This window comes from Alexandromys fortis, unplaced genomic scaffold (genome assembly GCF_014885135.2).
Source record: "Alexandromys fortis isolate MF-2015 unplaced genomic scaffold, M_Fortis_MF-2015_v1.1 scaffold_124, whole genome shotgun sequence".
Lineage (NCBI taxonomy): Eukaryota > Metazoa > Chordata > Mammalia > Rodentia > Cricetidae > Alexandromys > Alexandromys fortis.
Window position 1 is genome coordinate 1,510,723 of NW_026067995.1, and position 72,089 is coordinate 1,582,811.

Genomic DNA, 72,089 nt, shown 5'->3' on the forward strand with positions numbered 1-72,089 from the left:
CAGATTGCTAGAGTTTGCTGGCTGCCCTTGTACTCTAGTCATTGAGTTCCAGGCCAAAGAGGACAAAGTGAATGATTTATGAGGAAAGGACCCGAGGTTTACTCACCTCTGGTCTCCATATCCATGCACACAAGCACATCCAGGAGCACTACTTACCAGGAGGATAGAATTGTCAAAATAGTGATCTGGATTAGCAGGTAGCAGTTTGTAACTACACTTTAAACCATCTGTTTTAGGTAACTCTCTCTCTCTCTCTCTCTCTCTCTCTCTCTCTCTCTCTCCCTCCCTCCCTCCCTCTCCCCCCCCTCTCTCTCTCTCTCTCTCTCTCTCTCTCTCTCTCTCTCTCTCTCTCTCTCTCTCTCTCTCTTACACACACACACACACACACACACACACGCACACGCACATGCACATGAAACAGTGGGTATATAATGTTTTCTAAAATTAAGCTGTCATAAGTAATGACGATGCTGACCTCACTAATGATAATATTTAGTAAAGACCATGATAGCTAAATCACCTAGGTTATGACCACTCTGGATGTTATGAAATCTTCTAAGAACTTTTTGCTCAATTCTCAGAGAAAATCCATGAGTGACCTTCTGCCAGTATTTCTATCTCACAGAGGAAGAAATAGAGGCAAGGAAATTTAAGCAAAGGCTCAGTGGGGGGATTATGGGTCTTGAATTTATAAGAGAATAACCTACATGTAGAAAAAAAATAAAAGGCTGCTGTTCTGGTTAAAAGAGCAACCATTGCATTGTATATTTACATAACATGGTGATCTGCCTTCTGGTTTCTGGTTAGGACGTTAGCTATCAGCCTTTTAAGAAATACTACTACAGTTTCCAGAGGACTCCTAAGACTTACATTGCATCCAGAAATGCTTTGTAGTCTTGACTGGATGTTTTCAGCTTCTCTACATCTTCAAAATAAAGATGATTTTAGTCATACACCAGGTGAGTTGCTCATCAGAAATTTGAGAATTTATATATTTTTAATTTCCTTGGAGGAAAGCCCTACTATAAAAACAAAATTGGGATAGTCTAACGACAAGTGTGTGAGTGTACATTAATTTCTCCCTTATGTTCTTATTGCCAGCAGATGGAGGCCGAAATTGAATTGCTGCTGACTGTTGTCCCTTGTTATGGCCTGTGGAGATATGACAATTGAGGAAGAACTTAAAAGAATTGCCAAGTAACAGAGCATGCAGCAGTGGGTGTGACCAATGCCTTAGACATTTTATGGCTGATAGTATTTGGCAAGGAAAAAAAGACATCCTCGACTGTAGCTTTGCAAAATAAATTCCACCAGCAACCATGCCTCAACACCTGTAATTGATTTGTCCTATAATTTATGCGTTTTCCAAATCACAGTGTTCTTAGATTAACCGTCTTCACATTTCCCCTAACAAAAGATCTAAATAATTACACTACCTTAGAAGAAATTTCTTTATTTCATTGGGAATTTGGGTGCATAAAATTGAATCCATACATATTCAACTTCTTGTCTGACTTACTTTGGATTCCTTTTGGGCTTGTTCTGCATGGCACTAGCTCAGGTCTTCCCCTTAAGAGAGAGTCTGTAGCTCTTTGTAAGATTCTTGAAGGAACTTAAGACTTTAGAAAGCTTACAGATTTCTGTTTTGGATCTTTGGTTTATGGGGCAGTGTAACTATGCATGTTTACTTTATTGATTGAGACAGAGCATTTAATGCAAATAAGAACGACAGAGTGGTGGAGAAAACAGCTTGAAGGACATTATTACCTTTCCCAATCCTCATTTCTTGTCATGAATTATTAATCATGAGGTAGTACCTCATCTGATGCTTTGAAAACTCTCCCCCTGGTAAGAACAGGCTAATTGAATTGGAGGAAGTGGAGCAGGAAAAACTAAACGTGGATGTTGATGGTTACACCAAGAGCAATTATCCACCCTTCAGCCTTCTCCACCTGTTGGAAAACCCAAGGCTCACTAATTCTTGTGCCATGAGGGAAGAAATGGGAACGTAGAGGAAAATGCTAAACTGGTGCATTTCCAGTACATCTTTCTTGAGAGCAATTCATTTGACTAAGAGGTGTATGGGGGCATAAGAAGGTGTAGGGGCATGCAAGAGGTCTGACACACCAGAGATGAGAATGCAAACCAGCCCAGTACCTGCAGATATCTGGGCAATTTGTCAATGCAACAAAAGCTTTAACTTAAGTAGTAACTCCACCTAGCAACTCCCTCATGAGCAGGTTTATTTTGGCAATTCATAGATATGCAAATATTTAAAAGAATTCACATGCAAAATAAAATATAGGGCCATCATTAGTGTATGATAAAATCATTTTATAAGAAATTATAATTTGATATATTTTTAATCAAAAGAAAACTTATAAACCGATAAATATGAGCAGAGAAAGTAAAATAATTATGCATTCATGAGAAATGTAACACCAAGGGTTTAGGGGACACATGCCTTAAGTCACATATATATATATATATATATATGATATAAACAGTGAGAGACAACCTGGAATGATACACATTGTAATAAAAATTTACCTCTGTAAATGGTAAATAATAGTTTTTTTCATTTGTTAGTTTTATTAATTTTCATTATTTTCCCTTTTAAAAGCTTATGCTATTTTGCCATTAAAAATACTAATGAAGCTTTTAACAATATCTTTCTTTTGATATTACACTCTCCAAGTCCACATGATCAGTTATATCAGCAAATATTTGATGCTTGACAACCCCCAGCCCAGAATCTGGTGACTGAGGTAGGAAAGAGTTTCCTTCTACTATCACAAAGCAAACAAAGGGTCTGTGACTTATTTTTAGAGGAATGAACCCTTTCCCTACCTATATCACAGGTCAAGTCAAGAGAATTTGAGCTAAATTAAATTGAATATGAACAGACATTTAAGAAGCAAAGTAGATTAGACCCTGGCAAAACACTGTACTTCCTGCCTCTTACATTCCTTACCTTTCTAACGACCGCCACCTTACCCTGGTTGTGGGGTTATGTACATTCAACAGGAAAAATCGATTTGTTTGGGGGATGAAGACTCATAGGCTTTTGGGTTCTATTGTATCTCTGAATGTAGCACAACATTCAGTCTCTAGTTGTTGAATGACTGGTTCAAGAAATGTAGAAGTGAAGATCATGAGCAAAGGCCAACTCAGCCTCCTGGCTTTCATCCTGAACTAAACTGAAGGAAACCCAAGACTAGGTAGCAGATACTTCCTCAAAAGTAACCAGAGGCGGACCAAGCATTCTGGGGTGAAGATGCTGAGAATCAGACATGTAGGCTTTGGAAGGACTGAGATAAAAGAAAGACTTCTGGGAAAAGAGCTGAAGCTAGAGAGTAAGGGCAGAATCTTTGCAGGTATGTTCTGCCATCAGGGCAGCAGTGCTGCGGGGAAAGAGGAACAAAGGTTGTTTAGTTTGCAGAGAAGTGGATTCCTGAATGAGCGACAATTAAATCTGCTGGAGGATTGGAGGGGAGACTTGGCATACAGCATGATTTTAGCCACATAAACAAGAATGGTCGTAGGCAATGATTTCTATTCAACCCCCTGGCTTCCTGGACTAAGCTGATTATTATTAAGCATTTATGTGGCATTTCATATGTACAAGTACTTTACAATCATTTATTATTTATTCCTCACAACGTGAGAAAGCCACAAATCAAGGACAGGGATAAAGTTAATACAATTTTATTAAGCAAGAGGGGTGTGCCTATCAGCAGGGTCAGCTACAGCCAGAGAGTGTGACCTTACAGGAGATAAACAATGTGACAATTACTTTTTTAACCTTTTTGTGTTGCAATTTATACTTTTAATCAGTAGTAAGTCAGGTGACCTTGCACACCTGGGAGAACTCCTGGGAGCTTGGCAACCTGGTGTGCCAACTCAAGGGGAAAGCTGCCTGGGAATCTGGCATTTCTGTCACCAGTGACTTCCTCCCTCTCCCCCCCCCCTCTCCTTTTCTGCCTCCTGCCTTCTCACATCTGTTTTCTGTTTCTTCTCTCCATTCCCCTTTCTTCCTTTAATGTATCCCATGTATCCTTTCCTTTTATCTCTTTCTCTCTCACCCCCATTTTATTTCTTTCCTGCGCCCCTTTTTACTTTAACTTTATTCTCTTCTTGTCTCCCTGCCTTCCTGTTTCTGCCTCTGATTTTCACATAGACGGATAGAGAGGCATGTACACAGGTACACACACACACACACACATACACACACATGCACACACTCACAGACACACACACACATGCATACACACACAAATAGACACATGAAAACGCAGGATCTAATTGCGAGCATAGGCAGAAGGTCACTTCCTCTGTGAGCAGCCTTCTTCTGAGACCTGACACATAGAAAATTCTAACTTGATTTGTCCGGGGAGAATAATGCCCGTGTTAATCTAAGCTGCCTGGAAGGTCATTTAAAAACCATTCCAGGTTGTTTTACTCCCACTGCCAGTGTTCTCCAAGCACTTCTCATAAATGCTAATGAATTATTCACCTTGATAGTGTAGACAAGCACAGACTGGTGATGTTATTTGGAAATCATTCAAATTGACTAATTAGTTATTTCCTTTAGATTTTATTTAAAAAAAGCAAAAGAGTCTGGGATAGTTGGTGTATCATATATCATTACATTCCTGAAAACATAATAGTTAATCTTAATTTGTGCAAGGGCTGACCTAATTTATATTTTAAAAAAATCTCACAGTTTGCAATGTTTAAAAATGATGCACAAGCTTACTATATTCCCAGTAGAATTTCATTAAACAGTGAACAAAATTATCTTAGTTGAAGGTTTCACTCTCTAGTTTTGAGAATTAGAATCATTTGTTATTAGCAACGAAATCAGAAACAAATAATGATACCCTGAGCTTGCCCCTCCCAGGTCTCTTGAATGTATGTACTTGTTCATGACCAAATGCTCTATAGGAGCTGCACTGTTGTGAATGCTGAGTAGAAAAGTGAGCAGGAAAAAAATCCATGCTTCTCAGAAATTCCAGTGGGGATATTTTACATAGTTAGAGAAAATAATTGTTAGATTAGATATGCAGCCAGATAAATGAAGGGTAGACACATGTGAAAGAGTAATATAGGCTATATAGGTGATGGATAGATAAATGCTACACATATTATATGATAAATATAAATAATAGGTAGATATAGTTGAAAATAGTTATACAATAAGATAGATAGATAAATGGATGACGGATCAGATAGAGACAATGGAGATGGATGATAGAAGATAGATAGATAGATGATAGATAGATGATAGATAGATAGATAGATAGATAGATGATAGATAGATAGATAGATAAAAAACAATAGATAGGTGGTAGATAAATAGATATAGATATAGACAGATATCATTAGCTTGTTGATAAATTTTTAATGATGGTAGATGCTAGGTAGAAAATAAAAAAAAATAACTGTGTACACTGGAGTATTTAAGAAATAATTTTAGGTAGAAAGACAGGAAACCCTTCCGAAAAGGTGGTAGAGCAGAGAGTATCATGCTGAAGTGAGAAGTTTTCAAGGAGTCAGATAAATGAGATGTAAGAACCTGAAGGTGGGACCAAGCTTATTGGGCTGAAATTCTGTGTGCACCTTAGCCTAGTGAGCAAATGGGTGGGGGTGGGGGAAAGGACAGTGTGGACAATGGCAACAATATAGTTTGTGCCTTTGCTTTGTCAGAGCAAATAATTTGAAATTTACACACTAGTAGCTGAATTAATTACAGTTCTCAAAGACTGATTAGAAGAACATTAGTTTGTAAAATTCTGAGCAATGTATCTCTTCATGGTACTAATTTGATTTTGACTTCATTTCTCTTATTCAGGTCATAAACTTGAGTCTCCACAATACCAATGAAGACACAATTCAGAGACCAAAGAAGTCATGTTCTTGCCTAGTCAGTTCAGGAAGCAGTAAAGAATAACTAAAATAAGCTATAACAAACACAATCTTTGGTTTCCTATCTGAGATGGTAATTCAATCCTCTTAGCTGAGTAAACAGAAGATTCTGCACCTACTTAACAAGAAAGGGGCAAGGGGTCCTGACATGACTATTAGTATCTTTGGTACTGTGGGCAATGGCAGGTTTTTTTTAATACTATTATTATTACCTTAGGAGATGAGAGTCTGTCCAGTTCAAGTTGGTGCCATTATCAGCTTGTTCTGGAACATTGCATGACTTTTCCTAAGAGATAGGAATAAACATCAAATAAACCTCAAATAGGCCACGAAAGCCAAATCAAAGAAACAATCACTGTTTATTGGGTTAGTTGTTGGCTTATAGGTGAGAGGTTACTCACAAACCCCCAGACAGCTGCATCACTATAAATGGTGCATCTTTAGAGTCCCTTGAGAACCTTCACCTGACAGTCTTTTCTCTCCAGCAACTTTTTACCACTCTGTAACTTTGGAGAGGAGAATTATGAATCCTTGTGAGTTTTGAGAGATTCCTGTGTTGACTTCATTACCTTCATGAACTTTCTTCCTTTCTTCATCGAGGAAATGTTCCATTCCATGTTGTAGCAACACTATATGGGATCACCAGTTGTTCATGTTATTCAAGTGAGCTAGTTAGTTAGTTAGTTAGTTAGTTGATTTTGTCACTTTGACCCATGCCAGTGTTACCTTGGAAGAGGAAATCTCAAATGAGAAAATGCCTCCTTCTGATTGGCCTATAGGCAAGTCTATAGAGCATTTTTCTGATTAACCATTAATGTGAAAAGGCCAAGCCCATTGACACTCTCTAGAAAACAGTCCTGGGCTATGTAAGAAAGCAAGCTGAGCAAGCTGTGAAGAGTGAGTCAGTAAGCACCATTTTTCTGTGACCTCTGCTTCAGTTTCTGACGCCAAGTTCCTGCCTTGAGTTCCTGCTCTGGCTTCCATTCATGATGAGTTATGGGCTGTTAGATGAAGTAAACCTTTCCCTCCTCAAAGTACTGTTGTTCAGAATGTCTTATCACCAACTAGGATAGCAGCCAAGCCTCTGAAATGATAGCACCTAGATGTAGTGAAAGATACAGCTCAAGAGATATCTTGGAATCATATGAGAACAGATCTTGAAAGCAATGTTGGCTTAAATATTAAGGCTTTGACTTTAAGAAATATCCCAGAATATCAGAGATTAAATCAGGGTTGGAGATTTCCTTTCTCTCTTTTAGACTCCTTTTTTTTTTCTACTGAATTCTAAGAAAAGGTTATAATGGAATATTGGGACCAAGAGGTAAAAAAAAAAAAAATGTTCGGATCAAATTGTCTAGTCTAAGTATCTAGTTTCCTTAGGGCTACCTTGTCCATGTCTCAATAGAAATGGGATTTTTTCAACCTTTCTTTCTTCATGCTCCTGGATTTGGAGATCAAAGGCCCCTCTTCCACATAGGTTACTGCTTTGGCTACATTCTCACTCTGTCCTCTGACTCTGAGCACCTGGGCAGTTGTTTGATTTTCATGCCAGATCACATTACCGAACACTGGCATGACCTCTTAAAACATCAGACACTGACAGTTAAGAAGAATTTATGAGTAGCTGAGTCATAGACAAAGTGGTGAAAAGGTGGATAACTCACACTGTGCTGTGGTCTGCTTTTAAAAGAAACATCAATCTCTTGGTTGTTAAATGCCTTAATTATTAGCAACACTAGAAAGCATCTAGCAGTCCTTTTGGCTTAGTTTTACCCATTGAGCTTCCCTCTGCTCGACACCCTTCCTCAGTCTTGTTTTCCCTTTGATTTCATGGGAAGAATCGCTTCCCCTATTTCCTTTCCTCACATCCAAGTCAACAGAGAGTTTTCACAAAAGATGCTGGTGTTAAACGCACCCAGTGCAAGAAGGAAGGCTACAGCCATGAACTGAGGCCAAGTTAAAGCAAGCTTTACTCTGGTTGCACAAGAACAGGCTGGTGAGTGTGCCATAGTGCCACAACTGTGCCCTGTTCTTACATAAAAGTTCATATCCTTTCATGCATGCTAATAGTCATCACAGCTACGTCAATGGGAGGTATCCAAGTAATGATTCTTACCTTTAGAAATCCTCTGCTCTCTCTGCTTGGGTATCTGGAAAGGTAGTCACAAGAGAGTGTGCCTGGGCCAAGTTTATATGGTTCAACCAAATCTTCAAATTTATAGTGTTTGTTCTGGCCTCCTCTGAGTGGCTACAACACCTTCCTTCCCTAAGAGTTTTCTTAGCCAAGTGTTTTACTTTCGTCTTTTTTGTCCTATACAGTAAGTTCATTAGTGACAACCTTTGAATTCTCTCTCTCTCTCTCTCTCTCTCTCTCTCTCTCTCTCTCTCTCTCTCGATCTATCTTGAACCTGAGAGTTGGTCTGTGTGAATAATAATATGTGTGCTTCCCACACGTATAGCTTCTTCATGGAAACCCTGGGGGAAAATGTTGACCTGAATAGTCAGAGTTTTAAAATATTATGGCATTTAATTCATTGATCACTTCTGTTTTGTAATGTGGGAGCCTCAAGGACAACATGGAGAGGAGACTAGTGTCACTCTTTCCCCAACTCTTGCCCTACTGCTCCCAAGAGAACATCTGTGTAGTGTCTCTGAAGAAGTGTTTACCCGTCTTCCTTAAAACCAGGAATGGACTTTTCAGGGGAAATGAAATTGATTGAGAAAAGGTACATTTCATCGTCTGAAAAAGTATGGTTAAGGCTGGTGAAGATCTCTGGATTGGTTTTAACAATATTGTACTACAATGAAAAATTATGGGAAGAAAGAGCAGATAAATCAAACCCTGTAATTTCATAGAATAATTTAAACTGTGAAATGCCATAGCACTAGCAAGTTCACTGCCTTACTAAGTAAAAAAAAAAAAGTGATATATACTCTACTTATATTTGGGCTCATGGTTTCTGTTGCATGTACATTCTCTGACGGAAAGTGGGCAGAAGTATATATTAGAGATTCCTTGTTCTTATTTTCAAAATTTGAATCTTCTATTTGTATATAATTCTCTATGACTATTACTAGACGTAAGTATAGTTAAAATTGACTTCACATATTTATACACATATACTATATATATATACTTTGATACAGCTATGTACATATATGCATATGTACATATATGCACAACAATTAGAGTTTGCAAACCAGAGCATAATAGAACCTTCATAGGCCTGCAACCTCCCCCTGTGCCACCCTTTCATGATGTCTGGTAAACTATCAAAGCAGAGGAAATTGTATACATATCAATACAGAATAAATAATCTGCAAAGGTTAAATAGCTGTACACCACAGCCATCAAAGGGTACTTCTATAATAATAATAAACTCAGGAAGAGCCACTGATTCCTAAATGGTCCAACACACCGACACACAGAGACACACAGGCATATACATACACACAGACACAGACACACACAGACACACACAGACACACACACACTTATTCACCTCACCGTGTCGATGATGCTTCAGGTTTTGACCTGTGGGCTTCTTGAGGTCAGTATGTTGTTGGTCTTTGTGTCTAAGAAGACGATGCAGTTCCCGGGTCAGAGTTATGTGTAGCAATGACACATGGCTGTCTCACAGTGTGTCCCGTGACTGTGAAATGAAAGACACCAGGTCACTCTGTGTAGCAAAGAGTAGGAAGCTCTATTTTAGGGGTTCCAGTAATGTGCTATTTCTCTTCTTCATACTCAGTTTGATAACTGTTGCATTATCAAATTAAATATAATGCTCTTAATTTATTCGATAAATTATAACAGTTTTTCATAGTGTTTAAAATTGTAGGTGCTTCATTGACATAAGATGTTTGAATGATTAGGATCTTAGGCCTATCAAATAATTAATATTAAAATCATTGAAAATTTTTTATTATTTTAATATGTTTCAAATTAGAAATTAAAGAGAAAACGTGGATATGAAGAAGTAATGAGATTAAAACAATCTTGTAATCAAAATTGCAGCTTCTTTATTCTGCCTTCTATATTAAGTAATGGAGAAAATGTGAAGATAATTATAAGAACAAGAGGTTTAATAGATTCTAAAATCACAGGGTTGAAAATTGCCTCCCAAGATCCCCCCTTGTGAGCAGTTTGAATGAAATATGGCTCAGATTTGCTGTTGAATAAAGAAGATACAAAACAACCAGGTTTCTGGCTAGTTGGGAGAAGAGTCTGGGCAAGACCTTCAGTAATGGATACCATCAGATAACCATTTTTAATGTGCTTTGAAAATCCTCATTGCATTCATTTAAATTTTTTTGTAATAGCACAAAAGCATTTGACAAGAGAGCAACTTTGTGTCAGGTTAGAGAGGCTGTTAGTTTTTGTCTACGGAAACAGTGTTCTGTGGTGTGTTTTTATACATACTAGAAGCTTCCATTCGGTGAGCAAGTGTTTAGAAAAGAAACAGACAAGTATTTTTTGAACATTTTTGAAGTGATTATAAGGAGTTTCTGAAATCTCAACAAAGGTGGTTGTGGGATTGCCCTCTGTATGGTGTGAATATGTTTTATTATCATTGGTTAAAAAAGAAGCTGCTTTGGCCTATGGTAGGTCAGAATATAGCAAGGTAGGAAAACTAAACTAAATACAGGGAGAAAGAAGGCAGAGCCGGGCAGACACTATGTAGCCACCCAAGAAGCAAGATGTGTGAGGTAACAAACCACAAGCCTTATGGTGAAATATAAACTAATAGAAATGGGTGAATTTAAGATGTAATAGCTAGCTAGGAAAATGCCTGAGCCGTTGGCCAGTTTTGTAATTAATAAAGTTTTATGTGATTATTCGGGTCTGGGTGGCTAGGAAACAAAGACCCAGTCTCCTTTTGCAGTGGAGTTTCTCCTATTGCTTTTTCTGGTCCTATGCAATGGAAAGAAAGAAAGAAATACATTTCAGAAGACTAGAAGAATATTTGTCTCTGTTTTCCACAAACGTGAAAGCAGAGTTATCCTAATAACTGACCCAGTAGAATTTATGGTTAGTCAGAAAAACATTGGGGGCAGACTTGACACAAATATCAGATGTAGACAAAACTTCGGAGAAGGTTTAAACTCAACTTGATCAGTTTAGAAGGGCAGCTCTTAGTCAGGTTCTGCATATATCATTAAAAATGAAATATATAAAATAATCAAGATTTACTGAGAAAAATAAACTTATTTATGTGTAAATAAATTTATATGCTTAATAGGTGCTTTGAGTTATTTAGACATTTGAGTTATGGTTTTTATTTAAAATATTAATTCATGTTAATTTTTGATCATCTATAATGTATCTCTGTGCATGTGTGTAAACGAATGCACATGAACTTGCACATACCACACACATATAAGACTTTGTATGATGTATTCTGAGGCCGTGGTAATTACGGTTACTTGTATGAAAACTCAACTAATGAGATCATATATGAGAGAGACTATTTCTTCAACATCAGACCCAGGTGTGGGTATTTAGGAGAGAGAAATCTTGCAGGCAGCAAAGCTGGAAGGGTAGAACAAGATACAAGCCCTTTCACTTCAGACTTGAAGTCAAGGGGTTTGGAGTTGTCTTGCTATGTTGCACTCTTTCTTTTGTCCAATATTTCCTCACTCTGCCCCCATTTCTCCCTTTTGGGATGGTAATGTGTGTTCTCTGCCATTGCATGTCATAAGGCTGCATGGAATTTGCTCTTGATTTTACAGCAGTTATGATTAAGAGATTGAATAAGTCTCACAAAAGATGTTGTATTCTGAGCTTTAAAAGGCTATTGAGACTGTAAAAGACAATGGGGACTTTAGAAGGTGGACCAATTGTATTTTGCCTTAGGCTATGGCCATGAGCCTATGCGGACTGGGAAGTAGGATGTGGCAGCTTGAATGAGAATGGCTCCTGTAGGTTCATATGTTTGAATACTTGGTTTCCATTTGATGCTTTTATGGAAGGTAGGGCCTTGCTGGAGAATGTGTTTTCCTGAGGTCAGGTTTTGAAATTTGAAGACTTGTGCTATTTTGAGTCAAGATGTGACTACTTAGTTGTTCATGATTTCATGCCTTTGCTTTGCCTTCATGGAATTCTACCCACTGAAACCATAAGCTCAGTAAAATTCAGCTTATTTTCTTCAGTTTGGGCAATGCGTTAGATCTTGTCTGCAATAAAAAGTAAGCTTCCAGAGGACAAGAACCACACACACTTTCATTCCCCTCTATACTATACACAACAGCTGGTAAGAGCCTCACATACAAATCAATGGCTGGTCTAAATCAACACAATAGCTGAATTTACATGATGGGGAGGACAGAGAATGCAAATGATAATTTGCTTAATTTTTCTATTATCTCAGAAAAGAGAACTGGAGCCACTTTATAAACTGCAGAGCAATTTAAATATCATTATTGCTCTTGTAGTGAAAATAATGGAAGTAAGTATCTTTGATATGCCACTCATTAGTCTCCAAATAAGGGAGATGATGATGATGAATGAGCCACACCACACAGAACTGAAATCAGTACATGGGATTTCACCCTAGAGACTGCCCACAAATACGACCAGCCATGCTGTAAAGCCTTGGAATTTTCACATTGCAAAACTATTGCTAGTATCTTGACTTTGACATATCACTCCGAAGGCATTGGCACAGCCATAGCAATGATGATGACTATAAACCAGCCCTTAAATTGAGCTTACTCTGTGACGAATATTCTAATAAGAGCTTAACATAATTAATCCAATCTACTTTCTGTCTAGTTAAAAAATAATAACTGTCTATTATAGAAAACTTAAAATTATAAAAATTTCTGAGTGTTAATGACTCTTCCATTTTAACACATATAGAATTGTTTTGTTATATGATGATGGAACTAACTTCTCAACCTATCATTCTCAGAAGTTTCATATTGGTAAGACACAAAATGTATTCACATACTGTGTTAGCTACTTGTTGCAATAAAATCCCTGATAATAGCAGTTCAGAAAGGGCGTGTTCGTTTCAGCTCACAGCTCAGGGGTACAAATCATTGTGGGAAGGGAATCCTGGAGTCAGAAGCTAAGGCAGTTGATAAGATGGCATCCACAGTCAGGAAGCTCAGTAACCAGTGTTGAGAAACCACATATTTTTTGTTGTTGTTATGTCCAGGATTTCAGCTCATAGGATGCTGCCTATTCTCAGCTCTAGTGACTTAATCTAGAAAAACTTTTCTGAAAATTATTCAGAGTCTAATCTAGATGATCCTCAAGGGCATGCCCACAGGTTTGCTTTCTGGGTGGTTCTATATCTTGTCGCATTCATAATTGTATCACACATTTGTTTATGTGATGAGTGTGGTTGGTCTCGTACTTTTCACATTTTGTGAATTTTGCTTTGTTTCCTACCTTGGTGTTTTCTTTCGTTGTCTCTATAGATAAGATGCATTCTTGTAAGCTTCTTTATTTTTTTGAAGTAATTTCATTTTAATGGTGGCATTGATTGATTTTCATGTTTAGGTATATGTAGTTAATTTGTATTTATTCAATCAGTGATGATTAACATAAAGGGACAATGTTCATCCTTTTTTATATTTAGAAGACTATTTTATTATTGGCCAATGACAACTTGTATCTTAATCTTGGTTAAATAACTATATCTATAATTTCAAGATGTCATTCTCTTTTTACTCAACGAAGCTTTACATAACTAGTTTTGAGGTTATCATTGAAATTCATAACCATTATGACAAAATTAATTCTTACCTTGATCTGTGAGCATATCTTATTACTTAAGGCTCCTATCAGTATATTAGCAACAGTAATAACCAAGACAGATATCTACTGAGTGCCCTTATATACCAAATATAATGCTACATAACATTGTTATAAAAAATCATTGTATATTTCCATCTTTAATTTTCATAGACAAAAATCTGAAATTCAAATATAATTGGTAATTTGCTCAGGTGAGTCATTAAACCAGTTAAGTACCAGCTGGCTAAACCCAGCCAGCCATTTTGGTTTTTTTTTTTTTTTTACTTTTTTTTTTTTAATTTATTTATTTATTAAACATTTCTGTCTCTTCCCCACCGCCGCCTCCCCTTTCCCTCCCCCTCCCCCAACCAAGCCCCCCTCCCTCGTCAGCCCAAAAAGCAATCAGGGTTCTCTGCCCTGTGGGAAGTCCAAGGACCACCCACCTCCATCCAGGTCTAGTAAGGTGAGCATCCACGAAACTGCCTAGGCTCCCACAAAACCACTAGGTCCAGTAGAATCAAAAACCCGTTGCCATTGTTCTTGAGGTCTCAGTAGTCCTCCTTGTCCGCTATGTTCAGCGAGACCAGTTTTGACCCAGGCTTTTTCAGACCCAGGCCAGCTGGCCTTGGTGAGTTCCCCATCCCCATTGTCTCAGTGTATGGGTGCACCCCTCCCAGTCCTAAGTTCCTTGCTTGTGCTCTCTCTCCTTCTGCTCCTGATTTGGACCTTGAGATTTCAGTCCGGTGCTCCAATGTGGTTCTCTGTCTCTGTCTCCTTTCATCGCCTGATGAAGTTTAATATTCAGGAGAAATATTCAGGATCTTCTTTGGGTTCTCCTTCTTATTTAGCTTCTCTAAGAACCCAACTTATAGGTTCAATGTCCTTTATTTATGGCTAGAAACCAAATATGAGTGAGAACATTCCATGTTCCTCTTTTTGGGTCTGGCTTACCTCACTCAGGATGGTGTTTTCTATTTCCATCCATTTGCCTGCAAACTTCAAGAAGTCCTTGTTTTTTACTGCTGAGTAGTACTCTAATATGTATATATTCCATACTTTCTTCATCCATTCTTCAATTGAAGGGCATCTAGGTTGTTTCCAGGTTCTGGCTATTACAAACAATGCTGCTATAAACATAGTAGAGCATATACGTTTGTTGTGTGATAAGGCCTCTCTTGGGTATATTCCCAAGAGTGGTATTGCTGGGTCCATGGGTAGGTTGATCCCAAATTTCCTGAGAAACCTCCACACTGCTTTCCAGAGTGGTTGCACAAGTTTGCATTCCCACCAGCAATGGATGAGTGTACCCCTTTCTCCACAACCTCTCCAGCAAAGGCTATCATTGGTGTTTTTTTATTTTTGCCATTCTGACAGGTGTAAGATGGTATCTTAAAGTTGTCTTGATTTGCATTTCCCTGATCGCTAAGGAAGTTGAGCATGACCTTAGGTGTCTTTTGGCCATTTGAACTTCTTCTGTTGAGAGATCTCTGTTCAACTCAGTGCCCCATTTTATAATTGGGTTGATTAGCCTTTTACGGTCTAGTTTCTTGAGTTCTTTATATATTTTGGAGATCAGACCTTTGTCAGTTGAGGGGTTGGTGAAGATCTTCTCCCAGTCAGTGGGTTGCCTTTCTGTCTTAGCGACAGTGTCCTTTGCTTTACAGAAGCTTCTCAGTCTCAGGAGGTCCCATTTATTCGATGAGGCCCTTACTGTCTGTGCTGCTGGGGTTATACGTAGGAAGTGGTCTCCTGTGCCCACGTGTTCTAGAGTACTTCCCACTTTCTCTTCAATCAGGTTCAGTGTGTTTGGACTGATATTGAGGTCTTTCACCCACTTGGACTTGAGTTTTGTGCATGGTGATAGATATGGGTCTATTTTCATTCTTCTACAGATTGACATCCAGTTTTGCCAGCACAATTTGTTGAAGATGCTCTCTTTTTTCCATTGTATACTTTTAGCTCCTTTATCGAAAATCAGGTGTTCATATGTTTGTGGGTTAAAGTCAGGGTCTTCTATTCGATTCCATTGGTCGACTTCTCTGTTTTTATGCCAATACCAAGCTGTTTTCAATACTGTAGCTCTGTAATAGAGTTTGAAGTCAGGGATGGTAATGCCTCCAGACGTTCCTTTATTGTATAAGATTGTTTTGGCTATCCTGGGTTTTTTGTTTTTCCATATAAAGTTGATTATTGTCTTCTCCAGATCTGTGAAGAATTTTGATGGGATTTTGATGGGGATTGCATTGAATCTATAGATTGCTTTTGGTAGAATTGCCATTTTTACTATGTTGATCCTCCCAATCCAAGAGCAAGGGAGGTCCTTCCATTTTCTGGTGTCCTCCTCTATTTCTTTCTTCAAAGACTTGAAGTTCTTGTCAAATAGATCTTTCACTTCCTTGGTCAGGGTTACCCCAAGATATTTTATGCTCTTTGTGGCTATCGTGAAAGGTGATGCTTCTGTGATTTCCCTCTCTGTTTCCTTATCCTTAGTGTATAGGAAGGCAACTGATTTTTTGGAGTTGATCTTGTATCCAGCCACGCTAACAGAAAAGTCATTGCCAAACTCCTTTTATGAAGCTACAATTACCCTGATACCAAAACCACACAAAGACCCAACCAAGAAAGAGAATTACAGGCCTATCTCACTCATGAATATCGACGCAAAAATTCTCAATAAAATACTGGCAAACCGAATTCAAGAACACATCAGAAAAATTATCCATTATGATCAAGTAGGCTTCATCCCAGAGATGCAGGGCTGGTTCAACATACGCAAATCTATCAATGTAATCCACCATATAAATAGACTGAAAGAAAAAAACCATATGATCATTTCATTAGATGCGGAAAAAGCATTCGACAAAATTCAACACCCCTTTATGATAAAGGTCTTGGAGAGAACAGCCATTTTGGTTTAAGAAAGCCTGAACTCTTCAACCAGATCTATCATCATAGAAATATTTTATTTATCTACCTGTTTTAATGACATATTTCAGTTTTTACACACAGTTACAAAACATGTAAGATAAGTCACTGTCCTTATTACCTAAACTAGGTTGTTAATGGAAGTCAAAGAAAGCAGGATGCTCAGATGTAGTCAATATTATGATAGGAGGACTGCTAAATGCTATGCAGTCTCTAACTTGCTCATCCTTGGGAAATCAAGGTAGGCTTTGTGGAGAGAGGAAGTGTTCTGGTAAACACATCAAAGGTGGTGAGATTGGTAGCTAGGAAGTGAAAAGAGATAAATGCAACCAGGGATATAGATTGTTTGTCATTTTTATAATAAAAAAGGAAAATTAATGTTTGAGGTAAAAGGTAGGCTGAGAGATGAGAATGACTATAAATTAGGGGTTAATCAATACTTAGATATGACCTAAAGTCTTACTTCTAATGACAAATTTAATTGTGTAAATTTACAGAGGTGCTGTGCATTTTCATGTTTATTTTTGTTCATCAGTTTGAACACATGATTTTTTAAAGCAGTCTCATTGGACACTGGAAATTTGCTGCTGGGCTTCTGTGAAATTTATAAAGGAAACTTAACTTCTCAAATTATTTGCTATGTTGGGAAAGGAATTTCAATATGGCAGCTCTGAGTTATATTTGTTGAGCAACTGGAAAAGTGGGAAGCTTGGTTGAGTTTGAGTTGTCAAGTTACGAGAATGTTCCTATTGGTTCTTGAGGACTAGTCTCTGAAAAAGCCATTGGAATAAAAATGTACATTTTATGATGAGATAGAAACCCTACAACTAGAACAAAAAACATGTATTACCCAAAAATAATGGTTGAGTACAATTTTCATGACTACTAAAATATTATTCTGGTTTTCATTAAGTTGAAAAGTGAAATGGATATCTTGTAAAGAGGTAAATGGAGCTGAGCCCAGTTACATTGGTTTAGAAGAAGCACCAATTCCTCCCTCTTTTTCATTTTCTACCATCAAAATTGGAAAACTGAATCTAAAAATCTATGATACTAAACATTTTAGCTAACAGTGCTTGTACCACAAATATTACTAGGAGAAAATGATCAATATAGTCCAAATAGAACTCATGGTGTATAAACATTATATAAACACAATGATTTAACAAAGGTAGAAATGGCAGATCCTAACAGTTTTAGAGACTCAAAGGCAATAAAGGTAATGGGTAGAGTGGCATCTCTCACTTTCAGATATAGAAATATAATTTAGCTTTTAACCAAGTTTATAGATACAAGCCATGAAAGCTTTACCAGAGAAATGATGTAAACAGTAAGGAAATGTATATCATATCATAATGAAAACCATAGGCATGCTTGTATTATATCTGTATTATACCCTACCAAAACCTAAACCCCAAGTCTCCTTATTCTTCAGGAAACAATGAGAGCATTTTTGTTGGAAGGATGGACATGGAAGTGCACAATTACACTCATATCTAAAGGAGTTTAAAAACGGAGGCATTAGATGAAATATTTTTCCGGGAGATAGATAGCATAGGAATTTGTGGAAGATTTACAACTTTTTTCTTAGAATATTAATACGTGCCCTTGGGGAGGGGTGCTTTAAATAAAATAAAATTTGTTTTACTGAGAGTGCACCAGGCACGAGAAAGTCACTAAATCAAAAGTGGGGAGGTGATTAAGATCATAGGCTCTGGGTTTAAGCACCCTGGGGTCCTGGCTCTGCCATTTGCCAGTGAGCACTTTGCCTTCCCATTTCAGGTTTCTCATGTGCTGAGACAGAAGTGAAGAAAGTAGATGGTTTGGATGGTTGCCAAGCAGAGAACCGGTATGTGGTGTGTGTGTGTGTGTGTGTGTGTGTGTGTGTGTGTGTGCGCGCGCACACACAGCTATGGCTTCAATGGCTCCTGTAGATTTTACTAGAAAAGATTAGACAAAGAAGACACCAACAGTGGCTATGTAATGACGCTGATGGCATGGGGAAAAAAACCTCTATTAAGTGAAGATCTAATCATCTCTTTTCTTAAAATGGTTGTTTAATACTATTCTTTAGTTGGAAGCAACTATGAACTAGAAGTTGTTGGCCTGGGAGAACAGTAAAGGAGCTACATGAGGACTGACCAGGAACCCTGGGAAAAAATGAGCCGTAGGCTGCTGTAAGAGAATTCACCTCAAGGAACTGAGTCTTGGGTTGTTACATCTGAGATGTCTCCTTCCTTCCCTCCTGCTCTCTGAAGGACAGTGGCTGTTTAGCTGGCTCTAAATCCTCCTTCTCCCAGACCAGTTTCTCTAAACAACTTTCCCAGCATTCTTCTCTGCTTTTCTTCCAACCCTGCTATCTGCTGGTTTGCAGTTATAGGGATGCTCCCAATCTCCGAGTGGAGGAACATCTTCCTGTTCCCTTCCAAGAACCTCCCTTTCTTCACTCTTCACTCCCTCCCTCATAAACTTATCAGGTCTTTTTAATGAGTGTTAGACCTGAAAGCCTTCTTAGTTACAGCCTTGATTTGTCCCCGCAACTCCAGATCCCTACATCCTGAGATCCATATTCCAACTGTGTGATTATATCCCAGGATGTTCATTTTTAAATTGTGTAATTAGCATCTCACTCTCACACAGGAAGGTCAGTTCCACCTTAAACATATCCCCTCCCACCTTCTCTTCTAGGATTATTGAATTCCAAATTCACTATTCATTCACTGAAGTCCCGAAACCAAGATTCATCCTTGTTTGGAGTTTCATTTTCTCATGATGTACAACATTGACCAAAAAACAGTTTTTATTAACTCTGTGTCCAAGTAGAACCACCACTGCTTTAATCAGTTCTACGTCACCTCCCACCCAAGAGGTGTGGCCCAGTCCATCATCTCTTCTATTTGGGATATATTTCCCACAGTACTTGAATGGGTTCCTGTCTGTCATGTTTCCCATTGCCATCTACTCTCAAGCAGCAGCTTGCAATTGTGTATCTCAGGCTGGCCTTCCCCTTGATGTTCTCCATGCCCTCTCCTGCGTCCAATGGCTGGGGTTACAGGAATGTACCACAGCACTTGGATCTGAGCATCTTTTAAAAGATAAGTTGTAGTTTTTGGGATTGAGAGAGTACGTACCTGAATATAAAGCTTGTTGGTTCAAAGTGAGCACTTAATATGTACACAAAAGAACTTGAGTTTGGGTCCAAGCAGCACATAAGCCACACTTTGTCAAGGCATATCATTCTGGCCTTCTCTGGTATCCATGCCATTGACACCCATGTCATCACATGTTGCTTACACACTTCTGTGTGCATGTGGTATGTATCTGCGTGCATGCATATTATGTGACATGTGTGGTATGCATGTCAGGAACTGCTACATGCCTACTTGCGGGATTCTTTTTTCCAAATTTGCGAACAATGGAAAATAGATACATCTTTCCTGGGAGAGATTGTAAAGATTGAAAGAAGTGAGGATCCCAAGAGCAAGCTCTCACTAATGGTAGATGGGAAGTGAGAAACCAAGAGCCAAGTTAGTGATAAGCTTATGAGTGGTTTTTATGAAAGAGCATAGGGCTCATTCCATCTACCCTCTGTCCTGTAGATTGGAGAATTAGTTTGGTTATAAAATAAGACAGATCTGAATTTAGCTTTTGTATTTGCTAGTAGTCTGGTGTGCAGGCATTTACATATACTTTTTCCGTTTTATTCTTCATGAGGGTCTATGATGTTATGAAGGTTTTGGGGAGTCTGTGGTAAATCTCCCCCAAGAGTTCACAAAAGCAATTAGTGAATATATTTTTGGGGCCTCTCTTTCCTTAAACCACAGAGAAGAGATCCCACGGTTTCTCAGGGTTTTGACTCTTCAATGCCTGTCATGGAGAATGCCAGATAACTCTAAAATTCTGCTCTCCCCCCTCCCCCCGCCCTTTGAACACACAGTTAGACACTATTTCCCAGACTACCTTTCATTCAGTATGATCAAATGATTATCATCTCTTTAATGATGCCTGACTTGAAGGATGATCAGACCAGCTGGACATCTAAAGGACTCCCTGAGAAATGAGCAGTCTTCTTTTCAATGTTCACTGAAGGATCGGGCCTATGCTGCTGCAAAACAGTATATTCCATTTTAATGTATTCAGCTTACGCTGGTGTTCAAATCCTTGTGCCTGAAGCCTTAGCATGCTGTTTACCCCTTTAGATACTGTTAGCGAAGACAGTTCAATAACAGGGTTAAAACAATCCACGTTATCTGCTTATCCTGTCTTCACATCCCAGCCAGACACCTCCCCATATTATAGTCATCCCATGCTTGCCTAAAAGGTACAAACCAAGCTGGGGGGGGGGAGAGCTTGTGATTCTGATTCTATCAGGCAGGAGCAAGTGAGAGGAAAGTGTTAGGTGCATTATTGATTCTCAAGGTCATGTGCAGTATTAGATTGTGCATGCATTTTCCATCTTTAAAAACGTGGTGTGACTGAACATGCGCCATGGTACCCCTACTTCCTTTCAGGCTGTCGTATCTCCGTGCCTCCCAGTGTAATTAACGAGAGCCTTAGCATCCTTTTAAGATCTGACAACTTTATCTTACTTACTCACTCTCCTTTTCTTTCTAATTAAGCATTTGGGATCTAAGTGATCTGAGGAATATTTTTCCCTCTAAAATTCTAACTTTTATTTTGTCAGCATATCTCTCATAGCTCTTGAAGTCCTTTGTTTAATTTATTAATGTTCTTACCGATGCTTTGAAGATTTCCTTAACATGCTGTTTACCCCTTTAGATACTATTAGCGAAGACAGTTCAATAACGAAGTTAAACTGATCCCCCATTATCTGATTATCCAGTCTTCACATCCCAAACAGATACCTCCCATATTACAGTCATCCCATATTTCCTGTATTCGAATATTTAAGATCTACATATTCATCCAATTTAAATTAATTTAGCTATCAAGATTTTGCAAGTTGCTGCACCCAGCACTTTATTGTTTGCACTATCGGGACTCAAGATCAAATCATCATCGAACAATCTAGCCTTTGGCCAATATCATCTTTGTGATTTCAGCCAAAAGTTTCCAGTTTGTATAATCTGTTTTATTTTTTGTGAATCTAGGCTGTTTTCTCAAAGTTGGATCCTCTCCTAGGAAAAGTCCGGATAAATTTTCTTCAATATGAGACTAAGAATATAATATCGAGATGGCCAGGAATAAATCAGGAACAACCTGAGCCAAGAGAGGTAGTGTAAGTCCAATAATATTAATCAATCAATCACCAAGTTTTATTGAAACAGCTCTGTTCTCAGCAGTCTTTAGTGTAAAGAGAGGTACAGGCACTTAAAACAGGCGTCCACAGTGAGATTCTTCGGGTTACGAGGCACAGAAGCACAGCTCAGGCTAGTTAAAGCACCAGAAGAGAATTTATTGGCAGGCTCTGGGTTAGCTCACAGAACGGAAGGAAATGATACTGCAAACATAGACATCAAGAGTGGGATAGCATCTTAAGGCACAGTACACTAAAGTTACATTTTTCCTTTTTTCTGCCTCTTTAGGTGTCAGTTTTATTCGTTATCCATTTCCTTATTTGGAAAGGAGTCACAAGGTTGTGGATACATGGAGGCTTGCAGAAGGCTGAGACCAGGGGTAGAGAATGGCTTTGTCTCCATTCTGAGGCTAAAACCTAGCAGGACTGATACAGTTCCAGAAGGAAGGTTGATAGAATCGAGACCAAGGAGGAGCTGGAATCTCAGTCTCACCAAGGGAAGGAAACAGAGACAACATTTGAACTCAAGGGTAGTGAGGCAGAAGAATCACTCAAAGGAGCATCAGCCTTTCTGGTTTCATCAAAACTTTGATTCTTTGTATGGTAACCACTCAAATTTCAGTGGGCAAACTCTTTTACCAACTACCAACTAAAATGATAATCTAACAAAAAAGAAATCTCATGGAAATGTCCACTAAAAATGTTTGACTCCAGAGATGGAGAAACGGCTCAGTTCCACCCCCAGAAGCCCTATTTGAAAAGCTGAATATAATGGTGCTTGCTTGCAATCCCAGCACTGGAGAATAAAGGTGAGAGAGATGCCAGGGCTCACTGACTAGCTGGCCTAGGCTCTTTAGTTAGTTCCAGTGCAAAAGGTTTGTAAGCTATTTAGCATAGAAGACCCTGTCTCAAAAAATATTAAGGAAAGCTACCTCTGCAGAACAACTGATGTTATCTTCCTTGTTTTCACATGCCTGTGGTCATACACACATGTGCTCACACATGCATGCATGTCTGCACACACAGGACACATACAGTGTTTGATCAAATGTCTATGTGCTCTATGTTGATACACAGTGTTTCTCACCAGAGATAAGCCTATTGTCAACTGAGGAGTTCCATCCTAATGACAGGAACCAAACAAACAGGAAGTCTTCTCTTCCTTCCCATCTTCCACTTGGCTAATTCTAGAGAGAGACACTTGTTAGTCATCCTGTGGGCAAGTCACCATGATAGGCAGGGGTTGGTAACGAACGTGGGTAATTGAGATCTGGCTACCCAGTTATTTCTTTGTGATAAGGGTTGGAGTAAATATTTTAACTAGCAACCTCGATTTCCAACAGAAACATATAGCTACAGTTGGCAAGAGGCCCTTCCTTCAAAGCATGAGGATGAGGCAATAAATTGAAGCCAACATAATAGCCACCACACGGATCAGGCTCTCAAAGAGTTTGCAAGCTATTTAGAGGAGCAAAGTCAACACAGTGATTCATTTACAGCTTATAATGATGCACCCCACATTGAGACATTCCAAAAGTGCACAGTGGTGCATTGAATAGAACAGTCCAGAAAGCTGGTTATAATCAGGGAGTGTTTCATAACGGAACTATGACTCAAACTGGGCCTTGAAAGATTTAGACATAGGTAGAAATATTAGCTGAGCCTTTAGAGAGGAGAGCAATGAGGTCAGAATGAGCATTGCCATGAGATTGAGGGGAGTTTCCAGAGCAAACATAAAGAACCTAGTATCATGCAGACACCATGGAGGCATGTGTGGAAACACATGCACAAACATATTCCCAGAACATCTCCTAGGCAAACAGCTCCCTAGTTGCACTTTGAAAAGTCTTACTTATTTTTTTTTTACTTTATTTTGTTTGTATTTGTGAGTGCCTAAATGTATGTACCATATACAATCCCAGTGGCCATGGAGACCAGAAGAGGGTTTCAGGTCTCCTGGCACTGGAAGTACAGGCAGTTTTGAGTAACATTGTGGGTTCTGGGAACAAAATACAGATCCTCTTCAAGAGCAGCAAGTGCTCTTGACTTCTGAGTCATCTCTCCAGTCCCACTACATCTTGAATCTACACACAAAATACATTTTCTATCTTCTTTGTTACCTGAAACTTAAGTGAGTCTTAAAAATTCACTTTCTATTTCACTGGGATGACTTTGTGTTTTATTTATTTTCCAGGCTTGGGATACCTCTGACTTAAACTGGGAATGGGTTTTGTATTCTCAATTTCTGTGTGTCTTGTCAATCAATATTCCTTTATTCTCAGTAAAATCTCCTGGTCTTTTGAGGTCATGAGCATCAATGGCTTTTATAGTGTGCTTCTCCTTGGATCATGGCCACTAGAAATATTGAAATAATCCTTCAATCCTTTCCCTTTTGCCTCCCAATTTAGGACTGTTTTGAGTTTATGTACAGCACTCATGAAACTATACAGAACTCATTACTTATTCCTGTGACAACTTCCTCTTTTTCTAATTGTGAGAAGCCATTTTCAGGGTCCTTGCTCTTTAAGCCCTGGGAAACATCCATCATTAAAATATTTATTTATTCTTCTGTTAGCTCCTCTCTTATATAGCTCAGTTCACCTGTCTAAGGATGCTTCTGGCCAATAGTGGCTGAGCCCTCCTGCATCAACTGATAATCAACAGCACTCCAGACTTGGCCACAAGTCAATCTGATCTAGACAATTCTTCAACTGAGGCTTTCCTCTCTGATAACTCTAGACTGCAGCCGGTTGACCAGTGAAGCTAACGAGGACAATTGCCTTTCCCCAGAACAACCATAATAACCTTCTAAATGATTTCCTAGTTTTCGTTTTATCCACTGACTCATCATCAGACTTAACCTTTCATGTAGTAAATAAAGATGTTTGTCTAAAATCCATGTTGTTACCTCCTCATTTTCCATTTTAATATCTAGCAATGACTTTTTCCAATGCTTTGTGTACAATAACTTAATTTTCCTTAGCAATAGATACAAAAACTTCCCTCAGTGATGACCATAGCTAGTTACAGAATAATCTCCCCAAATTCATTTTTTATAAAATCTCTGATTGAACCTCAGTGAGCTGCAGGAATGTCTCCATGCCGCACAATTAATACTTGCCCAAACTGAAGTTCCATTTGTGTTGCCGTCCAATGCCTGCTGCCCCTCTGTGGTCTCTCCCAGTTAGGACCTATCTGAAGGGGAGGAACACTTCCAGCAGCTATGACATCCTTGCCTGAGCCAAGGACGGTAAGAAATAACATGTGCTGCTCCCACACAGAGGACTTAGGGACCCTCCTATGGTTGGTTGCTTTATAGCACTTTTCTGTTTACCACCGGGGTGACAAGCTCCCAAAGAGAAGCTGCGTATTCATTCAAGAGTGGAGAGTGTATGCAGAATCAGGCAATCTCCAGGCAACATTTAGCACGAGCAAGATGCTACCTTTTGCTGGGCAAGCCAGTTAGGCTTCAGGGCTGTTGATTGTGTTAGTGCAACCCAGTAACAAATGATGAAGCTAAAGGCTAAAGAACCTACAAATCTACTGAAACACCAATTATCCTGGAATCTGGGGCACTGTAAGGAATCTGAGTCACAGACAAGCTCTACATGGTTTTCATATGATAGTGATTTATATGAAACTCTTTCTGTTTTTATGGTTCTTTGACCTTAAAAGGAGAACAAGGAATTGGTGGTAGAGAAGAGCTTTGCTTCTGGTTCAGATAGTCAGAAACCTGTCAACCTCTGTGCCATGGAGAGGAGAGGGGGAAGCGTTCCTGCTGGAAGTAGATCTAAGCCGATGACTATCGCACTAGGAAAGGGACATGGCATTTCCCAAAGACAAAGAAGATGCTGGCATCAAGACGAAGAGAAGAAAGGACATTCTTAACAGCAATCCATTGAAATGACAGTGATTATATATCAAGGGAAAGCCCATTTTATCCCTTTCCCTCATAGCAACACAAAACCACCTATTCCTCTCCGCCTTCCAGAGTGAGCATCTTTACCAGAACTGCTTTACTTGGTAGTGCTCGGCTTCCCCGTCCCCTCTGCTCAGATCAATAGGAAAAAGTAAAGATAATCTACATTAATTTGGTTGCAGTTGTTTTAACATCCCCTGAAACCTTGAAGTTCAGCAGTACTGGGCCAGCTTGAAGAAAACCTTTCTGACCGGAAAGCGAGTTTCAAGAAAAAAAAATAATAATGTTCCCCAGTTTGCTAGGCTTATAAGCCTAGGGCAAGTTTAATTAAACTCAATGGAGCATTTTAAAGTGAAGAAAAAATTAGGACAGCAAGAAAAACGTGTTGATTGTTTCCTAATTATGCTGTGGACTTTCTCTCTAACGCAACCCCTCCTTTCTCTCCCGAAAGAAAACAACCGGCACATTAAGTTTGTACATAGAAGACTATATCTCACTCACGTGTCCTGCACAGTGTTCCCCTTCCCTGCTGGGCTTCACTTTTAGAGGTGTTCCTGGGGTTTTGTTGTTGTTGTTGTTGTTTGTGGAGTTGTTTAAATAAATAAAAAAAGAAAAAGAAAATTTGAACAACACATTAGACTCCAAAAGTTGCTGGCCTTTTTTCAGAGAGAGAGAGAGAGAGAGAGACCATTTGATTATCCCCTCTTCCAACATGGACTCCATCTGTAAATGATGGAATCTATTGAGCGATCTGTGTTTCTAAAGACATGATTATTATATTCCATTTTCATTCATAGACAAGATGCATTAACAAAATGTAGTCTTCGCTGTAGAATAGCTTTACCACAATGTCGATGTAATTCTTCCCCAAAGTGAAGGAATAGACCAGCAATTGTAACCCACCGGTTTCACTGATGGTGGTCTTTTAAAACCTGGCACTAAAGGGGTAGTTTTATTATAAGGCAATAGGTGATTCACATTGAGACTTGAGAAATAAACTTATGGATATTGAGGACTGTTAAGCCCTTGATTGGGAGTCTGTGTTCTAGAGTGGGTATGTGTACATTAAACCTACCTAAGATTTTAGAGCCATTCTGCAGAAGGCCATAGTTCTATAAATGAAAGGAAAAAATGGCTACCCATAAAATTCTCCAGTGACAGTCCCTGTGGATCAAGTATAAAGATCAATATATCTCCAAGTTGTCTCACCAAATTCTACTGAAATCAATGATAATTAATTACTGGATATACTTGTTGTGTGCCGGCTATTGCTTTAAGTAGTTTGTCCCTATTACCTGATTTTTATCATCTCACCATTCCTGTAAGGCACAGGCAAGTTATGGAGTGAATCTGTTTATACAGCTTGACTTTGCACATAGAAGACTGCTAATTAAGTATGGACTAATAGAGGAGAGCCAGGGGTGCCCAACTTCTTCACCATCAAGAACAGCCCTGTGTCTTTTTGTCTACCTGAATTTCAGCACTTTGAATAGTTTAGAGGTATTGCATGAGACAAGGTAGGAAGAGGGAACTCGAAATCACTTTAATTTAGCTTCATGTGTGCTTCAGTGCATCAGGACATAGAATTTTGGAAGACTCTGAAAGAACCTATGTCAAGAACACACGCGCAGAGTAGAAAAGAGATAAAACTAGCCCCCCCCCCAACTTGAGGATTGCAGGAATAGTCATGCTAGAATCTGGGCGTTCAAGCCTACACGGCTTCTCTCAACTGTGCTTTCACTCAGTGGCCCCTGGCTAAAGTCGGGATTCGCAAGCACTTTTGTAAGAACAGTTTGGAAAGCCCGCAGGGCACGCATCAGAATCCCTGGTGTGTGTGCTGAATTAGAAGCTCAGCCGTTGACAATTCTGAAAAGTGTTCTGCTGACTGGAGATGCAGCTGCTCCCCCTATACCAACTTCCCTATCTCATCTACTGGAGCAGGGGAGAATGGCTAAACTAAGCTCCCCAGGTCCTGCCAATGACCTCCTGGATAACTCATGTAGATACCATCAGTGAGTATGGATCATGGCCAAACAAGACAACACAATTAAAGTGTTTAACATGTAGATGGCAGTGTCCTGGAGTCAGTAAGAGAACCAGAGAAACCACAGAACTGTTGCACTCTGACTTAGGTATGAAATGCCCACTGAAGTTCATATTTTGTAGGCTTCATTTCAACCAATGGGAATTCCCAGTGTTGAGAAGTGAGCAGATTGTGAGGGCCTAACCTCTTCAGTGTATTAATCCATGGATGGTTTCATAACTTGATCCCCTTTTATGGGAAAGAATTAGAAAGTGGGACGTGAGGCCCCGTTGGAGGAAGTAGGTCACTGGAAGGATGCTCTGGAAGGTTGTATCTTGTTCCTGGCTCTTTCTCCTTTTATCTGTCCTTTAGCTGCCATGAAGTGAACAGTTTTCTTCCATCACCCTTCCTTGTTTCATACAGACCTAAAGCAACGGAGTCAACTGAACATGGGCGGAAGCCATGTGCCAAAATATACTTTCCATCTTTAACTTGATTTGTTTATATACTTTAATCATAGCAATTAAATAGATCAAATAGCACAGGTTAAAAGGAAAGAGTAATCTCCAATCTTTTATAACAGACTCTTTCTGCGTGGCCAGCTCACAAAGCTTCCCTGGACTTTGACATTCTCACCTGCCACATACAGATATCCGATTAAAAGCTGCCTACCTGCCCCCGCCCCCCATTTTCAAATATAAAGTTATTTTGGCGCTGAAGTGTATTATTTAATTTGGCTTTCACCAGATTGATGGCTTAAATGAATAAACTCTGACAAGGAAAGGGAAACTTCTTCAGCCTGGATTTGAGTCCTGAAAAATCCTCTTTCCTTCTCCCTACTTTTTCATCTTGCTCCTCAAATAATTCTGGTTTATTTACTGTTGTGGCTCCCCCTAGACCAAAGCACATTTTAAAAACTCCACTTTTTTTTTTTTTTTGCTAGAACGTTATTCCCTTCCTGTAACTTTATTTCCATCTTTCAAAATCCCATCCACATTTCCAGCGTAGTTAAATGCTACTTTCCTCTTTAGACCTCAGATTAGATTCGACCTTGGAACAGAATGTGCCCCTCACTCCTACCATCATTTCCTATCACCCTCACACAGCAAATGTTACTTGCGATGCCCTCCCAGCAAGGTTACCAACCCTGGTACTGCAATATTGGAGGCTAAATAGTCCTTTGTTGCAGGAGATTTTCCTCTGGGCTGTAGGGAAATGTCTAGTAGGTTAATGAGAAAAAAGGACATAGGCTTTAACTCAAATGACAGGTTCCAACATGACTTCCTGGAATCCTCAAGTGGGGATAATTTTATCTCTGTATTATTATGAACATGCTATCCTGATGAAATCTTCCAGAGTTTTCCAAATTTCTGGGTAGTGTGCTGTTCATATGCAAAGGAAATCACATTACGTTAATTTTGAGTTCCTTGTTCCTACATACTCCCAAACCTTTCAAAGTGCTAGAGTTCAGGTAGGCAAAAAGAAACAGGAATATTCTTGGTGTTGAAGAAGTTGGGAACCCCTATCTCTCATGGGCTTCCAATGGTTTCCTCTACTAGGCTATGTTTAATCAATGCCTTTGCTTCCTAGGTGCCAGTCACATTCACCAAATAGCAGTAACAACCAAAGTTTTCTCTGGACTTTGCAAAGTATCCTGTGGGTACAAAACTGTACTCTGGTTAGGACCATGTATCTGTGCATTGATTTCAACTTCTCTCTCTCTCCCTCTGGGACTTAGGACAGTACCTGCTGTGATAAATATTTGCAGTGTGAATGAATTAATAAATCATTGTTGAATAATTATTTGGATAATGAATGAATTTCTGTCAAATCTTTACAGTTTTGCTATCTGTTTTATTAAGTTCTGAGCAAAAGGGAGAGGCAAACATTTGTGGCAGTCAGCCTGAAAGAGGACATGGAAGGTTGATATTTACCTAAAGTTCCTTTCAAACTTGCACTCCGCCCGAACTTCATGCCAAAGAATAAGCAGCTTGAAGGTGTCCTGTGTTTTCTCTTTGTGTCCCCACTAACTTGTCTCTTTTAGTTGTCCACACAGTGAGGAAAGGTGGCCTCGTCACTAAGAGATAGGTCTATATTTATGGTGCTGTCCAGGGCTGAAAACAGCATGAGGAAGTAACTGCCATGGGAGAGGGAAAGGACAGAGAGTAGAAAACTGGAACTCAGAGATTCAAAAGAAAAGTCCACATTTAAGACATGAATGCTGGGTATCTTGATGGAGCAATCTGGAAACATGGATAGAACATATAGTACAATGTACTAAGTAGGACCTACAGGAAAACTAGAATTCTATTTTTTCCCCAGGAATATCTACAGTTATTATACTTGCTAAAGGAGATTTATTTATCTCTGTAGGTTAGACCCTTAAGATATGATGAGGTATTAAGAAGGAAATTTTGTCTTAGGATGGGCAGACTTTCTGGCCCTAAAATAATGTGTTACACAACTAGGGTAATCATTTGAGTAAGAGAGTAGCTGAGAAATGGGTGTGGGGTTGAGTCTCAATAAATCCCTCTCATGGCTCAGACCTAAGGGCCTGTGTGACAGTGGTGTGGATACTTTCAGGATGGTTAAGTTCTCAGAGGTGGAGATGAGTTCCAGCAACCAAGGCCAGGACCAGAGCCAAGAGAGAGAGAGCAGAATCTGACAAATTGTGTGTCTATGCCTCTTAGGAGATTTCAATTAGGAACAAAGCGGCAGCTTGTTGAGTCAGCTGCTGTTTTAGATGCTTCTTCTCCCCTCTATTAGCAAAGACAACTGAGGGCTGACTTAATATCCTTTGTAGCAAGATGGATGCCTGTTTCAAACCCATTACACCTTTGCCTTTGGGCTTCAAGCTCATTCGCTATTCACCTCATCCATCTATTGGTTCTCTCAACTCAAAATTGCATGGGCCGGTCTTAGTCATCTTCAGTATTGGCATGCCCAACCCTTCTATATGAATAAGAATATAATCACAAAAATAGCTATCCCTGCCTTGAAAACAAGTAAAATTATCAGAGAATGTCTTAAGTATTGTGCTCAACATTTACTCATGTTGTTAATCCCAATAGAAATCCTCAAACCATTATGCCTATTTATTTTCTCATTTATTTTGTGGGAGTGTGCACACAGCAGCAGGGGTGTAGAGGTCAGAGAGTGGGGAGTAGAGATCCATTCTCTCTTCCCATCACATGACTCCTAGAACTCACACTCAGGTCATCAGTGTCGGTGAAAAGAGCCTTTCCTGTTGAGCCTTCTCAGTAGGCAAATAGTACATTCATCTGGAGGATAAAGACAAGAAGGTGTAAATAGTTTAACTGATGATATCTGATACAATACAGCTGATAACTAAGATGATGTGGAATGTGGAGCTAGATCTAACTGGTTCTAGAAACTGTCCTCATAACCCAAACATGCCATTCCCCATTGTTTCTGGCTTGATGTCTTTGATAGGCCATGATTCTTGGGAAGAAGGTAATCCCAGAAGGCAGAGAGTGATAGCTCACTATAGGTTGACTCACAAGGCTCTACCGTGATTATACTCTATATGAATTAGAGTTTATTCCCACTTCTGGGTGTGTAGGGGTAGGGCAGGCGGTGGTTGTCAAGAGATCTACTGTCCAGGCACTAAATCCTTAAAACTTTGAAATGTAAGAGAATTTGTGATATACTTTGTCAAGAACTTTGATTCTTTGCTCAAGTTTCAGACATTGATAGTTTTCTACAACAGAAAAATAAGCAATATGGATGTCTTGAGGCTTTCTGGCTTCTGAAGAGAAAAAGAGACCTTGAGAGAGTAAGAGTTCTGGGAGACAGTGAGGGGTCGCAGCCCTCATAAACCACGCTTGTCTCCAGTCTGACCTTTGTCCCAATCCTGGAATCAGCATCCGTGGCGCCCTTCTTTGGTTCCTGCTTTGAATAGGGCCCAGGTCAATAGCCAGTAAAAGGAAATTGTGCTGAAATATCAGAAATTTTATTTGTGCTGACTTATTGGAAATCAGGCAAGACAGATGCGTTGTAGCATCTGCACACTTGATTACCCCCTTCCCTGTTTTTTTTTTTTTTCCTGCAGACTTCATTTTGGATCTCTGTGCTACAGAGCTTTTGCTCTAACTCTGGGCACTGAATCATGCTCCGGTGTCCCATCAAGCATCCCGGTAATGTGATAAATCCATCCGAAGTCTCACAGTACCAGTCCTGCACGTGACAAATGCAGAAACACATCAGGCGCGGAAAGATACCCATCTTAGGCACAGACTCCCTCTGCTGATGGCAAGTGTTTCTTCTCTCTCTGAAAAGCATTCACTGAATAGATAATTGGTGAATCCCCGGTGGGAACAAAACTTGATTCTGTCTGAGCAGAGGTTACCAAGTGTGCCACTATGAAATAATTGATTTTGTGATGTGTTAAGTGGGGACGTGCTCAAGCCTCCTGAACTTTTCACTTAGGGCCTCCGGCTGAAGTTGAACTAGGATCCCGAAGGTGAGGAACCCATGCATGACACAGGCAGGGCTTCGTGCTCCATCAGTCAATTTAACTTTCATTTTCTTTATTAATCTAATATGTTCTACCTTTCACCAGGACGTGACGTGCGGGGAGTTTCATTAAAACGGTTCAGTTGTTAGTGGAGATAATCACCAAAAGATCGTGTCGCAAAACTAGGGAAAAATTTGAATTTTTTGTGTGTGTGTGTGTGTGTGTGTGTGTGTGTGTGTGTGTGTGCGTGCGTGCTTGTTGTTTCAGAGAAGAGGCTTCAGATGCGATAGGAAAGTCGGTCTAGCTACAGGGCGAATTTAATTGCATTTTTAGAAACTTCTTTTAATCCTATAATAACAAAAAATTAAATCAGTGCTGACATTTTTTGTTGCCAGAAGAAGGTAGTAAAAGGGTAAAGAAATAATTGTTAGTTCTGAGAATATAATTAGCAACTTTAATGCTTTAATCTGAAAAATGCATATTTTGAGCCCGGGTGAATGATTAAAGAAAAGATATTGAAAGTCTTTGAAACTTCTAACTGTATTTGTTTTTAGTTGTGAGTTGTGATCATATAATTAGCTCATTTAATGCATTTATAATGTAAACAAATAGAATTTCCACAAGTTTGGGGATACTTAGGGGCAACTAAGATGGACATCCTGACCTCTGGTTTACCGTTGAAGCCGTTCTCTTAAGTTTGGCAGGAGTTTATCCTTCCCTTTGGAGAGACAGAGATCTGGGAAGGTTAAGAGTTTAGACTTTCACTCTTGGAGCCCACTGGCACGGTTGGGGCATGTGTGCAGGCTTGCTTTCAAGGTGTGGTGACTGAGATAGGCTCTCCTGACTGTCCTTCCCACAGGCCTTCTTGCAGAGAACCCACACATAGAGTCCTAGACAGAAGCTTGCGAGAAAGCACGGGTCACAGAAGCAGGGAGCTCTCTGGTTCAGAGGTTCTGTCTCCACAAACCATCAGCCCTCATTACTATTCACCAGAAAAGGGGGAAAGGAGGGGAAAACCCAGAGGGATCCAAGGAATGAACTTTTGGGGGGTCTTATTTCTCTCAGAGGTGCACATTAAAATTCTCTCTTTCATTCATTAATGTGAGTGTGAGCTTCCTGAGAAAATAGCTGGTGGGACCTCCCTTAATGAATAGCGGGCTTTGCTGCGCTCTGGGGGCTTAAAATTGGGTTTCATCCCAAAGAGGATTCCTTGCCTTGCCTTCTGCTTTCCTCTTCTTAACTCTGCATGTTTAGTTATGTTTCTAGGACTCACCCAGGCTGTGACCTGCTACATTTTGTTCTAATCGCTCATATGATTAGCTCAGGCCACCCACAGGTAGGCGGGAGGGGCTCTTGTCAAGAGGCTCCCAGGAGTTCAGGGATTTTTTTTTTCCCCAACGTTATTTGAAAGCTTCTACTCTGTCAATTCCATGCACTCAAACTTGCCTTCCTAAAGTTCCTTCATCTACTTGGTTTTGAATAGGCTGGTTATGAATATAAAACTCATCTCCGGTTCCTCTTTCTCGTCTTTCCCTCTTTCTCTTCCTCCCCTTCCTAGTTCTTGGAGCTGCTTCATAGTTCTATTTCACTGCAGTTCTAGTTGCAACTTCCTGGTGCTTCTCCCATATCCTCGGATGCTGACTCCACAACCCCACTGCATCTCATTCATGCCCTCCTTGTGACTCCACCGTTGGGGCCTCCATCATGCATTTGGACTGTGTGAATGAGTTATGGATTTTATGTTGCCAGTTTTCTTCTTGTGCTCATTTGTAAGTTTTCTAAGAATGCGTTTTGTGCTTCCTATGTGTGTATGATACCTCTAGTAGAAGTTTAATTTAGATTTGTGTGTGTGACTGTGTGTCTGTGTGTGTGTGTGTGTGTTGGGAGAAAGAGAAAGGAGGGGGGAGATGTGCATGCATGGATGCCATGCTTGTGTGTGTGTGTATCCATGTGTCTGTGTGAGGCTGTGTGTGTACGAGTTCATGTGAAGGTTGGAGATTGGTTTCTGGAGACTTTTAATTGCTACCTACCTTGTTTAGAGGGAAGGACTCTCAGCTGAACTCAGATCTCCATAATAAAAGCTGTGGCTGGTCAGCTTGTTGTGGGATCCCATCAGTGGAGCAAAGTCATCAGGTTAGGAACACAGACAGGCTCATTAGGGGATGCTCACCCTGTTTCCCCCAAGGTTGAGATGGGAAAGGCATGTGAAAGTCTAGTCTAAAGGATGCTGGCATTTTGTTGTGGTTTTTTTTTTCTTAAGAAATCTTTTAACTTATGGTATTTAATTTACTTTTATTGCTTCTCATATATTTTAAGTACAAACAAATAAAAAACCCCAGTGTATCATATTATGTAGGACAGGATTAATTAGCGAGGTGAAAATAGAGAAAGGCAGAAAGGTATGTAAGCTTAGAAAAAAAGTGCGTGTGGGGGGCAAGTCAGTAAACCATTAAAAACGTGATATTAAATGAGGCTCCAAAGCAGCCCCAAAGCATGCACAGCTCATTTATTTAGTATTTATTTAGTGCCTACTATGTCCCTTGTTAGGTTGGGCGCTTTCTTCCATTTATAAATAAGTAAAATCTGTAGTCTCACAGACTAGCCCATATGTTGGGCCATTTAAAACTTCTGTGGCATATTCATAATCATGTTATGCTGGACTCTAAGCTATTGATAGAGAACTACTTTGTAATTAATTGCACACCAATTTGCTGGCAGGCTTTTAAAAGCCAGAGAAGAGAACCCCGATTGGATGTCAATAGCAAGTAGTTAGCTCTGACGTCACACAAGGTAACATAATACAGACTGGGCAGGTTATTTCTATGGGTTAAAAACATACCCACCGACACATACACAGGCAACAACAACAAAGGGAAAAGAGGCCATGGGTTTAAAAGAGAGCAAGAGGAGAGGGGAACATGGGAGGGTTAGGCGGGTAGTAAAGGCAGGGATAATGGATGGGAATATAATCCCCCAAAATTGTTTTTGATAGAAGCCAGATTCTATCTGAGAACTAAGAACAATTTGGAGACCAGAGCACCAAACAAGTAGTTTGTTTTAATTAGTGGTTAAAGGCCTACTTGGGGCGCACATTCTACTCTCTCTCTCTGAATCAAACATCAGGCTGTTTGGATGCAGCCCATGCGGTGTAATTAATACTGCACAGCCCACGTCCACACACTGATAAAAAAAAAATTAGAAAAAAAAAGGCAGTGCTCACTCCATAGGGCCAGTTCTGCTGCCTGTTATTTGCTTGTTCTGCTGGTGAAGAAGAAAAATAAGTCTTAGATATTACAGCTGTCACCATGACATCTGTTCTTTCGGGATCCATGGCTGCCTCATTCACCACCTGACCCGGGTCCTCACCATGACATTCTGTCCACTATTAAACTGTGAAAGGCGCACACCCTCCAGGTGGGACTTCAAGGTTGACATACCAAGGTGTTTGTCTCTGTCCCCCTGACTGCCTCTCAATTGAAAAACACAGCCTCACTTGGTGCGGAATTGATGGCAACCCAGGTCTCCCCGGGGTCAAGGGGAGCAGCTGAGAGCAAGCGTTCTTGAGGCATGGTCCTGCTCTGTGTTTAATCACTTGTCACAGCTCTGCAGGGCCTCAGCCCCTTTGGAGGTGGGAGCCTTTTGTTCTTGGCTGGTGGTGGCTACCCTCTTCCTTCAGACAGATGACTCCAGGTAAGAAAACAACAGGAGGGGCACATACTCTTGCAAAACAGGTTCTGGTGGGGTCATTAGTCCTCCCCAACACAAGGAGAATGTGTGACTTTTAGAGACACAATTCCCTCTCTGGTTGCCCATTGTTAGTTCAGATGGTTAGTGAGGTGAGAGAAGGCTGACTCCGAGTGCTGACGTCACAAGATAGAAAAGGATCCCGTGGGTTGTTCAAATAAGCCCCTCCTAGACTCTTACTGGAAGAGAATGTGTGTATAAATCGAGGAGCTTTGCTTCTGTGAAGAGCTCTTCTTCCCAGGATTCATCCTTACTTTTTCTGCTTGCCCATTCTTTCACTCAGAATCTATTCACTGAGGAAGTGTATCAGGAGCCGACTGACTACTGAAGTAGTGAAGGAGGAGATAGACAAAATTCCTTCTTCCCTGAAGTTGAGCTCAACAACAAAAGCCAAGACCCACAGTTGTATTTGGGGGCTAAATGTTTCCTTGTAGTTGGGGGGGGGCTAACTATACTTGACCTCCTAGCCATTCAATAGCCAGCCAAAGACGGTTCAATTTCAGTGTCTCCTGCACCAATGGTTTAACCCATGCTTGGGCAACTAGAAGGGGAAAGAAAACGCTAAAACTCAAATTTTTTAATTTATACCTTTTCAGTAATACACATAAGTCTGATATTTAATAAATAATAAATATCAGCAATTATATAACAATAGTAAAGAAAATAAAATTGGACAAAGCTGAAAGAAATGAAGTCAATATGTAACCCACGATCAGCTTTCCTTATAAAAATTGTGACCTTGGCATTCATTATTACTCTTGGCCCTTTCTTTGCATTAACTTCCCTACCAAACAGTTCATAGTCTGAGGCCTTTGCTGTGTTTCAGACAACATGGAATCATAAGACAGTCTTTAGAAACACCGGCTTCTCAAGTAGCAGGGCAGAGTTTAAAGGGAGTTCGGTCATAGGTCAGAAGCGGTCAGCATTCTAGAACACATTTTTGGAAATGTTTTCTGAGAGTAGAAATTGGAAAAGAGCTGTCTGTTTACTACTGAGATGGTCCCTACTTCGTAAGGCTGCTTCCATAGCTGACCTTCTAGGCAATTTGATGCTGTACAACGACTTTTTTTTTTTTGTACTGATGGAGGTTAAACATCACATTCATGCACCATATTTTTTTCTCCTAGGGAAGCAATTACAGAGATGCTTCCATTCTTTTGCGATTGGGGTGCGTGGGAAGAGAGTGTAGAAAGCATATGTTCTGAGAATTTAATATATGTCTTAAAGTTTGTACTTAAAAGCTACCTGCAGCATTCTTGATTACCTCATGGTGAGGGCTGAGCTGTTTGCAGTGACGGGTCTGTCAGGTTGAACACATAGCAGGAGGCCCAGAGAGGAACACCAGCCCAAAGACAAACTCCGCAAAGCCTTGGGTTGGTGAAAGTCTGTAGGGAGGGGCCAGAGACCAGAGGAACTAGTCCCAGGCCTTGAGAAAAGACTATCATAGAATATGACAGGATGCTTTGCTTTTTGCCTTCCCAGGCAAGAGCCCTTACTCCTTGCATGTGCTGATCGGTACTTTTGTGGACCCACATGAAGAAAGCAGGCATCTTAAATGAAGAGGACTTTCTGTTCTCAGAGTAAACACTGAGATATATCAGGTTTACTTCACTGGAGCCTGCAAGGGCCTGTTGTTACATGATAGGTCCCTGGCTTTCCTCAGACCTTCCAGGGTGTGTGGAGTTTTGAAGCACATGGAGCTGATAGGAAAGTGGTAGCGTTGATAGATGCCAAAGCTAATAAAACCAAGAATGAAATCAGCTCAACTTCTGAAAGAATTCGGAAGGTCTGAGTATGTGCAGAGCTGTGTTGCTACTATACTATAATCACACTCAGCCCGAGAAGTGGCACCCGCCTCAAATGAGAAGGCTGTTTATACAAAACACAAAACCAACCTTTAAGTCTTTTATTTAAAAAAGAGCCTACCTCAGTAAAATTTGTAATCAGTTGTATATTAAAATAACGCTCTTTTTTAGGAGACAGTCAGATAGCATACTGCTAAAATTAATTTCATCTGCAACTTTTAATGTTTGGAGGCCACAGAAAATGTACAATGCATGTGCAACTGGCCCTTGTGATGTGAGGTATGAATCCGGTTTCTGACAGTGTCCGCCGAACTACAGAAATTTTGCCAGCGGAAGGCTGACTAGGGGAGCAGACAAGATGGGTACTTGTGTGAGTGATTTTAAAGCAAGCTTCCATGGTGTGCTTTATTATTGCTCAGACTGGGCAATGCCAGAGTCCTAGGGCACGTCCTAAACACTAATAAGGTTTTCGGTAAAGTCCTATGCACCACAGTGCACAGTGTTTGGAATAGAAACATTGTGTACCTGACAACATAAAAGGGAAGGCGGTAGAGGAGCATGGTTGACACCGGGGAATACAGACAGTTAGCTCAATATATAAAGGTACTTTTCAACAGCTCCTACAATTAGAGAAATTCAGAACAATTAAAGGGTTTGGAAGTCCCCGAGGATTCCCTTTAAGAAAGCCTATTGTCTTAAAGAAACTCTCGAGAGAATCAAAGGCATGTGCTGTTTTAATGGGATTCCTCTGTGTGGGGACTGTGTTCTAGGATTTCCAGCATGCTAGCATGCTGAACCTTCCCCTCCATTTTATTCTAAAAGTTCTACACCCAAACTGGACCGAGAGAGAGAGAGAGAGAGAGAGAGAGAGAGAGAGAGAGAGAGAGAGAGAGAGAGAGAACAATTTGTATTCTTGTTTGAAGCCACATCAGACATAAAGGACAACTTGGAAGACCTGGCTAAATCGTTCCACCCTCATTGCTCTTTGCTTCCCAAGATGTTTTTCAGTCCCAGTGTAATTATCTCCATCATGGAGGAGGCTCCGGGTGCATTTATTCACCCTTCCCTGTGACTGGAAAATGTATTCCATATTCAGAAGTCAGTAATTAAAATCAGCTAATCTGCATTCAACTTTGAAAGCACAGGCTACGCCTCCCCTGCCACAGCCGGGGAGGTAGGCACGCTGACGGTCCTCACCCTCCACGCATCGCTCTGATTGGCTGCTGAGCAGTTAGGACAGGTGCAATAATCTAATCTGGAATATTGCTCTCCTCACCTTTTTTAATAAACATTTTGCCTCTGCACAGACCTTAATATAACGGCAGTAAAGGCAAAGGAGGAAATTGGAAACACGGCCAGAAGGGTGCCTTATGGTTCATAACAACCCTAAATTGTGACTGTTTATTAAAACTAACACCCTTTTGTGAGGGTGTGGATCAAAATAGCCACTGATTTCTCTTCTTTGATACTTCCTTTTAAAAAAATAGTGCTGAGTTTACGTTTCAGTTTTAGGATTTAATTAAGTTTCCAAAATTGCTTCTGACTTAAACATTGACCTAAAAAAGTCACTTGCTCTCTATAATGTATCCCCCATCAAATCTTTCCATCATTTATTTCAATACATCGGAGATGTTTGTGCAAGAATTGCCCCTTGGACCACAGGGATGAGAAAGAGTTAAGTCAGGTAAAGGAAGGCAGAGTAGGATGGCCAGGGAACTGCCTCACAAAATACAATTAAGGGCCTTTCCCAGGCCTGGGGCTCTCTGGAGCTGCCTGGGGACTGAGGGCAGAGCACAATGTCCTCCTTGTCCTCAAACCTCCCTTTTGTTTCAGCAGCACTTTGGCTCCCACACATGCAAAAGTTTGAATTTCCTGTTGGCTCTGAGGTGAGATTTATAACATTTATTAAGGTTGCTATTCATTGCGAGTTTACTGGGCAATAAGCCTACAAGCTTTCAGGGGCTTAATTGCCTATGTTTATGGGGGGGTTGCAAAGCTCCCTGCAGTGTCACTGTCAGGCAGGTTGGCCAAATGTGGACTTCTTGGGGTGTCCAGGGAGCATGCCCTGGTCCAAAGGGAGGGTCAAGTGGAGGCCGGATGCCTGAAAGGGAGGCACTTACCTTCATGTGCTAGACTGAACTTTCTGGCTATTTTGGTTCTCTTCCCATAGGCTCTTTTTTTTTTTTTTACCTCATCCTGTCTTTCTTTGAAGACATACATGAATGTTCCAATTTCTCCAGAAACAAGAAGGAGAAATTATTTGAAATAATGTGGGTGGAGGTGAGGTGGTAGGAATGGAGGTGAACGTGTGTAGCAAATTAAGGTGGACTAAACAGGTGTTTCTTGGGCGCTGTCAGGTGTGACCTTAACAGAAGTGCAGTATTACCACCCCTCATTTGATAAAGGAGGAGGTTAAGACTTCAATACATCCAGTAATTTGCTGAAATAGAAACAGCTAGCCAACAGAGGATGGGAATTTATTCATATTCTTTTGTTTGTATTGTGTGTGTATGTCTGTTCATGTCTATGTGTGTAGTGTATACATGTGTATGTGTGCATGTACTTACCTATGCATGCCTCTGTGAAAGCTAGCGGTTGTCAGTCCCTGGTATCTTTTTCTTTGCTACTACCTAATTTTTTGAGACAGGGTCTCTCACTGACCCTGGAGCTCATTCATTCATCTAGGCTGGCTGGCTGGCTGGCCAGGAAGCCATGGCGATACCCCTGTCTTTGCCTGTCTCCAACCTGGCACTGGAGTTATGGGTATATAACATCATAGTCAACCTTTACATGGGTGTCAGGGATCTGGATGCAGGCCTCATGCTTGCACTTCACCTACTGACTAGTATTAAATAGACTTGTGACTCTTCTTTTGTTGGTCTGCTTCATGTTACTGGAGGCACAACTGAAAAAATCAAGGAGTTTAAAGGGAAAGAAGTTGTTCCTTCTTTACCAGGTGACACAGGAATCTGGGAAAGTCATCCTGACCCCTGGGAGCAGATTAGAGACACAAGTCCTGAGGTCTCTTCTGTGCTTTCAGTCACTCCCTTATTAGCAGCAGTTTGTAAGCCTGTGTGCTGGGTGGAATGCAGGGCGAATGCTATGCCTTGCTCCTTTGTTCCCTTCAGCTACCTGGAGGTAGACCAGATGCTGCTGCACTGTGCTGTGTCTCTTATCAGTGCTCTCGCTATTCCTGTAGGTCTGCCATGGTGACCAGTTTCCCAGATTGCTTCCTGAAGATAGTTCTAACACAAAGAATTGACAAATGAGCAGGAGGAAAGTCAAAGAACTGAGGAGGAGGCTGTGTATTTCTCATATGAAGTAACTAAATTAAATAACACTACACACATACGGATTACATGTGTATGCATGTATTTATCACTCTGATAGCCTTGTCCAAATTGTCTTTATGGATTTGCAGCTAGACTTCTAACAGCAGTCAGCCTACTGGCATAGAGGACTGAGCATTTGGGCCACTGCTGTTTGAGATGTATTGTTCAGGACACTTGCTAATTTATTGACGCAGCAGCAGAGGTGGAATCAGATTCAGTTGAAGAATAAATTGGAATATTTTGTGCATTTCTTTCTTTTCTTTTCTTTTTTTTTTTAAAAAAGCCACTTTAAAACCTATGTATTAAAATGACAAAAATCTTAAATAGGGGTTCTCTTTTTCTAAACAAAGGATATGCAAATTGCAATTCAAGATTTATATTATAATAAAAACTGAAATACAAAAGAGTCATTATCCTGCGAAATGTAAAAGTGCAGTTGCTTCATGAGTAGGTGATGATATAATGGGGTGTTGATGTAGTAAGAGGTGTCAGAAGAAAGACTATGACCTCAGAATGTTAAGTCAGACACGGAAGAATTAAACAGCAAGTATCCAGCGACCCTCCTAACTATCCATCCAGCTATCGAATGTTGCAATTCTGAGAATCTGAGATAGAGAAAGTCTATGTTTATCTCCTTATCATGTAGCCATAGAGGATGGACAGAGGATTAGGGAATTAATTTTCATATAGCCCACCCCAACTCTTAAACAGGATAGATTTGCCTTGAATTATAGTTTTGTAGGCTTGTTTTTCATAAAAAGAAAAAAATCTGTGATGTGCAGTTAAGGGGATTGGAGAGCATTCCAAATACAGGCACAAGGCCTAACCCCAGGGGATAAGGACTCCAAGGCACCTTGCATAAGAACCACTTGCTGTTAGTACAGGGTGTTCTTTCTATTTCTTTTAGCTTTCTAGGGTATTTGCATGAGACCCCAGGCATCAACCTTTCTGCCTCAGCTTCCTGAGTGCAGAATTACAGGTATGCACCACCATGCCTGGTCATAGGATGATAGAAATGGTTTCCACCTGGGCCCTTCTGCATCCTTGAAGTATACAGGCTGTGTTAGAACAGAATAGCTTCTACTAAACAATATCACAGGCCAAGTACAGAAAACTGGTACTTAGGTTTGACATTATTCTACCTGGTATTTTTTATAACATAGTTCTCTCTCTCTCTCTCTCTCTCTCTCTCTCTCTCTCTCTCTCTCTCTCTCTTTCTCTCTTTCTGGTGTGTGTGTGTGTGTGTGTGTGTGTGTGTGTGTGTGTGTGTGTATGGATGCATGTACATGTGCCTGCACGTGCACACACATGTGCATTTCCAATGGTGACATGGTTTAAGTGATCAACTGATGGGCCACATGTGAAACAGATGTACAGATTGTTCCTACTCCTAAGCAGAGCAGAAGGCCTGCTTTTGCTTTATTTGGCAGGAATTTATATACTTGCTTCACCATTTGATCTGAATTTAAACAAAGGACGTTGGTTTTAGCGACCACTGATTTCAGGACCACCGCTCTGTCTTATTTCTGCAGGGAACTGGAGTTGTGACACTTGGACAATCAGAGGGCTGCACAGTGTGGAAGAATCTCCAGCGTTTATTTATTGTTTCAGTGAGCCGGCCCTTGTTTTGTAGGGTTTTGGGTGTGTAATTGGTTGCACCATGAGCTTCAGGCAGAAGGATCATACTGTCATACAGATGTCAGAACCTTGGCAAAGCCTTCCCAAATTAAAGGACAAATCTCATACACAAGCCTGGGACTGCAACTGAGGTCTAAGAAAATACTCTCCTACCAGCTCCTGGTTGCCTTCCAGTTCAGAAAGTTGCCGAGGGACTTCTGTCAGGGTGAGCGCATGGTTTATGATTTTTGAGCTTTTGCAACGTTCCTTTCTATTTCATCTTGACTTAATGTCATTAGTCTGCTTCAGAGAAACCGGAGTGTTCATTTTCTAATCTATCTAGATGATATGCTGACAGCATTTCCCCTGATCCAGACTTTACCACTGATGTCTCTGCCTCTGTTAATCATTTTCAGAAATGAGATTTATGGTAAAAAAAAGAATTAAATCAATTCTGACTACCTCCAAATTTCTAGGACTTTGAGGCTTCTTGATGAACACGGAAACTATAGCCCCTTGGAGAAGCTCTGCTGAGGAGATTGTTCTCGCCTTTGTCTGCTCGCCTTTGGAGCTGGTCTGCTCTCTGTGGATCACAGCAAGTCAACTGCTCCATGGTTTGTTTGGCAACCATATCGCTGGAGCTGCCCTCCAAGCAGCTCGAGCTGGTTTTGATTGGAAATAGATGAGTGAGATATCAATCTTTCTCTGCTTCATTTTCCATCTTTCCTTCCTTGCCTTCAATCCCATCCTAAAATGACTACCCTTAGGAAAGGTGTCAACCTATTTCAATTAAGTGTTTGTCTTTTGAGCTTCTCATCACAGGGTAAATTATGGCATTTTTATCACCCACAGCCAAAAAGAAAAATTGCACCAATCCAAATTAAATCACCGCTTATTTTCTTTCTAATTTCTCTAATGTTCAATTGACTTCAAGTAATTTCACTACCATATTCAGGACCTTGTGCACTAGAAAGGCTTTTTTCCCAAAGTCACCAGCTTGCTTTGTCTCCCATTCGTCTTTGCTCCTCTTTCTTTTTCCATATTTCCTCTCACCATTAGCTCCATTGAGTAGATTTTTACCTTTACCCTTAGTGACCCAAGATCACCTCCCCTCTCATTCCTTGGGAGTAAGGAATAAGGGTTGCATTTCCCTGACTTTTCTTTCTCCCATGAGGGCCATTGTCTCTGCAAAAGGAAAATGACCACACTATTTTATCCCTCATCCTATATCTAGGGAACCAGACTCTGGTGCCTTTAAATTCAACTGAATTCATCAATATTTGGCCTAAATGCCTTCCAGTCTGTCCTTCCTGTATTCAGTCTTGGGCATATACACATCACAGTCAGCTCTGCAGAGCAGATTCATCTCCTTGCTCTAGGAAAGCCTTTTGAGTTTGCAAGCATTTCCTTTCTGGCTGCATAGATTCTGGGTCCTAGGATATAAGCTGCAGATCCGCTGGACTCATAACCAGCATATGCTCCCAGTCTTTCATCATACCATCCTACCTGGTCATCACAGGGTTTGGAGCATAGAGAAGTAGAGTCAGCAATGGGGCAAGCCTTTTTTTTTTTCTATTGTCTCTTTTCTCTATCTCTTTGCTGTTATCAGGGTGAGCGAGCCTGGGTTACATGTTCCCAAATCACTGTTTGTGAATCTCTTTGTTTAGCTGGTGAGGGCTAAGTGTTCACATATGTAAGACTTGGATCCTGTACACACAAAATATGCAGTGTTCGCAATCCATGGCTTCACACATCGGAAAGCATCTTTGTGGCAGATTTATAAAGAGGAGATAGAGCATCTTCTACTTCCTTGGACTGAGATAGTATGGTTTGCAGTCATGTACAGAAGTTTTATGCATATTAGAAAAGCAAGGACTGTAGATGTAAAATTTTTCCATAATAAAATAATAAATACTAACCAGGGCACCTTGTTTCTTTGTTAATTGATTAAAAAGGGTTTTGTGAACTGGGAGTGGACTAACAAATATTAACACCTAGTTTAAGGGATTCCTTAAGTCAGGTCATAAGCCTGGGTACATAAGGGTGCAACTAACACCTTTATCCCAGAGTTACTTGCCTTGTAGGCACAATACTAGCTAATCCATTAAAGATGAAGAAAGGATATAAAATGTTATAAAAGACAATCTTCCTAGCGTTGTATAAATCATAAAACAGGGTTTAACTCTTAAGTACTGATGATGTTCTAAGGGGAGCTCACTGATTTGCAGCCAAAACAGCTGCAACAGAACTTGAGCTAGGGTCATTAGTTACTCTCAGTGTGGCCTGTCACAGAGCTGCAGAGGACCTCATACCTATTACCCACCTTGATGTTGCCATCTTGAAATTCTAAATAATGTGATAATTAATTTGTGCTTTTCAGTGAGTTCTAAAGGGTAAAAACCACTTGTGGATGCGCAGAGAAGAGTTGTGTAGGACAAGATAGCTCATGTCCATTTTCGCAGGCTTGACACTTGGCATGCAACATACATGATGCCCAATATGCATGACTGTATAAGGAACCAGATGTGGGGAAGTAAAGGAAGTTTCAGGAAAAGCAAGGCAAAGGTGCTGCATGTAGGACTGAGTTATTTGTGGAGGGAAGTATGAAGGGAATGGGACACCAGTATTACTGTAATGCTGTACTTTCTACTCTAGCAAGAATGGCTTTGGGGCTGTAGAGATGGTTCCACAGAGTGCTTTGCAGAGAAGCCAAGTTCAGTTCCTAGTACCTAAGTCAGGCTCACAACTATCTGTAACTTCAGTTTCATAGAATATGACTTCTTTTGGCTTCCTCAGACACCCACACTCACATATACACATACACAAACAAATTAACAAAAACACACATAAATATAATAAATAGTAATACTTCTATGTTGGATTTATGCAGACCACAGGAAAAAAAACATGGAATTCCAACAAGAGTAAATAACCAAGGAACTCTGTCATCTCTGTTTACATTTCTGTGTGTTATGTAATCATTAATTCTGGTAATTATGGATAAATATGGCCCATACATAGTTCCTGTTCCTTTGAATCCTGATGTATTGGAAATCTCAAAGCAGAGTGTTAATAGAAAGTGCTAGAAAATAAGGACAGTTGGTTTTGCACCAACTGTTGTCCTAATGAAATACACATGAATGTTAGAGTCACAACTGCACAGCTTGAGAAGTTCCACATACAATGTAGAGGCTCTACTAGTAACATTCAGAACTAGCATCACAGAGTATAAAGAGGAGTGGGAGAATACATGCTAGTGGTTGAAATGGCAAGTTTCCCTTTATTTGTTAACAATGGCATCAAATAGAAAGTTAAAAACATCATGTCCATATACTAGAGTTGCCAAAGAGAATGGGAATGAGCACATTTAATGATAATTTTTCCTGTTCTTTGAACAAAAGTCTCCAAATTTTCTTTTCACAATGAGCATTACAAATTTCGCAGCACCTAAGTGACTTGAAAGACCCAGAGAAACAAAGAGTGTCTATTGAAGGTAATATCTATGTGACTGGAAATCAATTTCCTGATTTAGCTCAAAGGCATCAAAATGAAAATGTGAATACTCAAACATATTTGTTCAATGCCATTATATATTAATATCCTCCTACTGAATATAGGCTTAGAAAAGTAAACTTGCCCCAAATGCTTGATAAATTCTCAATTTTTTTTTCCTGGTTACACTATGCTCTTTAATTTTCTGTGTATTTGACTCTTAAATATTCACCTGCAATTGACTTTGAGGTAAAATGCAAAAATTAATCTTTTCCCAAACTGTTGCATCTTTCTTCACATAGCTGTCTGCTATATTACACCCAAGATTACTGTGCTCTTTGTGAGCTCCATGAAAACATTTTGACTCACACCATCTGTCTCTTGGTTGATTGTTGGACCTGAACAACACTGCTGTGTCTACTTTATGTCTTCCTGGGGTCTCAGATCACCTCAAAATCATTATGGAAGTTGTCTCTTCTACCTCATTAATATCACACACCAACAACATTTCTTTGTAATCTGTCTCTGTCTCTCTCTGTCTCTCTGTCTCTGTCTCTCTTTCTCTGTATGTGCATGTGCATTTAGAGGCCAGAGGTCAACATCAGGTGCTCCCAAGTTACTTTTCGAGACAGGGAACACATCAGTTAGGCTACACTCTGGCCAGCAGTCTCCAGGAAATACACCCATCTCCACCTCCATTCTACCACCATCAGCGTGCTTGCATGGCCAGGCATTATACCTCCATTCTTACCACCATTGGTACAACATAATTATTCCTGTTATTCAAATTATCTATCTATCTGTCTGTCTGTCTATCTATCTATCTATCTATCTATGTTATATATTATTAAATAATGTAATTTCTTAAGGTTTAGTTTGTGCCTGGCACTATTCTAAACTCCCTCAATGCATATATATATATATATATATATATATATATATATATGTGTGTGTGTGTGTGTGTGTGTGTGTGTGTGTGTGTGTGTGTTTGAGAGCTATATGCAACACACTTATACACACACAGTGTGTATGTGTGCATATAGCTCTCAGAAATACATGAATTCATTTGAGGCTTCTCAACAAATCATTAAGGGTGTTACATGCACCATCTTTTACAGATGATAAAACACAGACACAGAGAGGTCAAGTAAAGTGTCAAAGAGTGGTATGTACAGAAGTTGAATTCCAACACAGTAATTTTCCTTTCACCTTTGTAAGAAAAGATATTGGGCACTTCCTAGCATCGCACTTTAGTATGATATAATACCGGCAAACGAACACGTATTTAAAGGGGCTCGACTTCCATGCCAAGAGGGCAGGGAAGCAGCAGTTAGTGAGCTGCACACAGAGAGCCGCCTGTCAGCACAGTCCCCCCATTCTCTGCTTTTTTGGTTTTGTCCCATTTGGTTTGGTCATTGGTTTTGCTTTTGCTTTTGGAAAGCAGGTTTCTCTGGGAAATCTGTCTTTTATTCGGTTTTCCACCTAAGACGGAACCGTGAAAGCCTGCATGCCTTGTTCACTCTCCCAGACGCTGGTCCTATCGGTGTGACCAGTAGCCCAAGGGACTGTGCTGTGATCCACGAGGAATTTCCTAGTGGACCACCCAGAAAGCGACAACAGTGCCAAATACTGGCCAGCTGTTCACATGAACTTTGGAGCCTGCCCACATGGACAGAATCTGTTTTCTGCTATCAGCTGAGCCTATATGCCCCTTAAAATGCCCAGCATACAATCTAGACGTGTTTGGGGGCTCAAGTCTTAACTATTTCCCATACGTGTAGGCTTTTTCTTCCCAGAACTAGGGCAGGAGATAGTTTCTGTCTGACAGGAGCCGGGTGCTGTCTGCTGCTTGTGGTCCAAGGAAGGCAGCTGTAATTCTGGAAACACGGTCAGCCAGACTCCAAATGTGCTGATCCCCAGATAGCCCGCATTCAAAGAGCTGCTCTCTCCTACAAAGACTTTCCATTGAATCATATCCTACGCACTATCTCTGGCTTCTCAGAGAGGAACACAGAGCTTGTGAGGGAAACAACATGTCCTTAAGACCCTTGCCGATATCTTTTGTGGACACGCAAGTTCATGCCTTGCCACCACCCCAAGAGGGCATTTGGCAATAGTAAGAATCAAAAGCCTTTTATTTTCTCTTTTGCCAGAAGAATAACAGTATCCAGAAGAGATGACTTGCAGAGTGAGAGTGTCTGTGGAAGCAAGGATATCACTCACTCCAGGGAGCAGACTTCTCCTAGCAGGTTATCTTACCTCTACGATTTCCTAACACAGATCCCTTATTCTTTTTTTCTCGCCTTTTTTTCTTAAAAATTTAGAGAGCTCACGATTTAAGGACTCTCTAAAGTGGGTCACTTTATGTAGTAAGGGGAGTGATTACGCCTTAGTCCAAATGCCTCGCAGTAAGCTCAGTCTTTCAAGGACTAACTTGCTCTAGATTGAGGGCAGACTGACGAATCCTCCCCGTCCCTTCTGCTTTGTCCTTTTAACTAGGTCATGCAGTCCTCTGTTGCACGCTGCATACAAGAGCAGGGAATGAGAGAGAAGCCATGCCTAAGGACAAATGTCACTGCAGCCGAGGCTAGCTCCTTGTTTTTTTAGGCAGAAATCATAACATATTTTGAGATGTGGCATTGGGTGGGAAAACATGTCCATTGTGTTGGTGCTGTGGGCCAAGCATCCCACCAATGCCAAAGCAGGCAGGGAGGAAGGGGACGTGATAACAATGAGAGGATTGTCTTCATCTACCAGGCTTAGCATTGCCTTATTTTGCAAATCATATATATATATACATATATACATTATACGTATATATAATATATACATATATACATATATGCATTATATGTATATATAATATATATCCAGTTGAATGTGAATTTCATATAAAAATATTTTTAGTTTAAGTTTATTCCATTCAATATTTCAGAAAGGCTCATCTAACTAGGCATCTTAGTTTAATCTGGAATTTTGCTTATAATCCCGTGGAGGAATTATTATTCTCAATTTATCTTTGAGGAAAGAAAAAAAAAACTTGACAACATTAAGAAAGGTCTGATGGATTTGATGGTGACTTGTGGCAGAGTGTGAATTGCAGATTGTTTCTATTTGGTTGTAAGTATTCCTGTGTGTGTGTGTGTGTGTGTGTGTGTGTGTGTGTGTGTGTGCGCGTGCGCTGTGGGAGTGGGTACTCGTGTACTTGAGCGAATATAAATGTGGTACCCAGAGGTTTCATCAGGAATCTTTCTCAGTTGTTCACCACCATATTTTCGAGACACTGAACCTGAAGTTAACCAGTTCGGGTCCTTTGTCTGTCAAGGGGACCCCAAGAATTTGCTAATCTGACCTTCCCAGTACTGGGGTTACAGTTGTGTGTTGCCATGCCTGGCTTTTTACATGGATACTGGGAATCCAAACTCAGGCTGTCACACTTGTGAAGCAATCTCTTTCCTGCCCCAGCCCTGGTTCTAAGCATTTTTCAGAAGTGTCTAGAGTCATAGACCATACCATCACTTCACCTTAGTTCATATTTAGAGATAGCTTTTATTTAAACGTTTCCTTAGTTCAATAAGCTGCCTCAAGAGAAAAAGTTAATTTCAGTTTTAATACTAAATAGTTATGAATCAGGCACCAGATACAAAGCCCTTTATTAGGACGAAAGAAACAAAAGAGTGTATTTCCAAGTGAACTTGAGAAAGCAGGAGTCAGGGAGTGGAGGTCGAGGTGGTTTCGATGAGAGACAGAAAAGATAAACTATCCTCCATGTCTCTAAGGAGGATCTATTCCTACAGTCCACATCTGCCTGTCTGGTGTTCCCAGCATCTTCATTTAGGTTCATGACTGCAGGTCACCCCACGACCTTTTGGTGTCTGCAGTGCCTCAATGGCTAGCCTCACTAATGACCACAATGCCCTTGGTCAATGTGTCCAGTAATGAAGCTGCCCTTTCCTTTCTGAGCTACTCGTGGCTGCCAGCTTATGTCAGAAGGATTATTTAGAAAAATAAACAAATAAAGGCAGCATCTAAGGTCACAAGTATTAGACTATCAAAAGAATAAACAACAAACAAAAGCATAGTATAATGTCACAGGCCTACTTTGCACCAAGCAGGACAGCAGAGGCCTCATCAGTTCCAGACACCACAAGGAAATCTAGAACTACCATCTCCATCTTACAGATGGGAGCCATGAGGCCCAGAGACACAGGAGACTAGCTGAAGGCTTGGGGGAAGGGCTACCTGCTCAGAAACTGCTGTCTGCAGCCCTTCCCCCCAAACAAAGGGAACTCCACTTCTTCCCCCTAAATAGGCAGGGCCTTCCCACCCCACAGGAAGCAAAAACAGAGTCTACCATGGACCTTAATGCAGAAAGACAGGGTAGAATCTGATACTGTTTGCTTATCTCTTAATTGAAGCCAGGTGTTCACATGTCCACTATTGTAGCTAACGTCAAAAAAATAGAAATAGTCACTGCACTAATGTATATCTAATAGTTGAAGCAAGCCATTGTCCGATCCCTTTCTCTGTGACATAGAAAACAGAAAAGACTGGGGAAGAGACTCAGACGTGGACGCATGCGCAGAGTGCATATTTGAGCGTGGGGCCCTTTCAGGAGTTGGAGTTCTGGTGGAGGAGAGGACGGTTTTACAAAAGCTGCTTCTGCAGCACCATATATGTGAATTCACAGCCCACTCCTTCCTCTGCTTTGCTGCTTCTATGCCACAATGCCAACTTTCCTTTGAGATCTTCCAACCTTAACCTTCTGTTTCTGAAAATTATCCATTAAAATTTTATCAATTTTGTATTTTGGTGAGACAGTATGAGGAAATGCCATCATGAAATTAGATTTTTTCTTTGACATCAGGCGCCCAGTCAGCAATCCAATCCCATGTATTTCTATTGAGACATTAGGGTTTGATATAATTTTGGGCAGAAAACATTTTAAAAATGAAACAATTGAATTTTCTAGATGGTCTTGGGGACCACTTAGCTTAAGAGAATACACTTCCAAATCAAAAGCCTTTCAATCATTTTAAATATTATTTGGATGATATTTGCTGTGTGTAGTAGCAGTTTGAATTTGTATTGAATGTTTGACCGGCTCATGCACACATAGATGATGTATGAAATTATTATTTCATATTTTTCTAGTGTTTGCATTGCAAGTGACATCTGGCTGACAGGAACTTGGAGAAATGGAATCCGAAGTGAATGCTGCAGTTACCACAAGCCTCATATTTATCAAAGGTTTAAGGTTGGTCTGTCTTTGTTTAACTTGAGAAGCTGGGAACCCTGACGGGGAAGCGCTGAACTTTAGTTGCCTGTATTTTCTTAGCTGATTTGTTTAGGAAAAGAGTGGGCAAAAAAGAAACACTAATTGTATCATTTGTTCTTCTCATGAAACCAAATATTTTGCAGCTAAGAAAGAACACTTAATTAGTTCTGATGTGATTTCCATACATATTCCTTGTATTCAGAAAATTTACAGATTTTGTGTTAGACCAACATACACATTGAGAACTGTTCATCATTATTCAGAAAAGGCAATGTGGGAGGAAAAACAGCTCACCACATTTTAAATTTTATTTTCTAATTTGTACATGTGCAAAACTGAAGTAAGACATGAAAACATGTCACACAGTATTTGTAAGCTCTGACTCAGTTGCCATACACACAGACTCTCACACACACATACACACACACACATAAATACATGCATTTTTTTTCGTTCCTCCATTTTCTTGAAGATCATCATATTATTCTTAATTCTGCAGTGAGAATATTATTCATTTAGCAAAGATTTATGAACTCGTAACAGACCGTGAATTAGTCAGGTGCCAAGGAGAAGCTAGGGGTGAGACAAGGCATGTGCATTAAGTTTATACTCTAGGAGCAGGCAAGACCAATATGAAATGACTACAGTACAGAAATATAGATACTATGATAAATGTGGAGAACAGCTGACAGGGCTAAAGCCAAACAGGGACTGTGGTCTGCCTCCTGCAACAGATATGGAAGCATAAATGGAAACACGGAAGTCATTGTGAAAGCTTCAATATATCCAGGTGATCCTGACTCATTTCCTGAAATTTGAAATTTCAGTAAAATAGAAAGATAGGAAAGATTATCCTACTTTCCTATCTTGAAGACAAATACCATGAATATTTATGTCCAGCAGTTCTGAATGCCTTTTTCAGTTTTGAAAGCGTTGGGTTGATAATTCTGCAAATATACAAATACATTTAAAATGCCACATGATCCCTTTCACATAAAAGAAACACAACGTCACTACTTGATGCATGCCCATGGTATTTAAACTACTCCTAAGCATAGTTAGCAAAGACTGTGTAGCAATCTGATTGATTTCTATACATAAATTAGCCCTCATTCTATTGGGATACTTGCTTTCTTCTCCAATTTCTCTTGGTCAACATGGTATTAGTGTCTTCTAAGAAAACAACATTCAGAAGAAGAAAGATGACCCTCTAGGCGCAAGACTCCTTGGCATCAGAATAAGATGTAAAGAAGGCAAGGAACATTTATTTGGAGTCTGACACCATACTATATTCCTTACATGAGATGTTTTGTTTATTACCACAAAGTCCTGACTCCAGTGGGATGCAAGGATGTAGGCTGTGGATTCCTCATGCCTGAGTTCTCATCTAACTCTCTGCTTTGTCCAGGTGGGTGATGCTCAGAAATTGGTCCACCCTGCTGATCCAACATCCTCACTTCATATCAGGGTGACACAATCTCCCATTCATTGCGTAATATTAAAGTTCCACTGTATGAAGGTGGATTGGCGGGCATGGAGGACACAAGAGAAGTATGGCAAGAGTCATGTCTTTGAGCTACTGATAGGCTAGGTGTAGACATGGAGGTGGTGTCTGATAGGTCCCTGGGGACACATTCTTCCAGGTAGAACTACATTTGTGCTGAATATTAGATGGTGAGAAAAGTGTTCACACTTGTGATGGTCTCCTACTAACCAAGCAGCCCAGTGTCCTCTTTCCTGCCATATTGATGCCTACCAGCTAGTTTCAGCCCTAGTGCTCCGAACACTAAGGCATCTGTCATAAAGCCTGCTGTACTCACAGATGTACTATGGTTTATGATAATCAATAAGAGATTGTATTCTCCCAGGGTTATTTCTTCTAAAAGATCTACCAGTGTTTGTGAACAGGTAGCCCTTTATCCTCACTAGCGACCTGTGACATTGGATTATATAACCTACTAATATGACTAAAGTGATTATTAAAATGACTGTTTTTTTTTAAATGAACTATATTGTTAAAGATGTACAGACCTTTTCTGTAATCAAATTTTGGCCTTCACAGACTAAGTCCTTCTCTGATAAAAACACTACAAATCAAAAATCAAACCCAGAATACTCAGAACTAATGGAAGTCCCAAAGGTTGACCATTTATCAGCTAAAATGCTTCAGACATCATCAAAACTGCCATTTTGAGCTAGAAAGATAATTTGAGTCAATTTTTTATTTTCTTTCATTTACTAAAACTTTACCATAATATATGTATGAAGTTTCATCAAATGTAGACTAGTAAATACATTTGAGAATATTAACTTTCAGACTTCAATTTCATAAAGCAATTTGCACTTCCTTCTTTCTGTTGTAAACAAATACTGTATTAGTCAGCTATTGGTATACAAATGCTGCATAACATATACTCAAAACAGTGGTTTAAAACTATCATTTACTTATCTTTTAAATGCTGACTTAACTGGGATTTTGGCTATCCTAGATTGGCCACGGCTAGTGTTGTTCTGCCCCAGGTGTCCTTTATTATGCTCTTGGAGCCTATAAACTGGTTTAGTTACATTGGACTTTCATGGCTAGTTAGGGGCATTCAGAGTCAGAAGCTAACTCTTATCCTTGGATTCTGGTTTGATGTCTTTTTTTTTTTTTTTAACTATGGAATTAAGCTTTGAAACTTTCCCTTGTAAAATTTATGAACAGTAAGGACAATAAATATCTATCTTATTTAATCTTACTTTACAAATGAAAGTGATGCAAAGAGGAATGATTTTCCATGGTTTATCATCTTGCTTATTATAAAATTAAAGACACTAGAACAAGGGTTTCTTGAATCTTCATTTCCCTATTATGTTGTATGTGTTAGTCACTGGGCATACATTCACTGAATATCTGATTCATTCCAGAGCCTATGGGAATCTAAACCTCTGTTGCTAAAGAACTAAGCAGATTACTGAAATGAAGAAAAGGGGAAGGTCATATGGTACTGAGCACGGGACTCAACGGGTGCTCAACCTCCACACTTACCAAAACCAAGATTCTGACTCCTTTAACTACCTACTTCTCTTCATATATAGGGCAGATTTTCTCTTTGGCATTGACCACATTGCCCATTTCTGGGAGACTGGGTTGGCCCAGGAGGATGCAGGGCAGCTGTGTGGGCAGCCAGAGTCCCGTGGCTGAGGGAAAGGTGAGCATCTAGCATGGTTTGGCAGCTGTGCAATGATGCTGAAATCATACCGTTGCCAGGTCCCAACTGTATTAGAGCTGACCTTAAGATGGATTTTGAAAACCATTCAAATAGATCTCTCCTTCTGGAAAGTTTTCAGAATGGAAAGGGAGGAAACAATGAAACATCTGCAATTCAAGCCCCCTACTCCCTGAGACACACTGCATGCAGCCTCTACACTCTCCCGAGCACCAAGTCATTATCCCCAGTGGGTCTTACCAATCCAAGGCTAATGGGAAAGGAGGAAAATGTAGCCTAAGCTCCTTACATGGCAACAAAACTGGTTTCTGCATGGTGTGGGGCTCGTTGGGAAGAGGCAGGGACTTGTCAGAAGAAGTTAGAGTCAAACCTGAGTGGGCACAAGAGGTGACTGGCACAAGTCACTCACCAGGCATTTTTCCTTCAACACAAAAAGAACAAAGCAGACTAAGGCCTGGCACATAGGAGATGCTCCATAAGTACACATTGAGAGAATGGGACCTTAGTTATCTAATAGTGTTTATGTTGATTTTGGAGAAAAAAATTTACCAGGACCTGGCATCATATCAGTAATGAAGCTTTAGTCTTTGTATTCAGCTAGCATGTTTGAGAGTTCACTACACCAAAGCATTATGAATGTGATTAAAAATCCTATGTAATTGTTACTGTTCCAAGGCTTGCATTCTAAAGATAGAAGTAACCCAGTAACTCCTTTAGTGTGGGTAAATTATATCTTTGATTTTTGGTGTTCTTGTGTGTGAAAGAAGAAAAATGACTTGTGTGGGAAGTCCTTCTGTAAATGTGTTGCTTTTATTGGTTGATGAGTAAAGCTGTTTTGGTCAATGGCTTAGCAGAATAAAGTCAGGTGAGAAATCCGAGCAGAGATATAGAGAGAGTAGGCAGAGTCAGGGAGATGCCATGTGGCTGCTAAAGGAGATGAACGCCAGAACCTTGCTGGTAGGCCACAGCCTTGTGGTGATACACAAATTAATAGAAATGGGTTAATTTAAGATATAAGAGCTATCTAGAGATACACCTAAACTATTGACCAAACAGTGTTGGAATTAATATAGTTTCTGTGTTATTTCAGTCTGGGCGGCTGGGAAACAAATAGGCAGGCTCTGCTTGCATTATCGTCTCTGAAAGAGGAAAAACGATAGCCTATGACATACATGAAACCCTTGGAATATTATCTTCCACTTAATAAGCAGTGTATAGAATGTTTGTGTGGTATATTTTTGCTGTGAGGAGGCTGCAAAAGAAGGCTCATACACCACTGATCATGGGGCTGGGGAAATGGTTCGATTGAGTGGATGTATAAAGACTGAATTCAGCTCCCGAGACCCCACTGAAATGCTGCCCAAGGATGGCAACCTTCCTAGAATTCCAATAATTGCTAGATAGAAACAGGAGTTCCCTGGGGCGAGCTGAGTAACTACAGCAGCTAAGTCCTCAAACTCCATGTCCAAGTGAAAGATTCTTGGAAAGTAATCTAGGAAGACACTAGAGATCTATTTCTGACCTCCACGTATACCAGCACAACCCTGCCTACCCACATGGACACACACACATTTACCTCTCCTCCCCAAAACACACAGATGACCCTGGGTTTTTTATTTTTTTTTTGCAACTAAAAATCTAGTTTCTTATTCTCAGCTTGAATATCTCTCTCTCTCTCTCTCTCTCTCTCTCTCTCTCTCTCACACACACACACACACACACACACCCCACAAACTTTACAAGACTTTTAAGGGAATGTTTAGGAGAAGTGCCTTGACTCTCATGCTGACCTGACGTTAATAAAAAATGTCCCCCACAGGCTCATGAATTTGAACACTTAGTTGTCAATTGGTGGCACTGTTTGAGAAGGTTATGGGACCTTTAGGACCTGGAGTCTTGCTAGAGGAAGTATGTCACTGAGGTCTGGCTTTTGGGTTTTATAGCTGACCTCTGTTCCCGCTCTCTTTATTTGTTTCCTGCATGGGCACGGAATTACGAGCAGCCAGCTTCCGCTCATGCTGCCATGCTTCCCCTGCCTGTTGCCAGGCCAGGACCACCATGATGGATTCCCGGCAGCTCCATCTGGAAGCAAAAAGAAACCCTTTCTCCTCGAAGTCGCTTTTGGTCACGTAATTTTATTACAGCGACACAAAGGAAGCTAATGTAACCTCTTAAACGAGTTTCCTAATTGCTGGTACCTATCGCTCTGCATCCCAATCCATCATCGGGCAACAGTCATTCTGTAGAATCGGCCCAATCGAAATGCGTCTGAGGGGGTTTCTCTAGAAGGCCAGAAAAGGTGCCATGCCAACTAGGATGCCTCAGGCACCAGCCACGCAGCTTCCCTTTCCTCCGTGTTTCTTCCCCTTCCTTAGAAGCTGTCAACATTTGCAGAATGATACATTTTCCCTCACACGCGTGCTCTTTTTCTACATCAAGTGCTTCTCACTCAGCTTGTTCGCTCCTTCGGATGCAGTGAAGCCACTGGGGATCTGCCATTAATCATTCTTAATTTGATCCCCTTCCTCCTTTCCCACTGGACTTGTGTTCAGGCCTCTCCTGCTCAACATAATCACTCCAGACTGCGATGTCTCCTTCTCCGTGAGCTTCTTCCCCCCCATTTAAGCAGCTCGCTCATAAACAGCATCATTGAGACTGAAGATAAGTAGATGTACGAGTGCCTCTGCACTTGAAGCTTCCCATCAGGCAAATCCTCATCCTCTCACTGACGCGTGCCAAGGACCGAAGTTTCCGCAGCCCTCTTCACTACAAGAGGAGCGTCTGCTCGCTTTCCCCTCTGCTTGTGAAGCCCTAAGCATGGCTCACAGGAGCTCACAGTCGAGCATTCGAAGGGCCCCATCCCAGCAGCCAACCCTGTCCATGCCTGTGATGGCAGCATGGGAGAGGATGAAGAAGGCAGGCCACTCTAACGACATTGGAATGCACATTGTAAGGGTCACAGCTTTGAGAGATTTAATAAAGAGTGAGTATAAACAAGAAAAGTTACTACAGCTAAAGTCCAAAGTATTGTTTTCTACTTTCACAAGATTCAGAAGCGAGAGGGTGCTTATACTGTAGGAAGAGAGTGTTGTACTAAATATACAAAAGTGTTCCAAGGCGGTGGAGGTGTAAACCCAGGGAGAAGCAACCAAATTAGTTCCTGAAGATGCCTTACAAAATGAAAGACAGCAATTTGTTTGAAATGTGCAGAAAGAGACTTTCTCTGAGATGTGGTTTGGAGTGGAGCGGACGTGGATGACATGTATCCAACACAGACCATCTAGGAACTGGAGAGGACGTGAGGGGTCCAGAGTCTCTGCTTCACGGAAGAGACACAGCATGAATGCAGCCGAGTTTACAAGGCTAATGAGAGCTTGACATTTCCATCTGCAAGTCCAGCCTCCCACCTTAATCTAGAGCTCCGGTTTGAGCTCACTTTGAGGAAGAAACCGAGGAAAGAGAGTAAAACAAACAAAAGTGAGAGCTGATTGGTTCAGAATTATTGTTCTGAGAAATCCAGGATGAGTCGGTGATAACCCTCTGCCCTGGACGGAAGAAAGAGTTCACTGCTGCCATTAGCCCTGAAACTGGACATCAACCAGTACCTAGCAGTTTGCAGGGTTCCCTTGATTGTGTTGTTTAACTGACTGTGTTCCGCAGGCAGGGAAGAGGAGCTACACTGAAGAGAGACACTCACCATTTGCTCCTCCAAACACATTCTGTAGGAAGGCGTGGGATTTCACAGCACTCAGAGCGAAACTATTCCCAGCGGTACCATATGCTCCCACCATCAGGAGCGGCCGCACTGGTCACTGTGCTTGGCAGGCGAATCAACTGAGTGGAAGTTTGAAGACCACGAGAGAGTAAAATCTTCAATCTGTTCCACAGGCAGAAATCAAAGTGAAAAAAATAATTCTATACAAATCCTCTATGTGTAATATGTACACACACACAGAGACACACACACACACACCACACCACACCACACACAGCATATGAGGGCATACATATGTGTTCCTTCTAGAATGCTTAAGGAGAAACAAAGGCAGATTTTGTAGATCTTGTAGACGGTCCCATGGAGACCCAAGGTCACGCCGTGAGGGTCAAGAGAAAGTCTTAGAACATAGAATGAGGAGAAGGGTTATTTTTGGATTAAATTTCATGTTTTCAGTGGCTGTTTCTCCCCTCCGAGGGGAGGAAGAAAGTAAGATTGAGAAGAATTTCGCAAATGCCAAGAGCATTTAATAGTAGAATTACAAGTGACGGTAAATGCAGCACTCTTAACGCTTGTCCTTTCTCTGCTATTAACTTTGTTCTTTTGGTTGTGCCAGAGAAAGCACAAGAGATAGAAATTGGCAGAAATGTGGATCTGAAGAACAGAAATTCAACTCAAATGAAAATACCGTGAAAACCTCTAGTTAAAATAAAGTCTTCTGTTTAGTGGCAAAACTTTTCCCGCCGAGAAAAGGGTTACTTGAATTTAAAGTAAAATTTAGGGCAGTCTGTTATCTAACCGTTATTAATTCTGCACACACACACACACACACACACACACACACACACACACACACACACGGGATGTTTTCTATTTCCAAAGTGGTTCACAATCATTAGTTAATCCCCTCAGCACGTAAGCATTTACTAAGTCTAAATTGTTATATGCATTTAACAGATAAGAAGGGTTGCTGACGTACAGGCAGCAGGACGTGGCGGAGAGACGGACTAACCCGGAGCCAGCCCTCCTCATCTTAACCACTCAGCTGGTTACTCTGCGCTGGGCAGCAGGCCTGTACCCACAGGACCTTTCAGACAAGGACTCCATTTGTTTCAAAAACAAGTACATATGTTCCATAAAATAAAATCTCCAACAACTGTCTGAAAGCTCCAAGTTTTGATTTTCCAGCAACTCTCCTTTTCACCTCATGTAGTCTCAGTTTCGCTTCCGGGTAAAGTCCTTCTTTTAAAGGGCCAGTCTTTCTGTAAACATGGACATACAAAGTCAGCGTTAGAGCAAAGGTAGACGTGGATACCCTTCACCATGTAAGTTAACACGAGGAAACTGTCCAGAGAGTGTGAATGCCTTGTGATGAATCTGTAACCTTCCCTCCCCTCCTTCCTTCCCACCCCCTCCCCAGCCCTTCCTCACCCCTCCCCTCCCTGTCCCCTCCCCAGTTCTCTCTTCTCTGTCACCCCCCCCTCCACTTATTTCAATTTCAGTTCCTTTTCTTTTCTGTCGTTTCGGCCATCAGCCACCTCATATGTCCTACTCCATGAAGTTTGCCAGTTTTACTCTCCCTGCTTGAAGAGGGGACTCCTCCAAGGAAGGTGCCTCTTGTAAGTGCTCCAACGCGAGCTTCTCAGACACGAATTGAATGCCGGTGCCCAGCACAGCTATCTCCATCCTGCCTAAATTAAATTTTGTGGCTTTCCTTTATTTTCATTTGTCTGGACCCACTCTAGCCAAACAAATTAATTTGTGGTTCAGATAATATATGCCATATGTTTAATTAGCCATTACGTGAAGTATAAAGAGGCCAAGCTTTGAAACTGGATGCCGCTTTTCTCCTAGTTTCTTGTCTTTTAAAACTCACGTTTTTGGGGTTGTGTTTATTTGTTTATTTAATTCTCTTAACAGTAAAATTATCTAGCTGTTTTGATTTTTAGATTTTCTTTTTAATATTAACTATTAATTTCCTCTGCAGATAGATCAGTTTAATTCAGCCCAGGATGCATAATATACTCATTATTCAATAAACAGGTACTTAAATGAACTAGCGCTAAGGAGCACACTTTTATATTTCAATTGTACTTAAATGTTCACGAATTCCCAGTGTCTTCTTGAATTGTTTACTGGGTCAGATTTCAGTGTATTGAAAGCTATCTTATTTGTCTTTACTATGTTGTATTGTTGTCAAAAAGAAAAAAATAATACTGGAGGAAATTCAGGAAATTTTGCATGCATTGACTCCTAGAAATAGCATCCCCTGAAATGCCTCCACAGAGGACATGGGGATCTGCTGTGGCGTCACAAGAAGACAGGACGAAGGCCAGGCCTCTCAGAGTGCCAGTGCCAGTGCGCTCAGTAGTGAGAAAGCACTGGGGTTACAGGGAGTGATAATCTGGCTGGAGGCTGGGAGCCGGCTGAGTCTGCCCAGGATGTCTGGCTGCTGGCTGGCAGAAGGAGCCCTTTCTTCACCTTGGATCTGCCGGGCTAAGGAGGCTTTCATGGTAATTTTCCGATGTCTTCCTTGATCAGTAGACTGCAGCGTTTTATCATTTTGCAGATTTTGTTTTCTTCATGGGTTATTACTTCCACTGAACTACACTTAACATCTATTAGCTTAGGTCTCCAGAAGATCAAAGTCCCCCTGTATCTGATTATTCTGCTCCCTGCAATTTGTATCTCGTCCTCACCCTGCCCCTCCCCGCCAATCCAGGGGCCTTGCGCGTTCAGAGATTAGGTTTCAGTGACTTCTCCTAAACAATTTATAGACATAAAAGCATCATAAAGAGGACCCTGTGCCTCTGGAAAGAATATAAGACAGAAAAAAAATGTGAAGATAGCAATGGAGATTCTTGTAATGTTTCTGTCTCAATAGGAACCTTTTAAAAGTCATATTTTAAAATAGTTTTTGAAATGGACTGTGTGAGGAAGACAGAAAAAAAAAGTGCAGTTCCAGTTAGATTCATTCCGCTTTTTAAAGCATCTACTCTGCTTGCTCCTTTTCCTCCAAAGCCCTGTCCTGCCTCCCTACCTTTTACCCGACCCCATTTACATTGTGTTTTGAAACCTGTGCTCAGGGCCAGCCTTCCACTCATCTTCGGGTTTACTGTTAACCTTAAGGCCTGGGTTCTGAAGGAGGATTGCTTTTCATTCTGAGCCCTTAGTAAACAGCAATCATCCTCCACATTGGCTCTCACAGCTGTGATGTTCCGAAGATCCTTTGTCAAAGTTAGCCCAGTCCCAACAGGAGACGAGAGCCTGCCTGAGGGCCTCTGCACCAGGCCTGTGAGGAATATTTTTAGAGTCTCTATAAGAGGCCCCTTGTGGTCTGTCACCACACACGAAGAGGGTGTTCATGAGTTGAGACAGGCATTAGAAAGTCAGACTAAGGCTTGGCAGCTGAAAAAAAATTAATTTAAAGGGATTTCAATCTGAAGGGATTATTGAAACCGAGACATGAACCCTCCCTCCCCCCACTTTTTGCAAGGATATATCCTTGTCAGATATGTCCAAGAAACCATCTGTAGTATATGGAATCAAAGAAGCCATAGGAAAAAAGAAGAAAATGGAGGAAGCAAAAGAGAGACTGGGAGAGCGATCTTCTCAAACTGGAGGCTGTGCAGATGACACGGGGATTTTGTTCAAATGAAGACTATAATCTAGAAGGTCTGGGTAGAACTCGAGTCTTTACTCTGGCTAGGATCTCAGGATGACATACAGAAGGTGAGAATGTTTCCGTGACCCACAGCTGCTCTGACACTACCGTAGGATGTTCCCTTTGTGTGGCTCTTTTCCCCCTCTGGAGACTTTGGACTCTGCAGGACGGTGACAAGATCTTCAACAATGGCCTTAAACTTGGCAGCAGGTGATAATTCCTTGGGAATGTTGAAAACTCTCAAGCCATAGCCCAGGATAATTAAATCTTCAAGAGTAAGCCACAAGAATCAGTAGTTTCAAAAACTTCTTTTAATGGCTCCAATGTATAGCCACGACTGAGAACAAAAGCTTTAAGAAAAAATGGCGTTGGTGGAGCTCAAAATAACTAGATTTTTGGCTGCTTCTCTGTCAGTACCTGTTCTTGTCATAGTCTTCTGTATTTTTTTTCCATACACAATAAATTCCACTTTCAGAGCAGAAACATAAAGCGTAGGCTGTTTAATGTGCCCTTAGGTTAAGCTGGTGGGAAGGACGGTAGAAGACAGTGAGAGCAGTGTCCCCTTAAGTCAGCAAAGGAGCAAAGAACTCTGGGTGTCACTTCCGTATGAATGCAAATTTTGCTGCGGCTGGTCTGTTTGATTCTAACCAATAGTTTGGTGGTGTCATTGTAAAAATTTAGCCCCCTATCTTGTCCCGCTCTCACCAGCAAACAGGCAGCCCACGCCTGCCTGAGTCCTTCCCTGGCTTGCCTCAGACTCACCTTTTTCTACTGATTGCCTACTACTGAGGGTTCCTGGAGCTGCCTTCTCTTGCCCTTAACTGGGCAGCAGAGGGAGCTGCAGCTACCATGAAAAGCACCCTGTGTGACCTGCCCCTAGAGAACGTTTTCACATTCTGTTCTGAAAATGTTTTCCCTAACAGCTCTTCAAATCAAGGCTAATGCTTAGTGCTCCTAACCCCAGAACTGGGCCATCTGTGTCGTCTGCCAGAAAAGGAATCAGGTTTTTGTGGGGTTCATACATGAAGCGACAGGGAAGACAAAGGATGAAATGGTTCACAGAACCAAGTTCACTTCAGAGAGATACCATAGATAGGCAGCTGCATTGTCGTGGATGATACTCCTCCTTCAAAAAGACTGAGCCACTATAACAAAATGCATCAGATAGAAACTCAGCTGCCTGATTTGGCTCTGAGCAATGACAGGGATAGGAATTGTTGTATCAGTCCCCAACTTTCCCCGCCTTAAGTGGATACTGATCAGATCAACCGAAGTGCCTATAACTTGGGTTGTAACTATGTTGGAGGACATTGGTTGAATGAGAACAGTAATATAACCATGGCTCAAGAGTTTAAGAGAAATTTCAAAACTGCTGAAGAAAATTCATTCAAATTCACTCTACCTTGAAACACAAATTCATAGTGGCTACTTCCCAAGCCTGAGAAGAATTTCAAAATTGCTGAGGTTGAGCCCCTCAGATAGGATGCTCTACAAAGAAATCAAGCCAAGTTATTACTACTCGTTAAGGTATCTCAGGGTAACTAAAAGTTTCTCTCCTGCCTGCCAGTTTCCTATAACCACTCTGAGGCTTAATATTAATTACAAACTGCTTAACCTATTAGCTCAGGCTTATTATTAACTAGTTTTTACAACTTAAATCAACCCATTTCTATTATTTTATATTTTACCTTGAGGCTCATGACATCTTGCTTCCCCAGCGACTGCCAGTGTCTCCCTGACTCCACCTTCTTTCTCTCTATATATCTGTTTTGATTTTCTACCTACCTCTATTCTGCCCTGCCATAGACCAAAACAGCTTTACTCATCAACCAATAAAAGGAACCCATGTTCACATCATACAGAAAGACATCCTTCATTTCAGTATAACTCATTCCATAAGAAATCATTGTTTTCCTCTCTGCTCTCAATGGTACCTCCATTCACCATCCCTTCTTGGCACTGATGTAGAAAGGACCGAAGACCAGGGACTATTTAATGCTCTTTCCCATTCACAGTATGTGTGCTTTTAGAATTCTTGCTATGGAATTATCCATATGTCATCTATGGGAGGAATCAAAGGGTAGTGGAATCAGTACCTTTTGACAAGTTTGGCCACCGTAATGCCAAAGGGCTATAATGTGTCACTATTACTGATTAAAAACTCTGGGAAAAAAAAAAAACTTCATGAGATATCAAGGATTCTCTGATGGATTTTCAAACTAAGAGCTATATGCCTTTGAGTTACTGAAGGAAGGGGTAGCAATATGATGTGAAAAATAGATTTTGTCCTTATTAATTTTGTACCTTAGTTTCTCTTACTGTGTCGTTCCCAAATGTGTCCTAATTCTGGGTGAGCTTGCTTTCCTTCTCCTGGCTACAATCAGTTCAGCAAAGGAGCTGGGCTATTGCATTACACACAGACAGATTGGTAGTGGCACAAATGCATGCAAAAATACACAGACAAGGCTCCATTCTGTAGTCAGAACCTGCCTGGTAATTCTCCTGCCCTTGAAATTGAGTTGCCAGTTCCCTTAGACCAGTTCAAGAGTCTGTTTCTCCTCACCAAGCTCTGTCTGCAGCCCACATGTTCCCCTGCGCAGCTCTAGCAGGGATCCTGGACTAGACTGTGATATTTGTAAACACTCTTATACAAGTGTATCACCAGGAAACCAAGTCTTTGGAAGAAAGGAGAAGTGACAGTCTTCCTAGGAAGCTGGCTTTTTTAAATGGATTTTCTATTTCTTTTTGAATCTCCAGGACTATAGGAGCTTACATATTGGAATAAGCACAGGGAAGACAGTGAGTCTCTCCTGCCAAGCCCAGTGTAAACTGGTCAGGAAGAAAAAGTGATGGGCTCTACCTGGAGCTAGTCTGCTTCTCTAGGAATACAGAAATGCTACGTGTCTTCTTTTCAGGTTTTAAAAAGAAGGTAGTGGGCAGCTTCCCCCACTATAGGATAGCGGAGGATATCGGCTATAGGATATACATAGCATGAGGAATTAACTTATTATTTGATCACCTAAAAGGAGAAATTGAGACCCAATGGAAATTTGTTGGAGAAAGTATTCTATTGATTCCCTGTTTTCTTGTTATAGGCAGAGGCAACATCTCTGCAGGACCCTTCACAGAACTGCTGAACACTGAATGTGTCACCCAACAAGAAAATTCAGAGCGCTTGCTCTTATGACCAGCTCTGAGCCGTTGGCCCCAAAATGCTGGGTCAGTACCCTTTCAAGGATACCACACAGCATATAATTTGATTCTGGTTTCCTGTACTTATTTTCTCATTTTAACACATGATAGTAAATAAGTCAAAAGGGTCAGAGTCTAGCAAGGCTTCATCAGGGGTTGGCTTGCCCTTTTTGATTTCAGTGTAGCTTTCTTGTCCCATTAAGTCTGTACTTTTTGTTCAAAATCAAGTCCCCCAGCTAGATAAAGAAATGAAATTTTCTTATATCTGTAGGGGTGGCTAGATTCTCATAAATATAAACCAAAGAAAGGGAAGACCTACTTCAAAGAACATAAGAACAGGACTGGAAATATAGCTCAGTGGTAGAACACTAGGCTAGCATGCATTAGGCCCTAAGTTCAATTCTCAGCTTCCAAACCAGCTAAACAAAAAGCTTCTGTTGAACAAGCAAATTTCCAAGTGAAAGCTAACCCAGCCTTAGCTCCGGGTTCATCTTTGACCATCCAGTGTCCCTAAGTGATTCGCTTCCCTGATCTTGTTTGGGAACCCAACCACTGTGACCCACTGAACCTCTGCCTCCAGCCATGTTGTACTGTGGAGGCAGGAAGAACTCCAGGATGCTTTCCGTGGCCTGTCCGTGGGCTTCAGCTAGGTCCACTACCATCTACCACAGTCACACCCCTGCCTCTGAGGACATGGGAAAAAAATGCAGCTGGTACCAACTCTTCCTGCTTCCTTCCTGCTCTGTGTAGAGATGATGTATCCTAAAAACAGCTATCTAGCCATGAGGAAATCAGAGTGGACATCTAAGAAATCCTCAAATCTTAGTAGGTCACTGTAGCTCTGTGAGTCTGGTGGGGATGGGGCAGGACGTGAGTGGGCTCATCTTTGCTTGTGTGACGTACATAGAACACACACCCACACACTTACAAATTACACCTACAATAATATAATCATCAGAAACACCAGCTTCATGCAAGCCTAGCATGCCTCTAAGTAGCATAAGTCATAGAAAAACAAAATCAAAGCCACCCCATCCCCTAAAAACCCCCAATAAACAAATAACTGCATTTCCAGAATTGTGTGAAATGAAGGAGTCACATGATCACGACTGTTGTCTTGGCATTTTTGCCATTTTACAGATAATGTAAACTAAAGATTGAGAACGGAAGGCAATGCTACCAAGGTCATAACCGTAAGCTGCCCATGCTGGGTACCAGAGTCAAAAACTCACTAATCCCTAGGCGAGGCCTCCTCAGCTCCCTCTCTCCTACTCAGTTGGCAAAATGTCAAAGGATTTATCAAAAATAACCTGAAGCTAGATTAGGTATTTTAATACCCAAAGCACTTAATTACTAATACAGTTTAAGGTACATTAACCTAATTGGAAAGTTTCTGCATATGGCATAGGGTTTTTTTCCCCCTTTGAAAAAAATAATATTGGTGTTTTTAAACTTTTTTGTGGGTCTTTTTCATCTGTATGTGCTATTATTGGTTTTCAAATTTACAACAAAAAAAGAGGCCACTGCCAACAACTAAGTTAATGATATTTTCGCCTACAAAAGAAAGGTAAATAGAATAAATATATTAAAATAATAAGAGGAAATGAACAATCAAATTTTACCTGATAACTGCATGTCACACCACTTAGCTGGCTAGGAGGCTGGCGGCAAGCCATCCTCAGAACCCGGGAGACATCTCTAGCTGCTGTTTCTGCCACACCGTCCCATCTTTCTTGCTATCCAGCCTTCTCTGAGTCACTAAAGTGACCACATAGCTAGTCTCTCCTCCTTGTTGCAAAATATTTGTCAGACTGCAATTAGAAAGACCTTGACAAAATGCAAATCAGACTTGTTGGTCCCATTTAAACCCTTCAGGGGCTCCCAGTGGCCCTCAGGAGAAAGCCGAGACCCCTTGACAGTCTCAAGATACTCCCCACATCATTTGTCTTTGTCTGTTTTTCCAGTCGTACACTAATACCCCAGCCATACTGAACGACCTGCAATTCCCCAGCCTGGCACCGATTTTCTGCCACTCCATGCCTTTGCAGAAACTTCTGGGAACCTCCCCTGGCTTTCTTCCTCCTTTCTCTCCCTCCCACAAATTCCCAATTTAAGGCTTGATCATCTCCTACTGTCCAAGCACCACTTCTTCCTGAATCCTGCCCTGCCCATCTCCACCCCAGACTGGGTTAAGTGCCTCTTTTGTGTGTTCCCATAGCAACTTGGCATAGAATGTACTAGGATGACCTGTGAAGTATTTGCTTAAGGTGTCTGTTTTCTCAGAGACAACTTGAAAGCAAGGAAGGCATTCTCTTAGTTTTGCATCATCACCGCCCAGCATGGTAATGTTTACAAAACAGGTAGTTAATAAAAACAATTGTTGCGTGAACAAAAGAAGCAGTGAACTGAACTGGTGTGAGGCCCTGTGCAAAGGAGGAACAGGTGTGAGGCCCGCAGAACAGCAAGGCTGTGTGGTAAGGCTTGGAGAAGGACTTCAAAGTCAGTGCAGGCACAGAGGTTTCCTTCACAGCTCACACCGGCTCTTGGTGGGGAAACCACAGGTCAGACACTAACTGATAGGCTGGGGAAGAGGCTGGGCTTCACCAAAAACAATACAAAAGGAGAGAAGCGGCAGAGTTGTAAGCTACCCATGCAGTAGGAGAAAGTACGGTGTTCACCTAACCTTAAAGACCCTTAACTTACAGTGTGGGTACTAGATGAGCTAAGAAGGAATTTCCAGCATCCTGTTTTGAGCTGTTCTTTCCCCTTGCCCTATTTTCTTCCTTCTCATCATTCCTCTCTGCTAATGCCATTAGTTGGCGATTTTAGAGAAGAGGCGCCTAGGGAACACAATTCTCCCCCTTTACAAGGTGCTAACTTCATAGGTGATCCACACAGAGACAGCCTGGGAGGGTATTTCATCCAGGAAGAGTTTGTATGAAAAATATCAGATGGAGAACTGACACCTCCCAGACAGCCTTTCCTAATGTTCCACCTCTAAGTAACAAAGTAGCTGGCACAGTCTAAGTTGATGGTCTCCTCTACTCAGGGTTGTCCTACACAGAAATGGATACTCTGGTTTCTCTTGAGCATGGATAAATCTTTTGACTTTTAGAAACACAAATGAGAAATGTGGTTGGAAATTTCTATTCATGGCACCCTTGGTGTCTTTGTGATTTCCCTCAGAACCACAAGAGCTCAGGAGACCACTATGTCTTTACCAATGTATGTGGAAGTGGCAGCCTGTGCGCATGGTTGCCCAGTTTGGAGAGGATTGCCTCCATTTCAGGAAAGTTGTGCTTCTTCTAAAGAAACAGGCTAACTGCCTCCGAGACCCCAGAAGAGAAAAAACTCCATATTAGCACCTGCCAGTGAATAAGAAAGAGGCGTTTTCTGCTCATCTTTAAATTCTCCATCACTGGCCATCGCCAACTTGGGAGAAAAGTTGGTGTGTAGGGAGGTGGTCTCCAACAACTATCCCAAAAGGCTGATATATAATCCAAACAAGTGATTAGATGGCTCTTAAAAGCAATATAAAAAGAAGAAGAAAGCAGTGGACGTGGTAGCTGCAGGGGGACACAAAGTCTCTGTGTCTAGAACTAGCCTCTCAGCCACTCAATAAACATTTATGGAAGGAACAGAGAGAACATAACATCCCAGGCTGTGTGTATTCCCAAAGCCAGTTACCCCAGCTCTGTCTTCTGAGGGCTTCCACCTTATTGTGGGTGATAAGAAACCTAAACTATAAATTCAAATAGAGTGAAATCGCATCTATAAAGAGGGAGCCAGGAAAACGGGACAATTACTTGGATGGAGGATCACCTGGGATCTCTGAAATCCCAAGCAGGCTCTGAAGCTTCATATAGGTAATGGAGTCACAACTGGCACCTGTTCAGATGGTGGAGTTGCTACTGGGAACAGTTCCCAATATTCCTGGGTCCCACCCACCTCATACTTAGGAACAACGTCTAAACAAACAAGCAAGCCGAATCATTTTCATATCAGCCACTTAAAGACGTATGGAAACAATGGCCAACTTTTAGTGACGTTAATGAAATTTTGTGGCACTGGGCACTCCATAATCTTTTATGTTCCCATCAGGTCAAACAATTCCTGCCTGAGGCAAAGTTTTAGTCCTGTCTCACAAAAGGTCAAGAGACTTTTCTTCCCCCTGAAAAGGTATCTGCCAATGAAGTCTAAGCAAATGATGCTTTTCCAAGGTCACTATGGAATGGTTTTACGTGCAAAAGACAGATGCTATTTGCACTGTGAGCCTAATTTTAGGGATTGCTTCTTAATTATGCTTTCCTGTTAAACTTAAGTTCCTTTTACCTTCTGTCTGATTTTATGCTGTTTTTTTTTTCACTATACAGCATGTTAGATCATTTTGCTAACCTTGGAAGCCCTTTGCACTCACCTTGAAAGGGTTTGATCTTTAATCCCTCATAGAAAGTTGCTAGTCATGAATACCTTCTCTCCAAATTGCTTCTCTTTCCTAGCTACATCCCTAGCTCATAGGATGCAAAAGCTTGGCATTTCTCTCAAAATCTTACTTGTCTCATATCAAACACACACACACATGCCCGTGCACACACACACACACAGAGAGAGAGAGAGAGAGAGAGAGAGAGAGAGAGAGAGAGAGAGAGAGCACCTTCATCTAGGAATGGGAACTGAATTAGAATTGATGGGAAACAACCTTATTACCTTATGGGAAACACCTTGACGGGAAGCTAAGAGGCCACAGCAAAGCTACAGAACATGTTGAAGGGCGTTCACATGGCAGTTCAATGCCCATTTAGTGACACAGTTTCAGCTTCAGGGTGGACTTAGCAATCATACCCACCTGCCTCATAGGTCACAAGAGTAAAGATGTGAAAAGGACCAAGAACAAATTCTGGCACATTGGGCATATCACGCAGGTGTTTGGGAAATAAATAGAACAGCCAGGTCAATGGAGAGCCCAACATCCCATCTGCGTGTCTAAAATAGTCCCCTCTTTGCTATTACTCTGAATATCCTTCACCTCTTTTAAGAAGCCACACACTCTGATTTCCTTTAGTAAACAGATTTTGGGTTTTGCTGGCACTCAGCTCACACCTTTCCCATGTGGTACTGCTTTTTGAAATGTCCATGGAAATAATTAAGTTACAGATACTGCCTGCATCAAGAATGGGTGGCATTGCCCATCCTGAAGTTAGACAAAGCCATCTTATGAAGGTAGAAAGACATCAATATTGTCCCTGGATATGGAGCACCACTGAGTTGCAAACTTCTTTCTAGTGTAACCTACATTAAAATAATACTAATAATACTACTAATCCTAATCCTAATCCTACTACTACTACTACTACTAATAACAATAATAATTAATAATGTGTTTTCTATTGTAATCCAGGACCTAGGGACATGCATTTATGCCTGAAGAAAGCTTCCCAAGGCAATTACCTATGCTACATACAAGAAATTCAGATTGTCTCCCTGTCTTCTATTTCATGTTTTAAATACTGCTTATAACCATTAAATTGATTTCATAGCCCACCAATGGATCATGATTTGTAGTTTGACCAACACTGAGTCAGACCAAAAGTCTCTTTAGGAATTGGCTACTAACAAGTAATGGGATCCTATAAAAGACCCTAAAAGTTCTTTAATGGAAGAAAGATGACTATTGATTTGGTCTGTGTACCCGTGTTTCATTCTCCTTGAGAATTTAAATTGCAAAGATAAATTCTCAGCTTCAGGTGTGGTGAAGAAAGATGCCATTGCCTCGTAAAACAAGAGTTCCGATAATGACATATTGGGCAGCACTCTGGGGCACACAGGTTCCTGGAGAACAAGTAATTATTGTGGAGATTATCCAATTGAACTCAAAATAGGCATAACTGTGTGGAGAGCATGGTGGAAACAGGGATCCAATTGCTTCTCTTTGGCTCGAATCCTGAATCACAAAGCTCTTGGAAATATAAAGACATGTTATATTCTCCGAACTCTGTTGGCAACTGATAGGGACACTCAGGACTGAGACCCAGTTCTACTGGACAAGTTGCCATGGCATTCTGATTTCCTATATAACAAACACCACTAATCCTTTACTTTTGTAGCGCACTTGACAATTTATGAAGTGTTTTAATGCATATTATCTTAAGCTCATAATAATCCTGCGAGATATACTGGGCAGGTATTGTTATAACATTATATGTATGACTCTAATGTCATTTAAGACTTGGATGTTTCCATTTTTTATCACAAAGAGGGATCATTTTGAAACATGCTGTTGGCTCATAGCAAAGGGTACCAGTGTGGAAAGAACACAGAGCATGAGCTAAGAGCTGCGCTAATTACCAGCTGTATGCCCTTGAGAATATCTCCTAGACTCCACCCGCCTAGTCAGTTATCTAAGTGGGGACGTGTAAGTCATTATCATTTAAGAAGAAATCAATACTTTTAGAAGTAACGTGACCTTCAGTGTCAGAGAGAACTGGATTCAAATCTTGGCTTTGACACAAACTCTATGAACTCAGACGACTCATTGGTTCTATGTTTTCTTCATTTATGACATCAATATCCATTGAAATATTCTTCCAATTAATGTACTGAATTTGCTTCCAACTCCTTCTAATTTATTCTAATAAAACCCACGCAAAAAGTAAATCTGTGTCAATTTTCTTTAAGATTTTCCATACTTCTCATTACACTTGACATGCATTAAAATCTTTGATTTGCATATGAGCCCCAACAGGACAGGATTCCTCCATCTCCCCA

The 72,089-nt window shown here is 40.8% G+C and overlaps 1 long non-coding RNA gene across 1 annotated transcript; it reads right to left on the reverse strand.

Moving 5' to 3' along the window:
* Positions 1 to 9,458: 9,458 nt before the first annotated feature.
* LOC126512428 (uncharacterized) lies at positions 9,459 to 59,648 on the reverse strand. The gene is made up of 3 exons (XR_007595035.1): positions 59,448 to 59,648; positions 58,451 to 58,630; positions 9,459 to 9,581 (listed from the first exon to the last, which is right to left on the reverse strand). It is a non-coding gene; the product is annotated as an uncharacterized lncRNA (long non-coding RNA).
* Positions 59,649 to 72,089: the final 12,441 nt, after the last annotated feature.